The 60948-nt window shown below is 39.4% G+C and overlaps 1 protein-coding gene across 1 annotated transcript; it reads left to right on the top strand.

The window, feature by feature from the left end:
- Positions 1-14872: 14872 nt before the first annotated feature.
- trim44 (tripartite motif containing 44) lies at positions 14873-59615 on the top strand. Its single transcript, XM_067501794.1, has 6 exons — positions 14873-15120; positions 15876-16525; positions 17963-18040; positions 26266-26556; positions 33043-33065; positions 55130-59615. Exons 1-6 carry the CDS (start codon positions 15012-15014, stop codon positions 55212-55214), a joined length of 1236 nt encoding a protein of 411 aa, XP_067357895.1. The 5' UTR covers positions 14873-15011; the 3' UTR covers positions 55215-59615.
- Positions 59616-60948: the final 1333 nt, after the last annotated feature.

Raw genomic sequence — 60948 nt, forward strand, 5'->3', positions numbered from 1 at the left:
ATGAGAGTGACATACAATTTGGATGTCAAAGACAAAGGCAACAAAGAAATAGACTGTAGCAAATGAAAACATGGTGTATGGTGGGAGCCTGGTGGAATGGCTGGTAATGACAGGGACTATGGGAATCCAGCAGTGACTAAACTGGGCAGAAAAAGTGGACAAAAGCAATGAGAAGGGTAAAAAAGCTGCAGACATGGTGTGTTTTTCTTAGATTTTATAAGAACGTTTTAATTATATGTTATTATATAGACTTTAAAGATATCGCTTCTACCAAAGACATTCCTTTCCTTTCACACCTGTAACCTGACTCATCTCAAATAACAACTTAGAGACATCCAGGCCTCCCACGCCAGCAGCCACAGCAATTATGCTGCTGCAAAACTGCAGGGTGAGGCAGTTGTGTCTAGCACTTCATGACACCCTCACATTACCTGAAGCAAAAAGAAAACAATACAGGGTGTAGTGGTTCACTTCCTTCCACGTTGAGAGGCAAATAACATTATACTTTACATAACTCACATCCTTTGGCAACATAACCGGAACACTGAATGTGAGATGTTTAAACATCCTCTCAATAAAAACAGAGCCCTTGACATACATGGTAAGGTTACAGGAAGTTTAGAAAGTCCTATCATTTTATGAATCAAAAATGTTGAATTCAACAAAATGAAAAGACTAGTGAAGTGGCTGCTGTCCTTGTCTCAATTTTAAAGGTCTCCTTTCTCTATCTTACCCTTTTACCTTAATTCCCTTTCTCAATCTGTTTCTTAACATCTATTTGGCCTCTGCAAATATTGCCTTTGTGAGATCCTGTGCATACTGATTGGTTGCAGGTGGGGGGCTAATCATCCAGACTAGTTACAAAGACATCTTCCACAAAATCAATGCCACTGAAAGGGAAACTAAATCTTTTTAGGTTTGCACAGTGATAACTCTCTCATTTTCTCTTTTCTTTCATTTCTTTTCAATTTCTTTAATTTTTGAACCACCTCACAAATCATTTTTTGGATTTTAAATACAGGCTATGATTGAAATCAGCCACTATATATGAGTCTTCTTAGTGGAGAAATGTATGACCCCATCTCCCATCATGTTTATGTCAAGTATCTAGGTGGAAATCCCTTCTCATGTAGGTAGAGAATGGAAGCTTGAGAATTGCTTACTTCAAACCATTATAAAAGGGGATGATGACTCTGGCCATTTGGGCCAACCGTTTTAAAACATTTCTTCACCACATGTTTTGAAATTATATATTACATAATGTAGAGCAGTATCTATGTACAGTATCTTTAATTATTTTTGGATTATTATTATTATTTTTTTTTTCTAACAGAAATTGATAGTTTTAGTGTCTGTATAGGAATTGTAAAATATATGACCACAGTTCAAACTGAAACAATCATTTTATTCAGCTTTGCCATCAATGCATAGAGGAAAAAGTACTATTGGACAAACTGGACTTATGACAACTGTCATTTCAAACAGCAAAACTAAAGGTCAGAGATTAAAAAAACAAAAGAAAACCTATTTTTCTTCTTCATGAAATTAAGTACCCATCGTTTCACAAATGACTAAGAATTTCTAGGGGGTAACTGCATATTTGCAAAAGAAGGGTGAAAGACTAAATAATTCAAGAAGACTAAATGACCAGTAACTTGAAAAAAGTGGATTAAGCAAAAGTTTTACACTCAACCCTTATACTGCATATGCAAACAACAAGAAACACACCTTGTACACAGAGGAAACATTTGTTTTGACTGACAAAGAAACAAATGGAGGGCAATATGGTGGCTGGTAGGACAGGGATGAGCAGAGAACTTTAAGTGTGCAGGCTTGAAGCATGTGAGCTTGCTGTGCAAGAACGAGAGTCAGGCAAGGGCACGACACCAGCTATGTTCTGTTTTTATAACCCTCAGCCTTTTTGAAAAAACAACCCTCTCTCTGCCTGTTCAGAGTTCTCCATTTGAAGCTGCTGCTGAGCACACAAGCCCCTGGGTGTGGGTATGTGCATGGCGTCAGCAGACTTGTATTCCATGCTCATTCCATGATTCAAAGACACATTACCCACACCTAAGATTGTTGACCAGCAGAACTAATGCATCAGTCTTGTTGGCTGTCAGCATGTTGCTTTAAGTATAAAGATGCCTGAACGCCCCCTCCTTCTCTCCTTATGCATGTCAACCCCTGTACCCCTCCCAGGTGTTCCCATAATTCACCAGGCCTCAAATCCCACGTGAGCATTCCTGAACTTCAGAGGCACATCGGCAGATGAGAGCCTGGATTTATGACTTGCTGATGGACAGTAGAGGGAGGAGTAAAGGGTGGAAAGGCGATAGGGCCCACTTCAAAGAGGGGGAAACCTTTGTTGCTTTCCTACTTTCCTACCGTTTGCTTTTCCTGATGGCCAAATAGTTCTCTTAATCTTCATTACTTTTCTGTAAACAACATGACCAAATATTTGTTATGGTTTGCATCTTTGCCTTCGTCTTACTCATCAATGGAGATATTAAACTATTATAGATTTAGCCTTTAATTTTTTTATAATATCAAAGGTGACCCTTCAAAGATCGCCTCCAAGCTTTTCTTTATTGCACTTGTATAAAATATTCTTCCTGTTATTAAATGGCACCTCCTTCTGCTCTATTAGAATTTGTTTGTGTGACTTTGCATATAACATTATAGGTCACAGACAAATGGGTGAGTGTGTGGATGTGTGCATCGTTCCTAACCAGGTAGTGTTATATTGCAGGGGTCCTCAGTGTGTAGAGTTGATGAATGTGTAGAGTGGTGTCATTTCTCTGAGCCAGATGTGTAATGAACCCTGCTTTGCTTCTGTAACATTTGGGCTGATTGATTACAAACAAAGGCCATTTAACATGCAGGAGTGCTGCCTCTTAACAACGAACACAGCTTTACAGATGAGATTACACGTATAGGCTGAGAAAAGACACCATGCTTCTGTCCACAGCGTGTTGCTTGTTGAATTAAAGCTGTGCTGTTATCAGGCTTTCCTTCCACCCACACAAGAGTAACCACCCAAGATGAGAATAAAGCCGCATGATGATTCATGTACAATTTTCAAATCTTCATACCTTAGTGAAAGAAATTCACTAGTCACTTTTAAAGAATAGAGTACATAGAACAATATTTCTTGCTGCAGCTTAAAGTATCCAAATAGTCTTTTTCGATTCCTATTCGCATCCCTTCCACCATTCCTTTTTGTTTTAACATTCCGCAAGTTTTTCTTCTTCGAGTTTCCCCACTCTACTCATTGTTAAAGTGGAAAGCTGATGTAACTTGTGGCTGTTATTCCGAGTAACCGGGGCAATCCAAAAGGCTCCAGTGTTCCCGCTGTTTAATCAAACCTCTGCCCGTTCCCTCTCCCTTTTCCCATGGTATGGCCTGCCAACCAGTAATGAAAAAACATCAGCATCTTTAAATTTGTTCACATGCAAGTTTCAAAGGAACATATGAATAGGACTTTCAGCACTCCAAATTGTGGTCATGTCCATCATGTTTCCTTTAGTGATCCTTGAGATTTATCAGTTCATTATGGCAAATGGAACTGAGCCCCACACAATAAAGCCATGTGTATAAGGCCCTAATATGCACACTGTGAGTCAGGACAAAAACAAGGCCATGAAGTCCAGGGAAATCTCTGTAGACCTCTGCAATAAAATTAATTTAGGGCACTGGTATAAAACTACTTTTAAAGTTCTGAGTGTTCCCAGAAGCGCAGTAACCTCAATAATTGTAAAATAGAAGAACCTGGAAAACACCAAGACTCTACCTAGAGCGGGCTTTGTGGCCAATGTGAGCAACTTGGAAAGAAGAACTGGGAGGTAACCACAACGGTCACTCTAACAGAACTTTGTGAGTCCTCTACAGAGACCTGAGAAACTGCCAGACATTTAGGCATAATACCTAAAACTCCCCACCAGTCTTTTGCATGAAACAGGGGGGATGGGAAGTGAAATGTCTTCAAGAACCTAAAGAAAGTCAAGCTGCCACCAAAAAGCACTTTTGGAAATGCCATGACCCAGATGCCTGCGAATCTACACAGACAACCTGCCAGAAGACTTGAGCCCAGACTTAAAACAAGTATTAAATATGTGGAGAGACCTGAAGGCAGTTCACATTTGCTTCCCATCCAATTTAAGGGAGCATGAGAGGATCTGCCAGGAAGAATAGGAGAAACTGCCCAAATCCAGTTGTGCAAAGCAACAAAATTTGTTTTTACTTTGTCATTATGGATTACTGAGTGCAGATCAACAGGATGTTTAATCCTTCAAAATTAAATCTACAATAAAGTCTACAAACAATTTTGTATCTTTGTGTAAGCCTCTCTCACGTCACAATTTCAGTCATTGCAGAAGAGCTGCAAAAGCCTGACGCTAGATGTGTGTGCGTGTAGTGAGTGCTGGCCCTGAAGTGACACAGAGAGGGTATAAATAGAGCAGGCCCACAGATCACCGTGCCAGACAGAATGTGGCATCTGCTGTGCTGGGAGTGCAAAGTGTTTGAGAGCCTCTAAACTCCTCTCCATTCCTCCCCCCTGCCCACCCCAACTCTCTCATCTTTCTTCCCCCTCTGTACTCCTGTCTGTCAATTCCCTTCCTCTCTCTCTCACTCGTTACATTTGTCTTCTTCCTTTCCCTTTCCCTTGCTATTCCCTTTTCTCTCCTTCTTGTTCTTTTTGTTCAGTCTCTCCCTTGCTCAGTCCTATTTCCACTTCCCCCTCCCTCCCCCGTCACATACTGCCACACATCTGCTGCCATGTGTTGAGTGTTGTGGAGCAGTTCCATTTTCAATTTAGGCTATAAGATCCTATTTCCAAACACAACGAAGGAACCAGAGAGGGAATGAGGGGTGGAGTGGAGAGATAGAAATGAAGGAAGTAGGAAAAAGGCTGATAGTTGGCCCTGCAGTGGTTAACATCAAAGCCTAGATTTCATATTTACCATGCTTCACAAATTCCTCTACTGCAATGCTACACATGTTCCATGTAAAAACAATTTAATCCAGTGGGATTATGCAGTGTACTTGTGAGGCAATCTTGGGCAAGGCGGACAACTCTGTAAAAACAGGAGGTAGAGGCAAAGTCATTGTGATTCTCTGCAGGTTATCTCCCACCCAGAGCGGATTATTAATCCTACTGATTTAGTGATTTGAATCCTTGGTCTCAGTAAAGCCATTATTTAGTGATGGGAACCCATCTGCCCTCTCTGTGTCACATGATGCAAAGTACTGTGTAATGATCTGCTACAGTACTTTGCTTCCTCTTGTTGCGGTTGCTGCTGTGTCGTCTGTCTGAATGGCAGAACCTGCTGGGCGGTGTAATCAGTTGCAAAGGACACACCTGGGCCCTATGCGCCCCATGCACATAAGTCCAGGGTGGCAGCTAGAACACCTCCCCCTGCACACCTTTTATGTTATAGGGTGTTTTTGTCTTTTTCTTTTGCTCTTACAGTATGGCCTCAACACAGCATATTCCCACTCATCCACACCTTTCAGTACTAACTCTTACAAGCTCTACACATGGACTTGCCTTTGTTGTTTATGTTGTTATGTTAAAATAAATGTTTAAATTGGCAGTATATCTCTGGTGTGTCTCCTGTTTTTGCCACAGCCTATGAGTCAAGCTGTGACAGCTGTACCATAATCATGCAGTAATACATTTCCAAACAACTTGTCTAATTTATGCTTTACACCCACACTTTTCAGTCTTTCCCATTTCAACTGCGGAAGCTTAGTAATCCTTCAGAGAAGTCATAGGTGTCTTGGTGTCCTCCCTCACTAGTCTCACTGCATGCTCATTCCATTTTTGACGACAGTTTGTTCCAGGCAGATCTGTGTCATATTCTTTCCATGTCTTTATTATGTATTTATTTTCAGTCCTAGTGATTTTCAGAGACTTAAAATTATTTATTTATATATCCCTTTACGTCTGCTTTTCAAAACTCTTCACAGAGTTGGTTCGTTCTTTTGTCTTCTTGAGGTACCTTTTACCCTGAGCAATGTAACCAGTAAGTGAACTTTCCTCTAGTTGGTTAATTGAACTTAACCAACTAGCTGTAATAGTGGGGATAAATCCCATAAATAATTTTTTTTATTTCCCAGAAGCACATGACTTAATCTCATAATCTGCTTTTGCTGTGACTAGTTTTGTATTCCCTCAAAGACAGGGGACAGACAGACCGCACAAGCGCACATGTGCGTACACACAGTCCCAGTGTCAGAAAAATTAATAAGCAGCTTAGCTGTCATTAGATTTCCATTTTAAAATAATCCACCTATTCTGTCGACTACCTATTCTTTTTCTCGACATTCTTCCCTTCAGCTGTCTCCAGCCTCCGTGACAGGTAGTCTTCCTCGTTTGTTTGCTGACTCTGCGTTATGTCCACCCTTTGGCAGTCCAATAATTGTTTTAAGAGTTGATATTGAAGACTTTGGAATACTTAAGGCCAAAGACAGAGTAAAAAGAAGAGACTGCTATCAAGAAGGTGGGGGACTGTCCAACAGTCAGTCAAACAACAGCAGCAGGTCATCTTTTCATCCTTTTGTTTGCTTGCAGGCAGTGTTCTCGTCTGTGAAGATGAAATCCAATCTTCATCTTTTCACTCATAGGTTTTCTCTCCCTTCCACCCTAACTGACCTCTTTGCCAAAACTCTTTTCTGCCTCTACACTCTTCCTTTTTTTGTCTGTCTTCTTTCCTGTCTCCATTTCTTATTCTTTCTCATCTCTCTGCCAGTCACATCAGCAAAACACACAAAAAAACTGTTTAACTTTGTTGGCCTTAGGAGTAGCTGTTTGAGTGGACATTGTATGATTTTTCTCACCCTTAAATCTGTAATTACTTCAGCAATTGAGCCAAAGGCAGTCTTACCTCATCATCTTTGGCCATTTTTCAATTTTCCACTCTGGCAAAGAAAGTTTGTACGTTCATGTTGCCCCTTTTTGATTGACAGGTGCACTGTTACCTTGAGATCACTGCTAGACTCCGGTCAAAAGACACAAATGAAATTACTTAAGGGGTCAGCTGCATTGTGAAAACATAAATGGTTTCTAATGTGAAAGCATTCACTTTAAAAACCAGTTGCAAGATTTCTGTGGGAAATGTGTCTTATTTCTTTTCTAAACAAGGAGTGTGTAGAAACCCTTAAATCATCATTAATACAATCCTAACTTGTTTGGGAGACAAATAAAGCATTTAATTATCTATTTGTTACCTGACAATTTTTAATCATATAAAGGTGCTGTTTTTTTTTTTCTCTCATCCCCTGCCTATCTGACTAAATACACTTACCTTAGAACTGTCTGTCTTTCAGCTCCTTCCTTAAGCTGAGTTCCAAACAATAAGGCATGAGCGGCAGAGAATGCCATCTGGGTATTCGGAAGACTGGCTGCCTCCTAGCAAGGCTATTTATCCTAAGAACTTTCCAAGGCCACATCAGTGCCAGGATGCCATACGTCAGGGGGTACAGAGGAGCATTGTGATCTGGCGCCCACATGTAGAGGACTGCTAAGAGGAACCACAGAGGAAAACACTGAATGTCATTGTTATGTATTGCCAATGGTCTGCACTGTGTCCTCAGCTATGATGTCATGGAAAACGGTTGTCCAGCTGCAGCTAAGCAGCACAAAATGTCTCAGCATGATGTCAGCATATTTGTGTAAGGTTTCTTGCAGGTGATCTAAACATATAGGTGTGTTTTCAACTCTGCAGACTGTAACTTAGTCACACTCTGCAGAGTGGCAAGCACTCACTTGTTTTCCATTGATGAAGCACAGATGTACTGTAGCAGCAAAATGAGAAAATCATGACTAAAGCCAAGACATAATAACCTTAGACAACCCTGCTATTGTTTTGACAGTTTTTTCTTCCTCTGAGTGAAGACAGTGAATCCGTGTCCAACAAATCTTAACCAGATTGGAGCGGGACTGCTTTACGAGACCGGGAATCTTCTGTTTATCTCAGGAAAAAAAGACATTTTTTTCTGCCAGGTTTCCTGAGGTTCAATATGTTTTTGTTCCCCTAACTTCTGCCATATAACATTTGGTGTGGTATTTTAGTGACTCTCTATTCACATTACAGCTGGTGGAGGCAATATCAGTGCAGAAAAACAATAATAGAATTTCCATTTAGAAACATGTGTCACCTGATTGTGATTGTTTATTTGTGCTACCATAATATTCATGTTTGGACTGCTGTACTGAATATTCACATTTGCAGCTGCTTAACGAGACACTTTCCAATTACATGCACCTCTGTTTTCACAGCCCATTAAGAAAATCTCTCATGGCCATAAAATCCAGGAGTAGATTCAAGGATAATCACTTTCTGAGACAAAAGCTACAGTCTATGCACAGATCACCTTTTCATCCTAGCCGATTAAGCTTTCCTACCCTTCCCTACCCATTTAAATGTAAAAATTATTTCCAATAAATAAGAAAACAGTATGGAAGTTTTATCTTATTAGTAAGCACTGATGTTTGATGTTATTTATTTTTATTTCATCTAGACAACAACTTGAAATGCTGGGAGGCCAGATGGTGGAGCAGTTCGAGTGGACTGATGTCAGGTCCTAAAGTTGCATGTAAAATGTAAAATGTACCAGCTGCCAAAAAAGACCAAAGAATGCGTATTACTGTGAACATAAGACCATCACATAGCTTTTACATCCTCAAATGTTTGTCAAAAGGATGGATGAGGTTGGATGAATGATGAAAAACAGGTTCGTGACAGGCCTTTCCCACACTAGACCGGAGTTTTAGTCCAAGTTTAAAGGTACGGCTAAAAGGTGGGAAATCAGGCAGCATTTTTCACCTTAAATTCACTCGTCCCATGGTCTATGGTTTTTTAATGGCTTTTTGGATAAACGCCTTTAAAAGGATGTGTGTTTAATACAAGGTCAAGAGATATTCATATTTTATTCTAAGACACAAAAATTATCATCAAATACCACATTTGCAAATTGTTTTAGATTTTACATTTCTAAAAAAAAGGTGGTTGCTAAAAAGTGGCTAAATCCGAATCTAAAGGTTGTCCGGATCATCAAACATCAGCATGCCAAAGATCGTGTTATCTACTCACTAATCCAACAGCCTCTGTGGGCATAAAGGTTGGAGGACTTGTTGTACGCAGCAGTGATGTATCTGTTCATTCACAGTCTTGCTTCGAAAAATAACAGTGTAAGTATAAGTAAGTATAAAACTTAAATCGTATTGAACAGAAATAATGAAATCAGTGTTCCTCATCAAAGGAGACACGTGGCTTGTTGCCTGGCTCTTTTCTTTCAGTTGTTACTCAAGCTAAGCTATATGTTCATAACAAATAAAGCCATCAATCCATATCCCATGAAATTTACTTCCATGTGTAACCACATGATGAAAAAAATTTACTGATGTATGTTATATTTCAATATGCTTCAGGAAAACAACCCTATGCTTAATTGCTTCCACAACTGAACTGTGCAGTGGGATTTCATAGTCATCATATTACGTGAACTGAAGGTTATTAATACTGTCCCCCGACACACCATTTTTGCAACTCTGAGCAAAACTGGACTAGGAACCCCGGAGGAAACTGATGGTTCCACATTACTGCCCTGCGACTAGTGGTATAAGACAGTTACTGTGGTCACAGAGTGTGTGTAAGAAGCTGATAACAGCAGCACTTTGAATTAAACAGAGGTAGGTTAGGGAATATGCCAAGACATTGATGGTGATGCATTACTTCATCTGCTTTGTGTGCTCTGACCCCACTTGTCTTTCTGGCCACCTGACATTACTCTTCATTATATCACAAAAGTGTTTTATTTAATTGAGACTTTAAAAATACCTAAACAAACAAACAAAATGCTTTTTCACTTATTGGACTTTCTGTATCCTCTAATTGCACAAGCATCCCAACTGATAAAAGCTGTTTCATTGCTAATGTGCACAAATCCAATGAGTCACAATTCAATAGTTTGGTTCTGATAACGCAGATGAACTGCTTTTAGTAATCTTGTTCTTGAGGCACTGCTCTCATGGTATTATTGATTAAATGACGTATTGATGGAAGAATGCAGCTTCAAAGCTGGGTATTGAATCTGTTTTTCTAGGGAATAGAGGACAGGGCCATGAAGACATTTTGCGACACTCTAAAGAGGATAAAAGAAATGATTAGCGTGGCACCACTATCTGTAAAAAGCCATATTCCTCATAATGTCAGACTTTGCACAAACACACAAACTAACATGTCAATCCATAGGCAGGATTTTGACCATACTGACATTTTAAGAACAGACACAAAACCAGAACTGACATAAACAGGACTAATCCCAAAGGTGTAAGTTGTTTCTAATCTGTACTCAAATTCACCTTATCCACATTGTGGGAAGTGGTATAATTCTCAGCCACCACCCTCTCTATTTTTGTGACAGATCACTAAAAATATGTTCTTCTTGATAGAAGAGACAGAGTAAGAAGAACAACAAGAAAAAGGTGAGATGAAAGAGACATTAGTCTAGATATGCCTTTGGCAATAGACAGTAATAAGTCAGTGCTTTGCAGAATACATGTGATAATCCATTCAGCCATATTTATGATGCTGGCCATTTGAGAAAATGTGAAATTGAGGGGACCAATTCTGTCATTGCTGGAAAGAACCGTTGAACTCACATTATGCACGTGTACATATTCAGGTCACCAACAACTTACATTTTACATAAACTTTTTCTGGTACGTTGATTGAGCAATTGATTGATTTGCCATGTGAATAAAAGCACATTTTACTATCTGTGATTAACATATTATATACTGTATAATGTAAAGAATTACTTATTTATCTATGGTTCTGTAATTCAGTTCAAGGAGACTGGAATGCAAATAATTTGACTACACACTCTTTTCTGTGATTACTGAGGAAATGCCTAATTGAGGGGAAGATACAGCCGCAAAGATGAGCACTGATTCTGTATATATATACATATAGTTTCAACAATAATTTAAACTACTTGCAGGTTTGATTTATATGCAAGACTGTTGTTTTAGATTCAATAAATTTTAGCTAATCCAGTATATTAAATGGCAACTAGGATGAGTCTATTATGATCGGGATTCTTGGCAATTACTGCCATAATAATGACGATAATTATAATGCATTACTATTTTCTTTTTTACATTGCATTGTGGACATATGTTTATAGGATAATGTTGTAAGATATTGATTTAAGAACTTTTTCAAAGACAAGATCTTTGGAAGTGCAACTTTTTATCTTGTTTCTCTTTGTGCACTTTAATTGCACAAATTTTGATTTCTTCATCTTCCCTCACCTGGATCTCAGTGCTTCTGATTAGTCTTGGCAGCTGTCCTTCCCATAACCTGCCCTAAACACAAACACATACACACAGAAAACAAGAGCAGGGTATATTTCACAATGCATCGTCACTAATTTAACTGGATAACAACATGTTAAACCCCTCTTTTTATCCGAATTCAAAGATTCAAAATTCTAATTCATGAAACAGAAATAGATGGATGCAAAACATTTTTTTGAAAAGCAGCCCATATTGATTTAGTTTTAAGTTGCATGGCTATGTCAGGTTGTAAGAGTTGTGAAAGAGTCGAGAACATCCAGAGAATGTTCCAAAGGCACAATGACGATATGAGAGTCAGGGAGGGAAAACACTCCACAGATACAGTTTTCTGTCTGCTGTGCTTGTCTGCCAAAGCTTTCCCCTCTTCACTCTTGGCTGGCATTTCTGAGAGCTTGATGTTCTTTGTGTTGCCCGTTTCCATGCACAAGCTTATCTGAGCTGTGGAATCACAATTTGGGTAAACAAATTTAGCTCCTATTGCTTGCATTTCCCTACAATCGCTGGGTAGAGAAGAAATCAAATCTAAATTCCTATCAGTAGCCACATATTGTATTTATAACGAGTGCTTTTTCTAATGAATTGCAAGTCAATGAGCCTTTTAATTGTTTTCAGTTTTATTCAGAGTGCAAAATAATGGCATCTTTTGTTGTTCTGCAGCATTTAATGCAGTGAAATATATATTTTTTAAAAGTCTGATGACCATTTAACATTCCATTGAACATGCAGCGAGGTTCACTAATATAAGACTGGATGTGTTCATTCTAGAATGTGTGTAGCAAATCTCTTTGTGGTTCTCAGCACCTTCTGATACACCTGTTATATTCAAATGCCCCCTGGACACTTAGTTTAATTTTAACTGTTACCTCAGTATTGGCTCATTCCAAAGCAAATTTGATTTTGCCAGTAGGATATGTATTCACCGAGTCACCTTTACCTCTTATGGTCTAATAATAAATCATTGTATAAGAGCACTGCACACCAAAGCTGCTCAAAACCTTAGGCAAAGACATGCATCTTCATGATCCATATCAATTAAATGTTGCAGGCTTACTTGGAAAGTACTTTATGGATATTTATGGTTTGCCATTCAAATCAGAGTAACAGTCAACAATTATTTGCAAAATACTGCTTGTGTGAAGCCCAGCTCAATAGCCTCTTTAGATCTCTTTACAGAGAAAAGCTTGTTTTTCCTCATCGCTCTGTCTCCCTCTCCAGACCTCTAATCCTGCTCCATTGTCTCTTGGTGCTGGTTTATGGAGGGTAAGGACGTGAACAGGAGGGGAAAGCAGACATTATAATTAGAAACTCCCCCATTAACACAGGTGTTAAAATTCCCAATTTGTTTACTCTTCCACCTGAACCAGCTCCTGTATTCAGATTATAAATAAGACTTTGTCAGGGCTTGTAGCTCTCTCTCACATTGTTGTAGTTATAAATTTATGTATGACGAGTAATGTGCATTTCTTTTAACACCATCTAAATTTAAATAGGTAAAATAGCCATGCATTTTCTGATATAAGCTCATCTCTAGGCCTTGTATTTTGACATTATTGTTTACTCATTTGCACTGATAATTGTTACATGTTTGGGAATTTAGAATGAAGGTAATGTCTACTCTTGTGCATTCATTCTTACAAAGCAATTTTAGAGTTGTACATTGGTTAAGATTACGATTTTTCAACCTAATAAAACTGATATAATGTAATATTTTTCTTAAAATTAAACAGGGTCGGCAACAACAAAAGTAAACCAACAGACAAATGTATTCTATTCATTGTTTTGAGCTGTCGTCTTTGTTAAAAGTTCAGAAAATGGTAGGCAAACTTAACCAGCAATCAAACAGGTAAGACAAAAAAAAAAAAGGGAAAAAGAAAGCTCAATAAATGTTGGAACTCTGTGTTACTGATCTCCCACATTACTAACATTATTTTATTAACATGCACTAACAGATGGCTATAACAGTTTTTAAGTGTCTTTTCTTACTTACTGTATATTGTTTTTTCCTGTCACTGTAATGCACATAACTGTCTTTAAGCTATGATTTCTTTAGCTATGTTGCCTTATTGATTATCAATAAGTGGCCTTAAATCAGAGTGAATAGCTGCAATCTAAATGAAATAAATTGTTGAGATGCTACATGATCTAGCACTACTGCTAACCCTGATCATCAATATATTTCAAGCACAGGCTTGAATATCTCTATGGAGTCTGTAGTGAGTTTTCCTACCCCTGACTTTGGGCATTATGTTTTTGCAGGGTTTTATCTAGCCAACACTGTTTTATATAAATTGTGATATGCTACTTTAATCCCATATCCTTTATGTAATTTCAAAATAATGGTGTAACACAAAGAATCTGGACAAGAAAAGGTGTATCTTCTGAACTTTGTTTAAGGTTGGATCTTTAACAGATATTTAACAGAAAATATCTCCTGCCAACAGATCCAGGGCAGGTGTTCTCATGGGAGGGAAGAATTTTACGTACTCCAAGGCATTTGACATATTGGGTCAAGTCCTGTTTTAATATGTGTGGCTGCATGTACCGCTGAGGGCAGGCCTAATTCTATGAATAATTAGTACATCTATCAAGCCATCTATTATCTGAAACCGCTTATCCTATTCATAACACAGGTGGCTGCAGACAGCCCCAGCAGTCACTGGGTGAAAGGCGGGGTCCACCCTGGACATCCTGTCTATCTTAGGGTCAACACAGAGTGAAATACACAGACAGACGACCACTCACACTCACACTCACAACTAAAGGCAATTTAGTGTCACAAACCAACCAACATAACATGGATGTATTTGGAATATGATAGGAAGTCGGAGTACCTGAAGGACACCCACACAAGCACGGGGAGAACATGCACACTCCAAAAAAAAAATAGACAGCCCAGAATCCGAACAGGGGACCTTCTGGCTTTCAGGCGGCAGGTCAGCACACTAACTATGACCTGCTGAGTCAAGTCCTATTCTCAAATGTGTCTAAGTGTTTGGTAGAGGGCACACCCATATTGAATAGTGATAATTTGCATATTATTCTTTATCTAATAATATATATATGTATATTATTATTATGACTTGGACGTTACTAAAATATAATCATTTATTTATTAAAAAGGGCATCTACGTTGGGTTTCGACAGTCTAACATTAATTTACAGATGGTCCCTAATTATTTGTGCCTTTATGTCCGGAGTAGGTGCCATAAAAAACACACACAAAGTTGTTGAAAATCTATCGAATATCCAACTTAAAACGAACTTCACCGTGGTATAAAACAAAAAAACAAAAAACGTTTTGATTTATTTTGCGCAGCTAACGCTAAACAAGTTAGCTAGTAGGAAATAGGAGCACCTAACGTGGACCACATTTCTTCGTTTTTACAGGTGTAGTAGCTCCCTTCTACCTGCCTCCACTTTATGGTTTCAGTGTCTTTGTTCTGCTTGTTAGACGAGTTTTCTCTCTCCAGCCTCTGTGTGTCTCTGCCGCTCTCATACGCACAAGGAAGTAGGAAGTAGAAAAAAGACAGACAGCAGCTGATGAAAACAAGGAAGTAAATGCCGCCGGATTGAAGCTCGAGCCCCTCTTCTTCTAATATGAATTCAAGGCACAACGATTGTGCTAAAGAAGTTAGCAGTCAAGCTAATGCGTGTACTGACTCTACATGATTTCAAATCAAGCCCTGGAAAGAAAAATAAGAGCAGGAGAGGAAGACTCAGGCGAGGAAGTACATACTGCAGTGAGTTGCACACTGGTAAGCCCCAAAGGAGAAAAGGAGAAAATGCCTCTGTGTGTTTGTGTGAGTCAGAGAGAGAAAGAGCAGAAGGGGGTGGTGGGAGAGGGGGAGTTTTCTTTGCATTGCAGCACTTTTTCTGCCGGTTGTTTATATCAGCAGTGGGAAAGAGCACATAGACAAACAATGCTTAGGAGAGGAATGCTCAGAGGAGAAAGAGAAAGTCAGGAGAAAGAAAAAGTGATTTCTTTGTGTGTGTCTGTGTGCGTGCATTATTCACCAGGGTCTGTTTTCACTGTTTCAGCTTCACACCTGCACAACGGACAAAAAAGAGGGTGAGAGAGCAATAGACAAAAAAAGAACATAACATTAAAAGGTCAGGGCCAGGTGATGTAGAGAGGGGAGAGTGTGGGTTTTTGGCCATGCTGAGGCTACATACAAATGCACTCAGCACATTATGTTTGTGAGTCAGTAAACAAAGTGAGCGTGTTTGCACACAAGTTCAGTGACTGCACGTGGGGTCTTCCTGTTTAAAGTCCTTGCACAACGATGCCTTTTTTTGTGTAACTTGTGTGATAGTGTAGCACTGGATGTTGTTTCCTGGCTGTCTCTACACACCATCTACGGTGGGAATGTTATATCTGAGGGGGTTAGTCCCGAGGATCTTGGACTTTCCCCTGCACAAATGTTAGAACTGTTTACAGAAGGTCACAGCTATTAATAACATTCCCTCTACTATGTGCATCATCTATAAGACTAATTCCTCTAATCCCCAGAATCGTTATCAGTCCCTATGGACTACAAAGGGGAATCCCAGGAAGGAGCCTCAGGGGTGAAAGATGAGGAGCTGCCACAGATGGACGGATCGTGTGATGCGTGTGAGCCTGATGAGGCCCTGCCGGCCACACAAGTGTGCCACACCTGCAGTTTTGCCTTTTGCCCAGTCCATGCTGAGGGACATGCCAGCAGCACACATCACCCATTAATGCCTTACGACCATGAGGGGACACAAGCTAATAGACTTGGCACCCACAGAGACTCCTTAGTTGAGAATGAGGCGGGTGCACAGAGGGCAGCTGTAATGGGCGCAAATCCCTGGATGGCACCTCTTGTAGTGGCAGTGGCTAATGAAAATGAGAGTGGTGACGCTGAAGAGAGAAATGAAGCCTGTAACGGTGTGCTGCTGGGGCCTGAACTGGGCGATGAAGCTGAGGGTGCAGAGGCTGGGCAAGAGCCCATGGCTGCCGGAGTAGCCGCGAAGAGGGACACTGTGACAGTAGAGAGACTGCGCTGTAAGGAGCACGGACAGGAAGGTTCCCTCTACTGTAAACCAGACGAGAAGATAATCTGTGTGGTTTGTGCTGTGCAGGGTGAGCACAGGGATCATGAGATCGTCACTCTGCATGAGGCCTACGTCTGGCAAAAGGTGACTTGTACACACAGATCACGACAGGTTTTATATGGTAGACCAGCATTTTGTGGTTTACTGTATGTCCTCTATGGCATTTCCTTCCTACGGCATGCTCCAGCTCTGTAATCTGTAACGTAATGTATTCAGAGCATTGCCTATGTGGTTTGCATTTCTAATTCAGTATTAACTATTATGCCAATAGCTGTAGGCCCTGTAGTCTTTAAGTCAACTCACCAGGGCTCTGTAAGAGCTCTGTGTAACATTTAATTCTTTAAAATGTCTCATGGCCACACACGTAGCATCAATAATAAGGTAATTTAATTACAAAACTAGATAAATAATTTCTGTGATAACTAAAACCAAAATCAAACCTTATAAATATTCCCAAATGTCCATGTGGCCCTGTCCCAGGTATGACTTTTCCTTAGCATAAAGAATAGCTTCACTGAGTCACCAGTCATTCAGTGTAGCATCGCAGTTAATCTAGCAAGTTGGGTTGATGTTGTGCTGGGCTTTGAGAATAATTCCATCATCACTGTGGGCTCATTTCTGCAGAGCGTAGTGTTTTTGATGATTATAGCACCATTTAGAACCAGTCCGATGTTATCAGCTCACTGAACACATTCACACTGTGTTACTACATAGAGGCCCAATTAAGAGGACTCTGATAGTATCAGAAACCAGGGCTTAGCTTTGGATTAATATTTTGAACAGTCAAGGGTTTTGTTTGGGAACTCTAAAATAAACTAAATCAATTCAAAAATCTCAGCAAGAGCCTAATTTGAAAAACATCTTGTGAAACATCATGAAAAACATGATGTGCTAACAGTGATTTATAGAGCCCGAGAGTTGTCCTCTGCCCTGTGGCTGTACATCTGAAAAACAAAAAAGTAGAGCAGCACACTTCACTGGCTCTCTTACATCACGGCCACATATGGATTGATGAGAGACAAAAAGGGTCACACACGGAGACACACAGCCCAAGGCTCCATTATTTACTCTAGACCTACACTAGTTTTATTCTACTTCCTATGTCAGCGATACAGTATGATTTTGTTTTAGAATTTTTTTGTTGATGTGCACTACACTGAGCATATCAAACTTAACGTTTTAAATTGTAAGTGTGATTTCTTGACTTGCTAAAGACAGGCTTTTAAAAAATGTGTGGACACCGGTATTCACTCAATGATCACATCATGAGTACTAAGATATTAACTAACATTTTTTATATTAATTTTTTCTTTCTTTGTAAGTGTTCCTTATCTGTCTTTGTATAAACATGCAAGGATAGAATATTTTAATTTGATGCCTTGTCAGCAGTTAATAACTATCTATCTAATAACTATCTAACTATCTTACTGGGTGTTTCAAGAGTACAGAAAGAATCTCTGACTACGTGCTGTAGTGAAAAACTTGTTGTTTTTACTGTTTGATTGTCTGTTCAACTTGTAGAGCAGACAGGGTCATGACCTGCTGGGCTGTACACAGCAAATGGCTGAGAAGATCAAGAACAAATGGACCAACCCTGAGGTGAGTACGGACTCCTTTATACAGCCCAGAACACTGAGTCGAATCCACAAGTTTGACAGTAAGACCCATTAAAAAAATAAATAAATCAGCCAAAAGATTTGCTCTCATTTAATAATGAGCTTCAACTCATTCTTATCATGAAATGAGAATTTCTCTGCTGCATTTGACCTCCTTGTAAGGAATAACAGCATACATGAATATTACATTGCTTTTCATTATGTGGTTGTCTCATGTGATTTTGTTAATTTTGCTGATAATTTTCGTTCAAACATTACTTTTAGTGCTGTTAATTAACTGTTAGGATTTTAGACAAAACTTAAAGTGTAGGAAGCATAGTGGCAGCCAATAGCATAGTGGCGGCCAAGCCGCCTCAGCTTAACAGATTAATATGAATGTAGTATTTATTTTGATCCAGACCATGTATGCATGTATTTTTTTATATCATGGTTTTACCTTGATTGAGTTTTTAGTAGGCTTCTAAAAAATCTCGATTGAACCTGGATTTGATCTGTGTGGAGCCAGAGTAGAGAAATAACATAAAGAAATTGTCATCATGCATTTCTAATTTGGTAGGTACAGCAGTAACAACTGTAAGCACTGCAATGATATACACATAGTAGCAGTGGAACCACAGCACCCTAGAACTGGGATAAAGAGAGACTTTAGTGAGATTATGTCATATAGGCGATATGCAGAAAACACGAGAGCCAATTATTTCAATCCATATACTTATCATGCCACCCTATTCACACATCACAGATCTTGCTTGTTGGGTTTCTGCAGATACAATTGTGTTATAAGTGTAGGAGTGATGGCATCACTGTGCGATTACCAAGTCATGTCGTTTCCAGGCTTCGATTGTCACTTTTATGACTCAAAACAGAAGTGCTGTGTCAGAAAGTGTCAGAGGTTGTATTTTAAAAGTGACTGTGACTTTGTTATTGTTATGTATAAAATAGTGGAAAACTGAATACTGAAATATTAATACCTTGTTGAACTGGGTAAGTTGACAAAAATTATTTTATCCAGTCTTGGATTGCGAATGTGGATATGGTGTATTATACACAGTTCAATTGTGAAGGGTTTCTGATAATTTTTACTTCTGCATACAATGTTAAATATAATATATTTGCATATTTATGAATAGTAAAAACACATTTCAATATAACAAAGCCTACTACAGCACAAATACTCATTACATCCCTAATCTGCACACTGTGCAGATATTTGTTTTTTATTTTCCACTTGTTAAATTGCCTTACACCTCGACAGTCAGAGCAGCATGGTCGACCTCAGTTTTATACTGATGGCAGTTACTCAGTTATTGGGTGTGCATTGTGCAAAAGCACATGGCTGGGAACGTAAGTGGTTGTGGCTGTCATCGTGTCTCTGTTAATCTTATGAAACAAAGAAATCCAAAAGAGTGATTGTAACCTTAATATGACTTTCTGTCTAACCTTCAAACATGTTGTGTTCTGGACATTCATGGGTGGCTGGTATATTTCACACACAGTCTCCTGTCTCCCGATTGTCCATCAAAACAGCATCTGCAGACTGAGTTTCCACGAGAAGCAACTTTTAAGTCAGTGGCTGTATTTTCACTACAGGTGTGATGATGGGCACATGTCTATCTGCCACTGATAGTAAAACATTACCTCCGACAGTTACGTGCTTTAAGAGATGTATCAGTGAAGGGCTCCATCAAGCATATACAGCTAGCTCTCAGCTGTTTGGCAGGAGTTGCACCTGCTCTCAAAATCACCCCTGCAGCCCAGGTTCTGCCTTATGCTCTGCTTCTATAACCGTGTCTGAACCCATTGGAGAGCAGTGGCACACAGGAGCATTGTTCACTACCTGCAGAGATGTGACCCATCCACAGTGGCATAATTTGGAAGGTTAATTTGACTGGCCTGTGAGAGGTAGCACTTTTTCTGCCAGTCGACACCCCAACTGAGTTCATGTCTATTATCATACTGAAATATCAGTGCTGCCCCAAGGACTGCCTGGACATTTAGTCTTGTGCTGTTCTTCTGTAGAAGTGCAGTGTGCTCGCAAAAAACACTTACCTGTTCGCTCACATGGTGGTGTTAGAAACCATTATGTGGATTTGTCAGCATGTTGTCTCTGCACTCTCAAATGTCAGCATTTCTTAATATGCGTGACATGTAGCCATCAGCCATCCTGGTGAAGGAAGTTATTTATGTTTGTGTGTCTGTGTGTGAAGTGTAAGGGATGTGAGGTAAAGACAGAGAGGCAGATGGACAGAAGTGGGAGGAGGTTAAATTGCATTGTGTTGACATATTAAAAGACTTCAGAGAGGCATAGGTGTGAGCAGCTCTCTGTGCGGAGCTGAGGGCAGGATGAAAAGTTTTAACCCTAAAGCCGCTGTTTGCTTATTATATTTGGTCTGTTTAATGATGTGCTTTGCTGCAGGTGTGGGGATTTTTAATCACCCAAAGCTCATATATTCATTCTCCACAAGAGGAATGATGATATATAATGCAAAAAACAGTCAAGAAGCTGCATACATATTAATGGGTGACCAGAGGCGTAACATATTAAGAGAAGCCCAGATGGCTGTCAGTCTGTCAGTCAGCCAGTCAGGTAGCATTACCTACTGTCAGAAAGTTGGAAATTATATGTGAAGCATGTTGCGGCTTCAGACCGGGACAGCAGGTAGTCAGCAGATTTATCTCACATGTTTTATTTACTCACTTTTCTGCTGCACAGGGTGTTGTGTAGGGCAGAGCTGCCTATGGAGCAGCCACAGAGCGAGGTGTCCGATATCTAGAAGCAGCATAGCAACATCATCCCAGGCGCTAATGTGTATGTGTGTGCAGTGGCTACATTCATTTTCCCTGCCTCATAAAATCTACAAGAGCAGCAGACACATTAAAGCTGTCTTAGGGAGCCAAGGCTGGGAAACAGACGGGAGAGGCATGAAAAGACTTGGCTGCTGTTGTTAGGTTTATTCATCCTGCTTTTTCTTGCACTCTTCTACCTCATACTTTTCTCTCCCTCTCCACACCTTCTTCTTTCTATTCCATCTCCTATTGCACTTTAAGGCTGTCAGTCCCTTTTTGTCTCCGCTCACAGGATTTTAATTGAATTACTCAGTATCATTCCCCAGAAGGTTGCTTGGCTGACATTGCTTCACTCAAAACCAATAAAAAGGTGCTGTATATTGAAACTCCACTATTATAAAACCGAAGGCCTGCTATCTCATTTTTTCTATTTGAACTTTTCTTACCTTGTATTGCTATACTGACTTATTAAGAGCTGGTGTTTCTCAAATTAACTTTCTGCGTATTGCTGTGTTATGTTGGAGGCTAAATTGATAAATGTAATTTCTGAAAGTCCTAAGAGAGACAGAGAGAGAGAGAAAATGTAGTGTTTAGTGTTCACTTGGAACATGGCCACAATTGCCAAGGGCAAGGACAGTTCAAATCAATTTGCTCCTAATGTTCTATTAATGCTATTAATGCTATTTAGGCCTTTACAAAAACATTGCACAAAACAGACCTCTGAATATGCGGCAGGACTAGCCTCTGATTTGGTAGTAAGAACATTTTTTAAAAATTAACATTTTAACTCTCCCCTTAAGGAGGATGTACATGTGCTATTGCTTTAACTAATAAATTGTAGGTGAATTGGGCGTCATACTGCCATGTACAGTAATTTCAAAGAGGACATGGGGAATTTGTTATAGCCTTGGGCGTTAACTGGAAACATAAATGCTTTTGTCTACAAAAACTATGAAAGCTGTGATGATGGAGCCACTGAAGTGTCAGTCCAGTTGAAGAAGTTAAAGCTGCACCTACTTTGATGTTAGTTGTTTTCATCTTACTTTTGTTTTCCGTTTTAGTGTATCCTGATGTCTCCCCAAAGTAAAACAATAATTTGTTTTAAATCTCAAAGCGTTTGGTGCTTGTTCTGCAGCTTTTTTTTTTTTTTTTTTTTTAAGACTAATGAGAAGCACAACCTTTTTTATAGGTAGTTAGTACAATAGTATGTGAATATTATTCTATTTGAGTGTCATTAACATGTGCTGTGTTGTTACAATGTCTTTAGAACGTCCTCATGTTTTTACCCTCAGAATTCCGCTTCCATAGAGTACTATATTAAGCATTCAAGTTGGCATTTTCCTGTTAAAATAACTTTTTTGATAGACAGGCATGGCCAAAAATTACTTTGGCTATATGGTGTTGCCATCAACATAGGTCTTTTCATTTGGTTGCATTACAGTCATCTCTGAATCACTCAGATAAGAAACGTTCAGTAATATTACAAAGCAAGTGAAAAACATGATTGGCAAAAAATGTGTATGCATAAAGCCCTACCTTTGCTTGAAAAAGAAATTAGCTTTCGTAATCCACTTGCCTGATGTCCAGTCATTGCCTTTACTCCCCACCCCCCCACCTCTTATCCATGCAGCTAGCTCTGCGCTTGTAGACAGTGTGCTGCTGTTTCTCCTGAGGACTCATTTCGTGGCCTCAGATTGCAGCAATGCAAATGAAGATTAACACGCATGAATGCTCCTTCCTTGCTAGCAGGACCAATTCTCTGAGAAATTCTGTCACTGAGTGAAAGGTTCCAAGTGCAGAGGGCTCCTGCGACACAAACACAAAGAGCACTGATTTGGGATCATGTCTCCCATCTGACACTTAGGCCCCAGGGACTAGATGAGAAGACGGGCAACTCTGTAGAAGCCCTAGAGATGGGAGATGCTGTGATGGAATGTGTCAGATTGACGACAGATAAGATAATAAAGATCATATGTTTTAAGTTAGAAATCTACTTTTTTTCATGAAAAATAAAATAAGAAAATATCCAAATACAGTTTTCAGAGTTATGTAAAGTGAAATTAGACAGGAGACATTTATGAATGTTAATTTTATGTAGCAAATGTTAATCACCACATATTTAAAGCTTTCATAACATTTACTGAATGTTACAGGATGTGGTTAATGATCAGCTTATTTGAAATTTTTAAATGCAACGTAATAGCAAAACAAGCGGAGAAGAGATGTAAAATGACTCCGTATCGTTTACCTTAGCTCAGCTAAATGCAGTTAAACCATTTTCCCAACTCTGACATTTCATTTCGACAGAGGAACACATTTTAGATTCAATTAAAATTAGTAAGCAGACACTAGGGACAACTTGGGGGTTCAGTATTTTGCCCAGGTTCACGTCGCCTTGTAGCCAGAAGAACCAAGAGTCGAACCACTGAACTTGATGTTCATGGACAACTGCTTTACTAACTGAGCTACAGCTGCCCCAGATTAAGCTTTAATTTGATCACATTCTAAGAGGGCCTATATGCACTTTGTGGGTTTGTGAGCCTTCATGCACAAACCCACTTTCTTAGCTCAGACCACAAATTTTGTATTTGATTGAGGTCATGGATTTCTGATGGTCACTAAAAGTTTACTTTTGTTCAGGACAAAGTTAAAAGAGTTACTAGAGGACACTAAAATGAAAGCTTCCTTTTTCTTTTTTTTAATGTATACACTGGGAAGAAAAAGGTTTGGAAACACCAAGACCTTATTGTATATTTTCATTGAAATGTCGATGCCAGAAATTCAATAGTGCATGCTCTTAAATTGATCATACAGGCCTTTTAAAATAAGTTTGTGTTCAGTAAACCAATTAGTTTTTTAGTATATTTGCTTCCTCCTTCATAGGGAGAGTGACCTGTCATATTCAGTTTAAATTAGAAATAAAAATGTCAATACTTGCCTTTTAAAGGTAGGTTATTCTCTATGAGAGAAAGCAAAGAAGTCATAGATTTTGGTGTACACTGTAGTTTCCAGGGACCTGCTACAACTGGATCCAATCAGGACAGAGGACACAGTGAAAGACCTAAGTGCACATCTGCCCAAAAAAGAAAAGTCCTTATGAGTATCCTTTTTGAGGAACGGATGCCTTACTGCTCCTGAATTAGCTGCATTGTTGAACAAAACAAGAGAGAAGCAAGTGGGCAGAGACACAGTGAGTAGCAGACTCAGTGCAGCTGGCCTCACGGGCAGATTAGCCTGAGGGGGAAAAAAAAGATGGAGGCATGTAGGTGGAAACGTGATGTTCTGAAGATACTTTGGCAGTGGAAGAGTGGCTGATCTGTGTGCAATGCATCTTCAATCAGCATGGATACCACTCTATATTGAAGAGCCACGTCATTCCCTCTGGGCCATGACTGATTGGGGATAACTTTGTTTTGCAGCAAGGCAATGACCCTAAGCATTTTTGGTTATGGTTATGTAAGACTTATCTAGAGAAGAAAGAAGCTGCTTGAATACTGTCTGTGATGGCTTTGTCAGCTCAATCACTAGACCTTATCCCCCAAATGAGTTCGAGAACAAACAAAAAATATTAAAAATATGTAAGTGTGTAGGTGTTTCCAAACTTTTTCTTGGCAGTGTATGTATGGTTTTGACCATAAATGTACACGGAAGATCTGCTAATATTAGAAAACCCGGTGTGCAATTTTATTTGATCCATCGGCCATTATAAACTGTTGGTCTTTTTATATATTTTTTTCCTCTGATAGTTACATAATTTTACTTTGTTGATAGATCTGGGGAAAAAAATACTTTAGCAAACATTTTACTCATCATCCATATTCCCTGTAGTAGCTAAATAATAAAGCCATGCCTGATTAGAATTAACTAACAAAGTAATAACACTAGGCTACTGTTGTTAATGGAGTCACAGAAATCATTGAAAAAGAATGACACATTGCATTTGGCTAGCTGATAATGAATGTAAATGCCTAGAAGATGTCAAAGCTTTTAGAAATTAATATTTGAAAGGATTATTAGTATTTAGGGAAATTAGATTTGAATATTATATTTGTGGATATTCCATGATGTCTATGACAACTCAATTAGAGCCAACTAAGAGCAAGACATCAGAGACATAAAATTGAGCAACATCAAATTAAGCATTACATTTTAGTCCCATCACAAAATGAAGTAGCAATGCATTGTCAAGTCTTAATGTTTTTTAAGTGCTCAGAGCTAATGTTTAAAATTACGAGTCTTCTATGAGATTTAATTAGTCTATATTATAATTTACTATGGATTTATTATATTTGATCACATCCTTCTATTGTTTTGTGTATTAACATAAGAAACTCCCAGAGGCACAGAAAGACTTGAAAAATTGTTCTTCGTTCTTGTGAAGTCTTCCACATTCACAGATACATTCCATTTGAATATCTGTAAGGAATGAAACATGTTGAACTGTATTGTCTGTCAGTAATGGATTTGGGGCATTGACTGTGGTGAAACAAAAACCGAAAATGATTCTCTGCTTTCAAGTAAGATGTTAACTAACTCCCTCAGTCTGAATCAGGATGAACAATGTGCATGTTTTTTTCTGCTCATACAAAGAAAATAAATTAAAACTGTTACTTCTTGCACTTGATTTAATGGCCAATTTGGAGAATTTTATTACAAATGGCAAACACGCAATAAAACTTTGAGCCCCTAGGGGCCGTGGCTCTGCCAACCTCAGTAAAGACTGATGATTCTTTGCTTCACTGGAGTGAGGGAGGCTTAGGGGAAACAAGATAAAATAGATGGAAAGGAAAAGAGTGAGGTTTTGCTCAAGGGAAGTGGAGAGAGTGAGCAGCTGATGTTCATAGATTGAAGCAATTATAACATATTCAGGAGCAGGGATCATGACAAGGGACTTTGGGTTGTTTTACCTCAGAACAGCATCTGTGTTGGAGGTGGGGCCAACTCAGTGGGAAGGATTGTAAGGAGGCGTCTGTTTATTGAGGTGTTTTAATGTAATGACTCATAGCTAAAGAGTGCCTCATCAGGGAACAGGGAACGGAATTGAAAAGGTATCTCGGTGAACAGTTCAGTTGCCTTGAAAACCAAACAGATGGCTGGAAGTGGTGGAAGGAGCCTCTGAGGTCTCTGTCTACAGATGGGATGGATAGAGTCTACCTCCAGGGGTTCTGCTTCACGCTATCAATTAGCTACTGCATGACAGAGACCATTGAGCTTATTAAAAATAATATTCTTGTCAAACTATAAGAGAGACATTTTGTGTCCCTAATATTCAGTGGTCATTTTTCATGCATCTTCTTTTTTTTCACTTTTGTCATCTTGTTTCTATTTTTACTTGGTGTTTATTTCCGTTTTCTCAGTAAACTCTGAAATAATAATTTATACCCTTTTCCTCTTTGCTTCCTAAACCCATACATCTCTTAGATGTCTACAGAGGAGTTAGAGACCTATGTGAATAGCCAGTTTGATGAGCTCCGCAGATTGGTGCGTCTGGAAGAGAGGAGGACCCTTCACTTGGTGGACCTCAAAGAAGCATTCTTGACAGCGTCCGCTGCTGAGAAAATCGCAGAGATCTCTGTCCAAACTGAGCGACTACAGGAGGAGATGGCCAACATAACACATCAGCTGTGCCTTCTGGAACAAGCTGAGGTGCAGGCAATAGGTCCTGCCGTGGTCGCAGAGGCCCTCGTGGCAGAGCCTGCCCACAGAATGCTGGTGAGAAGAATCTTCTCTCTCTTTCATCCTCTTTTATCCAACTGTGCTTCTTAAACAGTTGATAAAAGTTAATTCATTACACAGTAAAGTGCAGATAAAAATTCAGCAAGTTAATAATGTCACACAATCCCACAGTGACTGACTTTAAGCTGAACTAAGCTACAGTTTAGTACAAGTTGAGTTTTTAATGCCAGTTTCCGTCAGTAAGTAATATAGGCTTTTTAAACTATTACATTATTCTTACCAGTTATACTGGATCCACTTCATTTAAAACTGCATCAGTACAAACCAGGTTTGCCTTGTTAGCTCCCACCCAAAATGACAACCTCAAATCTTAAGGTTTGTTGAGACCATTTTCAAAGGAAAACAGGGTCAATAACTAATTAATCTAAACTTTGAACACAGGAGTCCACTGCCAACATTGCGACTAAGGCCAGCCTTGTAAAAAGCGATACCGTTGCTGTTGTCAATAAACAATTACAAACAATTTGCCTGCCAGTACAAAGCTGTTTTGTTACTGATCATGTGTAGCCAACTTAACAGTGCCTGCTGTAAATACATAATATTGATAATTTTTAACATCACCAGTAGCATGTCTTTCACCGCTTCATGTCATGTAATGACTGAAATGGCAGAGAAAGGCAACTACTAGTGGGAACAAAACTAATGTTACCGCAATTCGGGGCTGGTGCTGGCAGTTTGGTTGGACAGAATTGTGCTGCAATGGTTGGATGGTAACATACCCTTTCATTGTTGGCACTGGCCTCCTGCATATTTCTGCTGTGATATCCATCACCTTGCTTAAACACATCTATGCACTCTGGTTGCTTGCAACGATGGAGACTTGATCCCAGCCCTTCCACTCAAAGGATTATCTTTCTAACGACTATGAAACCTGTCATAAACAGAAAAATGGATATGGTTCCACTGTACACAGGTCTGTTCCAAATGAATGGACAGGCTGCCTTTGTTTATCCAGGCATACACTATATGTATGTGCAGAGACACAGAATTTTCCTTTTTCACACTCAGCTCTGTGTCATTATACAAGTAGTTAAATGAAAAATAAATCGTGAGCTGATGAAGCATAAGTATAACTACATATGGTTATTAGTGAATATAAATAAGAAATGCAGATTTTTCCACACAGGTGCACTGCATGGTACAACAGTTACTATCAAACCATGCTCAGTGGCATGTATAAAAATGCTGGGCAGACCCAGTTAATTCTAATTTTGGATCAAGCTAGCAAGAGGCAAAGATCTATGTGACTTTGAAAGAGTGTTCATTGTTAAGGTGGTGGATGGTAGGAGCTTTAGGAGAAAAAAGTGTGGAAAAAAGACAGATGAGTCATCCTTCATAATATTCTCGACAAGTGGGTGATTACATGTGTGGCACACGTCAAGAAAACGGTATGTGACTGAAGGCTTGACTCCTATAGTTAGGGGCTCTGTTCTTTGCTTCAATGCAAATCAATACAAAGTTATTTTGAGTTTTTGTATTTGGTAAATGGTAAATGGTCTGCACTTATATAGCGCTTTTCTACCTATTGGCACTCAAAGCGCTTTACACTGCTTCTTATTTACCCATTCACACTCACAATCACACACACATTCATACACCGATGGGGGAGCTGCTATGCAGCTGGCCAACACTCACCGGGAGCAACTAAGTTGGGGTTCAGTGTCTTGCTCAAGGACACTTCGACATGTGACTGGAGGAGCCGGGGATTGAACCAACAACTGTGAGATTGGTGGACAACCGCTCTACCTTCCTGCGCCACAGTCGCCCCTATTTATCTTATAGTTTCCCCTGAAGGTAGTGGTCTCTTCCAGCATGACAGTGCCATGGGGCATAGGGGTCACTGGATGGTGGTTTGCTAATAAAAATTATTTGAATCCTATGCATTGGCCTTTACAGTCACCAGTTCCCACACTCGTTGAACACCTACAATAGGTGAGATTTCAGACCAATGTTCCACACTACTACCATCATGAACACCAAATTAGGAATATCTTTTAGAGGACACGTTTTCTATTTCTCCAGGAGAGGTCTCAAGATTTGAATCAGCACTAAGGTGGACTGAAGTTGTTCTCGTGGAAGAACACCTTACTAAGACAGCTGTGTTTGACAGCTGTCTGAATGTTTGACATTTAGTACAGTATTTGACACTCATGCACACAGGAACCTGGAAACTTAAATACCAGCCTCTCTTCAGTTCGTGAGGTCTCTCACACCCAGATGTTTTGTTCAGTTGTAGTTTATAATTTATACATCTGCATGCAGATAAACACCACCAGAAGTGCATGACTTCTTAGTCACTTCAAATCGTGCAGCACTTCACTCCCTCATCTCTCATTTCAACATTGAAGAGGGGCCTTTTACTGCTTATAGGCACCAAATTAGAATATCCCAATGGTCCATTTGTCACTTAGTATACTACACAACAGTCAAGAAAGGAGGCTTGAGTGTTCCCCGGTGATGCTGTTCCAGACCAGCGGGGTTGCAGTAATGATTTTAGCTCATGTGCAGATTGCTTCAGTAACTGTGAAATAAATCCATGTTGAGCTACGTTTATTGAGTTCCTAAATGAATGGAGAAGGTTACAAGTTTCACTTTCATACGTTAGTTATGTCTGGAGTAATAACAGGCACTGTTGTTTTGGTATGTATGATTACTGGACAAGTGTGTTTGGGTATACATAGGGGGTGAATGGAGCAATTCTGTAATCCAGTAATTGTGTATATATGTGTGTTTGTGAACACGCACAATTGACAACTTGTGAAGCGGTGAATGAATAAGGGGCTTCTAAAACAGTTGGTGGTGGAGGTAGCATCAAATCCACTTTTTCAGCAATTGTTTGTTTTTAGTACAAGGTGTTAGGATATATAGAGCCTCCTGGATCAAGAGAATAACTGACTCAAACATGAATTATGTGACTTGCTCATGCTCACTGTTAAGCTCTGTCTTTTAGTGTCTACAAATGGCACATTGAAGAACAATCAGTCACTTTCCCCCTTACTGCATTGTTGCAGGGGTTTCTTGTCTGTGACACAAGAATTGGAACATTCTACCAATACTCATTTAATTAGTTACCGTAGTTGTTTGAAGCGACAGAGATCAACTTCATGTTTAAGATGGTTGTTTGTCTCAAACCTTGGATAAAATCTAATTGGACACTAGAAAAATAGAAATATGCTTTGTTGAAATGAAAATACATTTAATATTTTGACCCTGTTTACTGTTCTGATTGTTTTTGTTTACTTCTTCTCCTGCAAAGCACAATTCAGTCATAATTGCCAGAGAGCTACAGTAATAGCCCCAAGCACATTTAGGAAGCAGCACCTTGATTCTAACTTTTTACAAGAAAAGAAAGACTAGTACTTTAGAGCCAAGTCAGAAAAGCCACTGCTGCTTTGTAAGAACTTTAAGTGCCCAGACTGTTGCTGTGTAAGCCTGTGGAATGGAGCAACTATGATGTAAAATTTTTCTCACCTGCAAAAAAATCCAGCCTTTAAACTGATCAGCAAGAAACAAACCAGTCAAAGAACTAATTACTAATTACCTGTTGTCATGTTAATAAGCTCCCTTCTTTTCTTAAATGCTGCGACAGGAACAGATGGGCACAGCTTAGACACACACACATACACACAAACAATTTAAAAGGGTCAGAAGAAAAATATATCTCAATCTGAGACCAAGATTGAGAATATATTAGTATTTTAGTCAGAGAATTGTGATAACAATGAACACAATCAATAACCTATATCGCAAGTATTCAAGTGTATAACAACACAGTGTTTAGTTAAACACCCACTGAAGACTCTGCAATAATTAAAACACCTCTTTCACTGGGCGGAATGTAGAGCTTGACAATTCAAGCACAGAAGGATTTGTCCCATTTATGGAGGATATAGAGAATACATTAACTAAATAAAAATACAGGCATGCATAGGTAGAAATATTCTAGGTAAAATTTATAATATATATTATATTTTATTAATATATATAACTATTAAGGCATTAAACCTCCCTAATAATAGAGAAACAAAATCGATATTTCAACATATGACTTTCCAAAATGTGGTACAGCATATAGGAACACGTATGAATTTCTGTAGTCTGTGGTTATGTTTAGAAAGGTGGTGGTACAGGCTCATAGAGGACTCTTAGCATGTAAACAAAGCCAAGATGCCCCATTAGTCAGGCAATGGGAGTCCGCACCAGTGACCCAACGCTGACTCAGTCCTGACCCAGGTCACAGCGAAGTACTCAGAGGCTTATTCGCAACAACTCAGCCCTTTGCTCGATGTTGTTGCGTTTAAATAAGCTGAAGCTCTGTTTTCTCTTTATTTCTTTTAATTCAGTTTGTTTCATTGCATGTTTTTTAGTTATTTTTTCTATTTTTTATTTTTATAATTATGTCTACATTTTGAGTAGCGAATCTGTTTTTCTGTTTAGGTTAATTGTATTTTATTTTAGTTAAGGTGGGCCTTTTTAATGTTGCCAATTAAAAGTTGCGTGGCTCTGGTGAGACAGACTCATTGAATAACACGGGCAGCAGTGCAGAGATATTCACTTGTTAAGGTGTTTTGAGTGAGGCTCACACTTTTGACCAGTCAGGGAAGAGGAACAATTTCTGCTAGTATGTTTTGTTTTTGGTTTTTTTTAGCATTCCTCTTTATTGTAATTTTATTATGAGGATTATAGTGATGACTACCAGAGCTGTGCAGAGCATGGTGGAGTGTAAAGAGCGAAGCAAATCTGTATCAAAGCAGAGAGAGGGAGAGCAGGGCTGACTGATTATGAGTCTTATGTTAGCTTAAGTTTATGTTTTGTAACTTTAATATCATTTCATTGTAAATGTCAGCACATGTTTGAGATAGAGCTTATCGCCAAATTGAAACATTCAGGAACACAAATGTGAAGTAAATATTTTCTTTAAATTATAAATGGATCCACTTGAGGTTGCATCTGTTGGTGACTGACACAAGTCTGGGTTGTTTTTAGCTTTCGGAGACTAGTTTTTATTTGTGCACATACTAACTGAGTAGCCCTAAGACATGTAAATAAACTAGGAAATGTTGATTGGTAGTAATATAATTCAGCCCATGATTTCTCTATCTTAACTGGTAATTCGAGTCAGAACAAAGCATTATAGCCCTCAGCTTCTTTCTAATAACATACTTCTTTCCAGTTTGTTTGGGATGGTTCTAAAGAACTCACAATTGAATTTGACCAAATGAAAACAAAGCACACAACTGGGACTGTAACAGCATAACATCTCAGTTGCCATAATATAGAGTAATCACAACAAATATGAAAGACACACGGTATGCATAATTAATGTAAGTCAGCACTTATTTAATTTGACATGCATCCAAGTTGAAACTAGTCAAATTGGATTTACAGACTTGAAGCATTTACAGTCAAGTAAACTTGGACTTAGGAGTTTCTGAATGTGTTTTTCTCTTTAAGTGTCATAAACGTGCCGTTGTTAGCTTTTGACTCATGACTGGACAGTTAACCAACCAAGCAACAGAGACACAGAAGGAAATTTTCAAATATGTACTTTGCATAGGATCAGCCTTGCAGCAACCAGTAAAGAGCTTCTTTGCTGAATGTCAGTTTTGCACCCTGACTTCACAAATAGATTTGTGACTCTATTGAAGTGTTTGAAAAGGTAAACAAAGAAAAATCTCAGCAAGTTCCAATATTTGAAACAAAGTGTTTGTCCAGATCTGAAGCTAATTAAATTTACAGCCAAATCTCAGTCAGTGAGCCAGACAGCCAGTCGGCGCTCTACTCGTCAGCTCTTTTCTCAATTGCTGCGCTGCCAAGGAGCCACTGCCTTCAAGACGCTGTTAGTTACACAGCGTCAAAATCTCTTTCTGGCACAGCCATCACAATGCTGGTTGTCAAGGTCCAGTGTGAAAGCGCCATCCGTGCTGGGCAGAATATTAAAGGTAACATAAGAGGCTGTATAACGCTCAGGGTCCTATTTACTGAAAAAATAAACAAGCAAGACTTCTGAAGGGATGTATTTACATCGAGGAGGAGTTAGTTTTTTTCTATATCTGAAGTGTGATTCAGTTTTTCAATTGGCACACGAAAAAACATTTTGCTTGAAAGGTTTGCATAGGCGTAACATATTGGCACTGAACAAATCACGTCCATCATTTTGACATTGAAAAATCTTTGAAAACCCAGTCAAAATTGAGCAGTTGATGTTTTGTTCCAGACTTCTCCTTTAAAATCTCATGAATATACATACATCTATTCATGAGCTGTGGTGGATGAAAGTGAAAATTAATTGGTCAGATTTAGAGCCACACCAGCTGTGGACCAAGTCGGTGTAAATTATGTTTTTTACCTTGTATTTTTTTAATTGTTATTCACAACACATGTGTTAAAGATTTAAATATCTTTTATTCTTTCTCTCTCTCCTTCCCTCTCTTTCTCCCTTTCTCTCTTTCTTGTTTTCAGCACGACATGGAGGCCAGGCCAAGGTAAGACTGCCAGTGTGATTCATGTTCACCTTTTTATAGCAAGATAGTTTAGCTGCGACTAAGAGCCCTTCAGTTGCTCTTCTCTTAGGTCCTTGTGCCATCAACCACTATGAGACTGACAAGTATTCATCTTGCATAACAACACATACAGACATCTCTCCAAATCTCTCATCCTCTTGCACTTCCACCTGATAGTGTCTTTCTCAAACATCTTAAAAACAGATACAGAGTCACCTATGCACATCTACCCTTCCATGCCTCAAGTCAAACCTGGTCACATGCGAGTCACGTCGGTGCCCCAGCAAAGCAATTAGTAGCTCTCATCTGTGTGTGTGTGCCTGCAGAAATCAAAAGAGGTGACAATCTGCTGGGACCCTTAAAAGGGCTGTGGACAATAGCTGGCAGGCTTTAGCCATATGTACGTGTATGTTTGCCTGTCTGTGCATACACTAATGTTAAAACAAGCTTTTGTGTCATTAGTGGGGTAGTCATTAGCAAGTAGTCTTGCTCCCCAATACAGCATACTATTTACATTTCTACAATCCCAAAGCCTGTGGGCAGGTGTAAGGGAGAGAGAGAATTTGGGCTGGACAGATGCAGCCATATTCTTTTTCTTTCAGCTGCTATTGCAGTGTGTTTGTGTCCGTTTTTGCCAAGGCTACATTTTTCCCCTTTATCTCTGTCTATGTCAGACAATCTAAAATGGATAATCCTCCTCCACTCTCATACTTATTGATCTGTTGACATGAAAAACCTGTCCGCTTCCCTAACCCTCAGAAGGAGTGATTCTAGCACCACCTGCTGTCTCTGCCTCTCCCCTTAGCTGTCTCACTGGGCTTTCATCTTAAAGTACTCCTCCCCTCCACAGATTCAGACATACACATACATGTCCCACACACTCACCTTCAGTAAATGCCAACACATCTGTACTTGGGTAAAAGAATATTATTTTTTGTGATACTTTAAAATGAAGGCTGAATATGAATATAGTCCTATTTTCCACAAAATGGAATTCTGATGAATAACACTGTTTTTTGGCTTGTTTTCCCAAAGTTAACAGAAATTCAATTTTACATTTCACTTTGTACTATTGATATTGTGGCACTGCTTATGGGAAATGTACCATTTTATCCCTCTAAAATGTAATGCGACTTTCTCTCAAAAACTAAAGAAAGTCATGACCAGGGTTGTTGCATAGTGCCAACTGTGACAAGTTTTTGTTTGGTCAGCCAGTAGGATGACTCTTTAGCTGTAGAGCAGATGAAAGCAAGCTTAGACCCAAGGGTGAAATTGAGCTAATAGTGCCCTTGCTCAAGGTTAATATCAACAGCTCTACACACAAGCACACACTCTCTGATATAATTACTCCCCAAGTTCCTGACATTGCCTTGAAATGCACTAGATGTAGAATCAGCTGTGGTTAGTTTATAATGACATACCTTTTGAAAGCCTTCCTTTGGAGAGGTTATTAAAAAAAGAAAAACGAAAGGTATAGCTTAATGTGAAAGTTTATTATAATGGTTATATACTAAGTATTAAAGTTGAAGTAAACAATAAAATGAACAGAAAAAAATGGAACTGAGGTGAATGTGGTGAAGATATAAAGAAAGAGCGGGAGGGGAAAAGATTTTGCAGAAGTGGATGTTTAGAGTTATGTGCAACAGGATACAGACAGCAAATTGATTATTGAGCAGAAACACTAATCCGCTGTCTGAGCCCCATATCGCTGGCGTAGACAGAGCATCCCCACAGGACTACAATCCTGCACCCACACGCATCTTGCCTGGACTTCTTCATCAACACGATCCCTCGCCTCTCCTCAAGTTTCTTAACATAGGTGCTCCATGCTGCCAAGATTTGTCCTCCTCTCAGTTTGAATCTTGCTTTACTCCCCTCAGCCAAACATCACATACTCACCTCTAATGTGATCCATTGCAAATTTCACTTTCATCCTTCAGCCTAATCCCCCTAAACTCCATTGTGAACTATTATACATACATTTTATATTTCCTAATTGGTAAATGTATGTATGAACAAAAATGTGTTGCTTCTTCATATACCATTTAATTATATATGTGCATTTTTGTATGCATACAATAAAAAATGTGCTCAATGGTGTGTGGTGCCATGTAGATTATACTAACAATCATTAAATGCAGCAATTACATCAATTTACTAGCATGAACCCTCTTTGATAACATTAGGCAACATTACATCTGGAGTCACTATAGGCACTGATAAGTCGAGACATGAGTGTCTTTGTCCATCTAATTACACACACACACACACACACACACACACACAAAAGAAGGCTGGGGAGAAAAGGCTTATTGCTGCAGTACCACTTTAATTCTAGAAAGCCACTTTTATGTTGTCTCTTGAGATAGTGGAAGTGCTTAAGTGAGAAATAGATGAAAAGACAGTGAGACAATCAATGAGAGAAAAAGAGATGTACACTAAGGGGTTCCACTCACTAGACTTAAATTTTGTGTTCTGTTGGGACCTTGAAAGATTATTTTTAGTAGACATGGAAGTGTTTTCCCTGTTTTATTTTGCGGGGGGGGGGGGGGGGGGGGATTCTACAACTAAAAGATGTTGGCTTGGGCATTTTGGAGTTTTAACTACCAAGATGGAGTCATTGGGGCACTTCTCAAAAGACTATTTCGATACTTTTCATCCTTATGTATGATTTTAACAATAAGAGTAAATCAGTTAGTAAGCTGAAATAAATGCATTAGAGTTATGGGTGTACAGATTTAGAGTCTCTTTTTTGATGTCTGCCTATAATTTTCAACGAGGAAAAACTGTGAAGTTTTTTTTATTTATTGCTGTGGCAAATATGTGCATTCCTGACAAATATCCAATATATAAAATAAAATTGCATATTAGGCTACAAAAACATACAACAAACTGGCCTCTTCCTCATGTTGACATTACCCCACACTTGGTGCATGATGCTAAAACGTATCCATGTGTGTTTGTATAAAGACAAACTCTACTTGCTTAGCCTTGCTTTGCGGCTGTAATGGAGCTACAGTACAGTAGATATCAATGTTACCATAAATTCACTTATCGTTCATAAAGTTATTTTTTTAAATTAATCCATTGGTTGCACCATACTAACTGAATATTAATTGAATCCTTGCTCCAACATAAATTGTTGCATTATACAAATAGTACCTATGGCAGCTGGATCTCTGAATCATTGCTCTGAATTCTGTTGTTCAATAAAACAGGAACAATCAAAACCTTAAACTCTGAGTTACTCTGTTTTTGGCTTTTTCCTACCACTACCACAATTATACCAATTTATAGAAATGCAGATAACAGTCAACGTTTGTATTGTTTAACCTCCAAAAGTAATGAATCAAAACAGTCCTCTTTGTCTCAGGCTCCATCTCTTGTCTGACATGCAGCCTGCTGTTTATTTCCCTCCCACAGTAAGACTTTAGGTTTCATATCCTGTAACTCGACCATAAAGCACAGCACAAAATAGGATGGGCCTTTTCATGGATGAGAAGAGAGATTTCCTTGCAAAACAGAAACAGTTCAAAACTTAGTTGTTATTGATTGGCTAGTTTCTCTTAGTGGTTAAATCAGTGTCCGAAAGATTTAAAAAAAAACACTTATTTTAAATAGTAAAACCTTTGTACATACCTGTTAACACACTGTCTAGTCTATACGTTTTGGACAGCTACAGTGTGTGTATGTATATGGGTGTGTGTATAGTGATACGCTATTCAGGTCAAACCAACTAAGAATTGCATGACAAAGAGAAATAATGAAATAAATGGAGCACATTGATTTTAAGGGGCACATATTGTGATCATTCACTTTGTACCAGGATCCTGCCTGTTTATCTGAAAGACTTTTATGTTATTTGCAGATAGAAACTATTAAACCAGAAGAGTGAAGAAATAAGACCTACAATCTGTGAAACCCTGGGGCCTACTATATACAAACATGTCACCACTGAGGAAGAAAGAGAAAATGATAGTGGAGAATGGTTGGAAAATATGCATACATAACAAATGAAGGAAATAAAATAGACAAAAATAAATGATGCAAGGAAAGTGGAAGCTTTAGCTGACAGTAACTGCCTGATTTAAACAGAAAACATCCAAAAACTACTCTAGCCAGAAACACGGAGTGTTTTGGGGGTTCACTAAAAAACATTTTATTATCAACAAATTGATAAGAAGAAATGACATTTTGAATATTCACACATGTGCAAGTTTGTGTGAGATATGAAACCATCCTGAGCATATAAGTCCACAGTGTAATCACACAGAAATGGTAAAGCCCCGTGGGGAGCGTAGCACTAACAATTACATTACAAGGACTCCCCATTCATCGCTCCAATCATGCAGTGCTCCACTGTATCTTAAAAGCTCCTGGGTACTGCTTTTCTTACTTACTATGCATGCATGCCCCGAAAATACACACACACAACCTGTAAGTGGGCACATACTGTATTTATTTTCTGTCTTTTGCATACACTGTTTTTTTCTGTGTTCACGTGACTATATTATTTTAGATTTTCTTTTAGATTAGATTCAACTTTGTCATTACACATGTACAAGTGCAATGCAATGAAATGCAGTTTAGGTCTAACCAGAAGTGCAATAGCAGTTGCATTATAAACATGTATATACAAATAAAATGATCTACACTTTCTGCACTTTGGTCTATGTCAAATTAAATGAACACCAAATAATGATTTATATTAATGCAAATAGCATTTTCTCTCTCTGTTTTTCATTTTCAAAATATAGAGATCTCACTTTGCACCTTTTAGTTTTATCATTTCATGAGCCACCATGCAGACACAAGGACACGCGCACAGACACTTCGTCATTTAATAGTGCATTCTGGCACAAATCTTAAATGGCATTTACCTTAACCACTCAATCGGTTGTTAACACATATAACAGTGGAGATTTTTTAAAAAAATCTTATTTTTATTTAAAATTGTACTATGTAGCTACATCACCACCTGATCCTTCAAAGAAAAGTATGAGTATAGTAGCTCACTACTAATCTACTACATTGGGAAAAGCTATCAACAGTCATAAATGATATGTATTACAAAATCTATGGGTTATGTCCCCTGTTTCTAGTATTAAACTATCAAAATCTTTATGCCTGTATCTTTTTTTCCCAAACCTCTACCAGTAACCCTCCATTAGTGGATGCCCACTGAAAGTGGGGCACACACTTTCACCAAGTGAAGTCTGTAGACTCCCCACCATCACCGTGTAGGTTCTTCTTGTATACACAATCCCCAAAAAAGGGGGCTGACATGGAAGAGAATAGATTATTTGGGGGATGGAGCTTATTGTTCTGGCTGAGCTTGTTGTCTTTCACTGGGTGAAGTAGATGGTTGAAGTAGATTGTGAAGCAGAGAGGTGTTGGGGGACCATGGCCATAGTACACAGTACAGAGCTCAGAGATGAAGGCAAAGGCAAATTGGGAGGGAGCTGTATTTCCTCTAATGAAAAATTTATACCGCCTGCTACAAAAGGAGCCTTTGTCCCATTCTGTGTGTGTTTGTGTGTGTGAGTGTGTTTGTGCCTCAACATGCCCTCATTCAATAATTTAAACAGTTTCAGCTGGATTTATCTGTTTTTCCGTGCATTTGTGTGCAAGGCCCAGAAGCTTGTTATGGCTCCACTAAAAACTCTTTATTAATACACCCTGCCCTCACCCTGTCTCTCTCTTTCTCACTCAGGCATGTGAGAATGTTTTTAGAAGACGTTTTCTAACTTTTCTATGCTTTTTCTTTGTTTTTCTTCACATGTAAGTGCTGTGAATAGTGCGTTGTTGGTGTCGAGACATTTCAGGGAGTTTTGTGCATGCATATGTAGTAAACCAGCATTTGCTTGTTCAGTGTGTGCTCTGCTGGTAAGTTTACCAAAGCAAGCAGAAAACATGACATTAAGATCGTACGTGGTTTCCCTTGTTTAGTGAAGTCCTGTTGTTTGGCAGCAGGAGAAGTTGTGGGCCACAGCAGCATTAAATCTGCAGCTAGGATGGATAGCATTGAGGAGATTTTTCTTTCTTGACAGTGAACAAGTTGATTAAGAGCAGTACTGTTGTGATTGACACATTTGTGTCGCCTCTCGCTCACCTCTCACCTAGTACGAGAGCCACCATGTTAAATATTTCTTCATTAATCAGTGATGATCTGTTCCTGAAAGAATAGTCACAGGAAAATAGTGTCTCAAGATTGTAAATCATCACTGTGAAAGATGTTGTTTGACACAGCCGGCCAGTCCATATGATCCTCAGTAAAAATACAAGAAAATCAATATGGTGTTTAGCTTGGAAATTCATGACTTTTACAAGGTCATTTTTGTAAAGTGTTTTGGCTGTGTGAGCAGGCGGAAGGAGTCACACAGAGTTAGTCTGAGGAGGCAGCAGAGACAAATCAGAGTTGGAAAAAAGTGATGAATATGTAGACACAGTCTATGACAGTGATGAGGATGTGATGGTAGAGGACAGTGTTTTCAACATTTCAGCTCAAAAGGAACACAGACATATCTTGCTAATGACTTTGAGACCAATCTAGGAGCAGTGGGCATAAGCAGACAACAGTCAGGGTCTGACTCCAGCATGGGGGAGGAGGACAGTGCTATAAAGTCAGCCACTCTCCGGAATAAGGTTAAGGAGTCAAACACATTTAAATGTTTCAATAAAAAAACAAACACATTGAGTTGTTATAGTTGAGGGTTACTTTGATGATACATTGTTTTTTTTTTTATTTCAGGAACACAGATTTTACTGACCAAGGAATCTACAACTTAAAAATCGAACAAGAACTGCGTTATAGTCAGGAATGACAAACAGCGTACGACAGTGTCTCCCGTCCTGCTCTCATTCGTGTTTCTTCTTACTTCCTTCCCCATGAGTCCTTTTAAGTGGTGTCTTCAGTCAGTTTGAATTGGGCCTGATGTGTCAGGAAAGGAGCATTTCTGTTTGACTTGATAAGGTGAAGGGTATTCATGTGACTTTTGTTCAGGAGACAAACATTGACAGTTTAAATGAGACAGACTGAAGAAGACGAGCTGGAGAAGCACAGATTTTGATAGACTCCCGATGGAGTTGTATACAGCTTTCTGGTCTTACCTGAGTGTTGACTTTTTATTGAAAGTTTTAATGACATGTCTTTGCCCCAGAGCTGCAGGAGAGCAGTTCTGACTCTGTTGCCAAAGACGGGTGACCTTGAGGACTCGACCAGGCTCTCTGTTGTGTGCAGTCTTTAAACTCTTCTCTAAAGCCCTGGCCAAGAGGTGATAGACCATGTCATCCACCAGACACAGACTTACTGTGTGCCCAACAGGTCCATCTTTAAAAATGTTTAATAGGAAAAGACTTTTCTGTCTGGTTTTAATCAATGTTGAATAATATTGATAAGTTTGTTTCTCAGTTTTAGAATTCTGTGTTTAAAAGAGCTACTTATGATTATTTCAGTGACTGATCCTAATAACTTTGACCTATTGCTATTGGTTATAGTTATTGATTAAAAAATATTAATAAAATATATCTCTCTTCTTCTTTAAATCTTGCTCTCTCTCTCGGCCATCACCATTCCACAGAGGTGGATCCAAGGTCCCAGATGAATGCAAAGCAAATACAGGCTAAACTGACAAATAGAGAAACATGCATTTAGATGATAAGCGAGTAGAAGCATGCATAATTCATGCCACATTTGCAGTGTTCCTCCATTTATTATTATTTTTTTTTAAGATGTCACTCATTTGTGTTTTTGTATGCATTTCAGTATGTGGGGACATGTGCACGTGCATATTATAGAGACTGTCAACACTACCATGACTCACATCAAACAGGTTTTGGAAAATGGGGGGAGAGGAGTGTTTGCAGAGGTGTAGGTAGATAACTGTGAGCAGTTCTGTTTGCTTTGTAGTTTGTGATGACTAATGGCAGTTATTTGTTTGTCCTGAAACTTTTCCTGAATACAAATGAGGTAATTCTATGTACAAAAAACACACCTGATTTAGAGGTGGGATTGTTTTAGCACAACCCATCTATTTTATTTTGGCATGTGGGAGCTTCTAGATTCAATCTGAACCTTCGACTGCAAGATGACGGTTCAAACAGCAAGATGGAAAATAGAAGCTGTCTAATTGAATCTCCTGTTAAAGTGGCAAGTATAAATCACAAAAGTGTACGGCCTGTCAAAATGCGAAGAAGACCAGACAGGTAGGAATGTATTTTTGCTGACCAGACATGGCAGGTAGGAAAGTATTTTCAAACTAATGCATTCTTCTGATATTGGATTTGACTTCAGTAGGGATAAGTTTGAGTTCAGAATTTAGATTTTCGCTAGAGCTAAGGTGGCACTGCTGCTGGATTATGTAGTAGTTAATTTCCTACAGTATGGGCTTCTGGGGTTGGGGAGACGGTGTATAGAGGTTTGACCAGGGCTTTAGGAGGGCTTCTACTATTGATCTTTTGTGTAGATAGATATGAGAGCTCCACCGAGTGCTGTGGGTGTTGACTGTGAACCCAGAGAGCAAAAAGTCTGTGTTAAGTGCCTGTGATGATTTCAAGGCTACAGTGCAGTAGAATCGAATTACAGCTGTGTTTCTGTTGATGCTCTGAGGTGAGATTTTTAATCCATGTGTATGAAATACATCTCTCTCCCGCAACTTTTCTCTGCCTTTCTACTGCTGTTTTTGTTGCATGTGTGCAAATGTGTGTTTCTACTCGCACTCACATTGTGCCCTCTGCCTGTAAGCATGAAGTGCTTTGCTTCTGAGGATCAGTGTCAGCATGGTGACTTTATAGTTTAGGAAAAAGAGTGATTGTCAGTTTTGTTCTACTGAGAATGAAACGCTGGTAAGAAGTAAGATTTAACAATTTAACAAGGAGCGCCACAGAACTCTTTAAATATTCACTATTGTTGAACTTTGCCTTGAAATATAAAAAGGCTAGATTTATCACAAAGAAATGGGTTCAGAACCTTTGTAATTCATATTCATAAATCATATATTAGGCTGATACTCTTATCCAGAGGGACTTTGTTCACAATATTTGTGTAATAACAACACTTTTAGATGCCTAATAATAAAGACATCCAACTAAGGAGGTGCTTATCAAAAAAAAAAAAAAAAAAGATACCGGGGTAGCATTTGTAGGTAGCTTTTGGGAATGTAATTAAGCACAGCTATGCTGTAATCAGGCTGAGATTAAATGAGCATAATGTGTAACCTGTAGAGATGTCTTTCTATTTCAGCTAGGAAAAAGCTGCTAAAGAGGAAAGAGTGGGAGAAACTTAGGGGGAAAAGGGGGAAAGCACACTAAGTGTTGTGGGAAGGAAAAGGCGTGAAAAATGAAAGAAAGCGTGGCAAGTCATATTTCAGAAGGCTGCAGTGCATAAGACAGCAACAATACTTTAGTCTCTGATGGTAAACTTCAACATGCTTCTGGGTATGAGAATTTTATCTAATCTAGTGGTCCATATTTTGTTATATCTGCTTTAACAAATACCCTTCCTGATAACCTTGTGCTATCTAATATGTAGGCCAGTGTTCACCCTCATACGGAGTCACCTAAACTGAGAATCCATGCTAACTTTTTCCAGGTTTTGCATTCCTTTACTATATTCTGTGAGTGTAAATTAAGGCAGAACATGTCATGTTTATGTCACATCATAAAATGTGTTGATGTCTTATTATCTACTTCATTATTTATGAATACAGAACAGCGTGTCTGTGTGCTGCATCCACTTCTCCCTGTCTGTCTTGTTAATTCGTTTTCTCTGCACCTGCTCTCTAAATTTCCCACCCAGACTTCTCTAGCTGTCCCATTTAATAACCACATTGTCATACGGGCCTATCTGGTTTGTGTATATTGTTAAGAGAAAAGGTGGGAAGAATTAGTAGTGTTATAAATAAAGCACAGTGAATGTAAATTTGTTAATTACAGCTCCGTTTCTAACAACAGAAAGTTCTGATAGGAGTGTCTGTGTGTTGAGTTTGATGGAAATGGTGTATATTTATGCAAATGTGCAATTATTTAAAAAGAAGAAAGCAAGAATACACAAACAAGTGAGACAAACATGGTTCAGGAAGTGCAGAGAGGAAGAGTTGTCAGACAGCGGGAGCCAGATGTCTGCATCCAAAGAATCTTATTTATCTCAATCATATGTTATAATACATATGGCGAGATGCAGTTCTGCTGTAGCGGGTGCGAAATGACCTTCTTTTCCCCAGTTTCCTATTAATGAGAATTTTATAGTCCTTTGTGTGCCATGCTCATAAAGAATGTGAAGTTGACATCATGCCACAATGAATTTTCCTTTTTGTGTGCCATGTTGTAATGACTCCCCTGCCTTCCTGTTGATAATAAGTTGGAGTCTGTGCTTTAACATTTTCATTTTTCTTTGCCACTATCTACATCAGATTTGGATGATTGAAACAACTTTGAACCGAATGATAAAAAAAATCTACCTAATGTAACAGCCACGACACAATCTTAAAACAAAGGTTGATTGTCTTGTGTTTTGTTGCATCGGTTCTGATCACCAATATTATTGCAATGTCGTCTAGAGGGATTTATAAAACTAAACATCTGTAATCCATTCATTTAAAACCCCAACTGTCACCCTCATTTTTGGACTGACCAACATCATTTACTGGACTGTTCTTATTTTGGTGCTCGTGAACTGCTTATCTGGAATGAACATTTAACATCTGGACTTTACAGTATTTATTAACAAATCACAATGTGGTCAGCTAAAATCACCAACTTGAGCAAATGCCAATCAGCCATTTGCTAATTGTTCTGATGGGCACATCGCAATCTGTAGGCAATCTGCTGGTTCTTGTGACACTTGTTTGCATATGAGAACAATGCTGTTTATCTTGGGCACAGCTAATATGACATACTGAACAGAACGTGGACTAGGCAATTAGAACTCCCTCTTCTCCTGTCTTGTATCTTGTCAAAAAATTGCACCCATTTACAAACAGGAAAAATAGGTTCTCTGGAAACTCTTTGCATATTCCCTCTCCCTTTCCCCCACATCATCTCTCTCACACACACTGTTCTTCTATTTTCTATCCACAAGGCAGATTGTCATACTTGATCTGTAGAGTTTATGCCTTGCAACCCATCATGCATGCAATGCTCAAGCCCACACAAGTAAAAGTGTTCAAAAGATGTCACACTGTGCATAAACATTCATTATTCATTCTAGAAACCACACAAATACACATTCACACAGTTAGGGTAATTAGTGGAGAGACAGAGGAACTAGGCAACCAGTGCTTCACACAGATAGGAAGGTGCTCTCACACACAGATGCCTTCCTCTCACTGTCTGACCTACCATGTTGCCCTTAACCACACGCACACACATTGTGTTAGCCTTTGGGTGGAATTACAGGTCTGATTTCAGCTTGGTGGAGATGTCTGAGGATGATAGCAGCAGGCTGAACCAAGGGGCAATGAATCAGTGCCTTATCAAACCTCGGGCCTTAGGTATGAGCTGTCAACACAGAAACAGCACACGTACATTCACACCGTTGCACAACATCTACTTCCCACAGCAGCAACGTCACAACATGTGTCTTGACGACTCAGCAGGGCGGTTGTCAAGATCCTCTCTCCCAGTCCACAGGCTGTCCCTCTGTTCAGTTATTCTCCCAGTGAGAGGAAGGAGGAATGTGCAAACGCTAGTATGTTTTATTCAGCAGCCTCAAGACAAGCTCTGACACCACATAGATTTAGATTATTGGCTAGAGAGGAATGAGGAGATGGTTTTAACTTAACCACATCAGGATTCTAATGGGGGATTTAGCATGGGCTTTCCAAAATCACCTCCATCCAAAATAGTTCTTTGAACGGATCTATGACAATGAAAGATTAATTGCCTTTTCTAAACTGGATCCAATTAGCAAATATATTACTTTGCATTTTCGATCTCACTCAGTGGTCATATTTGAAAATGAGCCTGACTGTCACTGCCTATGATGTTTTTGTGAATTATGTCCACACAGGGGAAGACATTGCTATTTCTAAGGATCTATCTCAATTGGAATTGCTAACAGTTTGATTATGAAATATCCAGGACACTCACCTTCCAATAAAGACAGGCTATCATGACTTTTGTTTCACAGGATATATTTGTACATGTAAACGTTTATTAGCACTGAGAAGCCCCATGACTGTGTTTCACTGTGTTACAATGCTGCGTGTAACTGTGTTGCTTCTGCAGTAACAAAACAAGTTTCTGTCTTAAACCAACTGTAGATGTACTGTTAATACATCTGCATTGTAGCGTCACATTTGCATTTAGAACTTTTCTTGAAAGTTGTTTTTGTGTGTGTGTGTGTGTGTGTGTGTGTGTGTGTGTGTGTGTGTGTGTGTGTGTGTGTGTGTGTGTGTGTGTGTTCAGGGGGGTTGGAACTGTTTCTCTTTTTGTTTGTTATAGGAGAAAGATCTTTGTGCTGCACCCTGAGGGAAGTCCTTTATTCTGCAATGTGTTTAACATTCTGAAAAGAATAAAAATGCAGAGGGATGGATGAGGCATATGATACTTTTATCAGACGAGATGAGAGCTGTGACAGTCTGGAGCCCAGGTTTTCTGGGCTGTCTGTCTGGGTGTCCTTCACACTGAGGGCTTGGATGACAGGGCTTGGATGCAGGAGAGGGGGAGTGTTCATGTGACAGAAGGCTTTGCCTAATAGCCAGTCTGTTCTTCGACTCTGTTTTTCTCTGTCTCATAGGCACATGCTTTTTTTTCCCCTTTTTCCTTTTCTCTCCTCCTCCTATTCTCTGGCCATATGTGCCTCTGACATCTCCCCATCTCTTGATAGAGGAGATTGCCAACAGAGGAGGAGTCAGTATCATTGTTCCAAGTGTGGAGTAAACAACTTTTTAATTTTAAATCTTTCCAGCGTGATCCTGATTCAGCTTGTTGAGGCACCTGGACAGTTCACTGATTGAGATGGTGCCGGCGTGTCGCTGTTAGAAAAGAGGATTGTTTGAAAGAGACAATGGGGGGCAGCCCTGCCAGCCTGCCAAGTGTGTGGGCACTGCTGTGACCAGTCAGTCTTGATAATAGCTGTCTGGCCCCAGGACAGAGCCAGCTCAGTGGTCACATGACAGTCTGTGTAGATTAGGCTAGGAAGAGCTCCATTCACTGACCCTGGATTGATGGTGCTTGTGTTTTTGAGACGGGGGAGATAGAAGAAGGCATTATCGGCATAGGCTAATGAAGACCAAAGTAGAAAGATAAAAGAAAATTTTTGATAAGGAAATACAGACATGGCAGGATGAGAGACAGAGATTGGCCAAAGAGATGAAATTACTCCCAAGCTGAAGTCACAAAAGAAGGGATAGGGGTGGAAGAATGTAGGAAGCCTCAGATAAAGGGAGCGTAGGAGCAGCATAGGCACTCACTGTTTGTTACCTGTAAGCTAAAGCCAAGCAATTTCGAAGGACAGACACAAATTTATCTTTCCAATGGGTTTATTCTCTTTTTGTCCCTTTCGTGCGCTTGATATCCAAACTTCAAAGGCATATTAGATACTACTTTTTTTTTTCAATTTAAATCAGAGACATATTCTGTGTTTAAAGTTTGTGTCAAAAAAAAACATTTGCCAATGGGTGTAAATGGTTGTCTGTCTCTATATGTGGCCCTGCGAAGACCCATCCAGCTTTTAGTCCCACCTTTTATCCAGTGACATCTGGATGTTTTAAATCTATTTTTTTTTTTTAAATAATGTTTAAATAGATTTTTAGGTCATTCTGTAATTGAAAGATCAGTTCAGCTTTTAGAACTTTTGTAGAATGCAATTGAAACATTTCATCCAGACTGTTAATCACTGGCCACCTATTAAGCCTTAGCTCAGGATCGTAAATTTTGAGCAGCACCATTCTCAGGATGGGTCCTTCAACAGCGAAAAAACCTAACAATACAAAGTTCTTCATTTCGTCAGCGTAAGCAATGGTGCTAGACCACAGTGAGCCATTAATTTTATCCTGTTTCTATAGGGATCTGAGTTTTACTGTGTTTTACAAATGAAAAGCTGTGTATTTGTAACGACTTCAAATGAATAATAGCAGATAATGACACAGGTTAACCTCCTGAAGATCAAATGTCTTGTTAGCAGACTAAATCCAGCATGTCTCTCCTCTATTACCCATTTCTTATACAATGGGGTATAATTAAGGTGATTCCATTATCTCCTCTTTACTCTCCTCTAAGGAATCTTCTAAACGTCATTCATTGCCATTTAATTTGGGACCAAGAGTTTAATGGCCTTGGCAAATTAGAAGCACAGTCCTGTGCCTACACATGGATGTGCTGTTCAGGGGCAACTGTTGATTGTCAGATTGCATCTTGGCTAAACTGAGATCCATATAGTCATATGACTAAACCACGTCACAAAACGGATGCTTGTCTCCATGTTGAATTTTATTATAATTTTATTTTGCTCCTAATAAGCAGTTTTCTTTTGGTGGGCTACATGGATGCGATTTCTGCAGTACTCCTTAGTTAATTCCTGAACTGCCCCCATGGCCGCAGAAACTGTATAATCACTAAAAGGCACAGTGTAAGATTAAATCTTTACAGAGGTTTAATGCTTTTGTCTGAATTCCTCTGTACGATTAATGGCATTTACCTATGTCAATGTGAGCACAAAATCAGTTCATGAAGTAATGGTGGTATTCATTCCGGCTCACACCCGCCGGAGCAAAGACAAACCCGTGTGATTATTCTGATTGGCTGAGCATTAAGACACAATTTTATTCCACATCACTGACCTTTCCGCCTCATTGTGCGCAGTCTGTATGCAGGAAAAGGCCTCCTCACCATAATACATGCATCGTGTAGTGAGTTTTTCTGCACGCAAACCTAGGTTGGAGAGGTGCACACACTGGACGTCCTGAAATTTTAAAACAATAGCATGCATGAACATGAGTGTGAATGAGATCTACTTGAAGCGATATATCTAGTGGAAGATGAGATGGTTTTATCCTTGCTGCTCTCATTTTGCTCTGATGAATAAGCTGCAACGAACAAGGGTCATATTGAACACCCACTAGCTTTCTGTAACCTCTACCTTCATACATTGTTACTCACCTAGTCTCTTCTTCTGATTAACTGATTAAGTCTTTAGAACAGCAAGAGAACATCATGGGTGACACAGTCCCACTAAACATCATGAATAGACCAGTGACTGAAAGAGGCAAATTGTCACAGTTTGTAAAAATTACTCATTCAGGTCAGAGTGTGTGTCATATAGTTGTTGGCTGATTGCTTTCACCCTTTTCTACTGCTCTTCAGGCAGTAAGACAGTCAATAATTCATTTCATGTTCATTTTTCACATATTTGAGAAGTCCCAAAATGAAATGCAATTGCAAAAATCCTCACATGCTTACTTCATAATTGATACAAGAGAACACAGTTTTCTTGGCTTGATCAGGCATTCAATTTAGACAAAAGTGTTAAATTATACCAGTATCGTATTTCTTGAGTGTTTGGAGCTTGCTGCAGCCAGTCAGGATGTCATGAGTGTAGACAGTTATATTTCCTGGGGAAAATAATCTCCTCAGCCCAATAAATCAGTATGTAAACAAAGCCAACGCTGCTGTGGCTGTGGCTCAACAGGGGTTGTTGCACAGATGCTGGCTATAAAGAGATTTCACAGATTTATCATTAAAATGACCGCAGAGATTTGACAGCCGTGTGGGAAGTTCTTGGTCTCATGGAGGAAAAACAGTGCTGTGGGTGTTCTCTTTGTCTTTCTCTGTCTGTCTCCAATGCATTGGAGAACATTAGATATACAGACTAATTATCAAGTTAATAAATGGAAATCAGAGCAACCCAGAGCTTTGTGTTCGCAAAAGTAAATCAGTTATTCAAACCCTCATCAAAACCAAATCCTGTGTGTCACTGGTTTAAAGTCAAACAGTCAAACAGTCCTGAATACAAGCTGTGACTTATCCTCCCTGCCATTTACATCTCCTCCTACACCTGCACAGCTGGTAGCACCTGTGCCCACATACAGTAGCAGCCTCTCAACATGGAATCATAATAGTCCTCACTTCTCAAATACTACTGTCATATTTGCTCAGGATTTCTGCCATCACAGGACAGGAGCTCTGTTACTGGAGAATTATTGTGTATCAAGATATCTTTAAATACAAATATAGCACAGTTTAAATCATTTAAAATCATTGAGGACATCCACTGATTTAATATAAAATCTCCCCATTAGATGAATAATTTAGGACAAAGAAATAGGAAATAGGAAAGAGCTGAAACATTTTTTCTGACCTCTCTACCCTGCTCTCTGGAGGTGGATTATTCTCCCAGAACCTTGAGTGCAGCTCACCATAACCCTTTAACACACTTTGATTAAATCAGACAGGCTTCATGTAATGATCACAGTTTGTGCAACTCATATGAACTCAAAAGGGAAGATGTAGCTTAGAGCACAGGCAGTAACATTTTAGAAATAATAAATTCTAAAGGAGTCAGCTCTAAAATAACTCCATAATAAATAATAACCCCAACTGAAACTTTATGTAATTAATCAATTGCAGAAAGCTTCTCTGCCTTGAAATAAATTTATTTTTATAGAAGATTCAATTATTGCCCAGTGAGTGTCTTTTATTTTTTACCAAAATCTGCTGCTGTTTTCCTTGCTTGTGCAAACATATTGTATTCAAAGGAAAGGAAAGGAAATAGTTTGCAATTGGATGTATTCTTATATTGCACAATAGCAGGTGAGGTAGCTACACTACATTTCAGAAAGTTCTCAGGGCCTCATCTCATAAACATTATTGTTTTTTGTGTTCTTGGTAGTGTTCTTGCAGTGTTAAATTATACTGATTTAGCCCAGGATCCAGTTCCCCTCATGCATCCATGTTGTCCTCCTTTTATTCTTTGTTCTTCATCCTCATGACGCTCCAATCAATTGACTGCCTTTCTCAAGTCATCTATCTCTTTGTTGCCCTCCTCCGGCTTTCATTCGGATTTCTCCTCATGAATAATCTGTATCTCACCCTCTAGCTGGCAAGATCATCATGGTGTAAAGTGTTGGGGGGTTTACAGGGGTGCTCTTAATGAAAGTTGTGTGCAGGCACTATTTGTAAATTACACGCCCTGGATAGAACTGTTAGGTAAAAGTCGTGATTGTAAATCCTTAGACAGAAGAAGGGAAGTTGGCAGACAAGATGGTAAGAAGGAGAGAGAGACAATGAACAATTAGATCCAGCAGAGCATTAACACAGGCCGTAACTCATAATAGCCAACATCATGTCTTTCCTTTTCTTACATTGAAATGCAGTGTACAAGTTATTGTTTTTTGTTCACATTTCATTCCTCATGTCATTGCTCTACACGTTTCTCTTTCCCTTTCACCTCCCTCTTACCATATCACCATCATATCTTATCACAAAGCATTATGTAAAGTTAAATCATCCGGTAGAAGTGAGAAATTTTATTCCATTAAGTGGCAGAGTGCACTGCTTCATTGGATGGTAAAGGGAAGAGTCTGTCCTCGTGGGTTCTATTAATAACCATTAAGGATCCTCTCTTATTAGACCAAACCTTATAGGCCCCCAGGGCTTGGGAAATGGGCCTTGTCATCTTATGTGATGGAGTATGCTTAGATGGTATCACCACTGTTTGTAAATGCAAATTGCTATAGTTATTTCCTGCCTGAAAATAATAATGCCACCATGCCTATGCATTCAACCTCTTTGCTTAATCAAGAGGAACCCCACTCCACTATCTGCAACCCTCAGTTTGCTCTTTAGCTCCTCCCTTCCCTCCCTCCATCTTTTTACATGAAAACACACACACACACACACCTCTTACCCATTCAGCAGAACCAAGCTACTGCAGTATGATTATTCACATGGGAGTGTTTCCGGATGATGAGTTAGGAGTCCTGGAGCTTCTCTGCCAAGAGCAGGGAATTCAAACTTAATCAGGGCAAGAACCCCTCCTTTCTGTTTCTACCAGAGAGCTCCGCGAGGTTGAGGCCAAAACAGGAATGAAATGAGAGACAAAAGTCAAAGTGTAGGGGGCATCATCCACATTCCCTCTCTCTCTGTTCCTTGCAGGGAGCCCAAGGTTTTTTCCCATGACCAATGGGTTCATTTTAGGGCTACTGAACAAACTTTTGTTTCACGCAGGGAGGAAGCTCTTGCTAGATTAGCTTTGTTCTCCTCTGTCAGTCCTGTTAGTCCTATCGAACCTCTTATCTCCCCTCAGAACACCCAAAAAGCCCACTTTTCGACATACAAAGGCTGTTGTCCATCCATCAACTAGGAGTACAGCCATTTACCCCGCAGCCCAGAGACAGTTCTCTGTGGCAGCTCTACCAGACCTCAGCTCTCCCCTGTCTGCAGGCCATGGTCACACAAAGGGGAGGAGGCAATGATAGGCCCTGATCAATAATACATGGACTGTGTTAAAGCTTATGAATAAGTCATGCATGGAAAGAACCCAGTCATCAGGACGCACACACACACACACACACACACACACACACACACACACACACAGCAAAGTGATCTTTTACTTTGGCCAGGGAAGATGAACACACATAAAAAGAGAACAAAAGAAGGGCTTTAACTTTGAAGGGAATTTATCACCCACCCACTGACATTTTGTTGCATGTTCCACTCAGTCTTTTCTTTCTTATTCATTAGCATTCTCTCTCTCTCTCTCTCTTTCTCTCTTTCTCACTCTCTTGTCCCACCACCACCAAGGCCCCCCTTCTCTCTCTTTCTCTCAAGTAATGGCCTTTTTCCTGCAGGTGAAATAAATAAGTTATTACATCCATGTGTCCTAAGGCTTAGCAACGACCATCTGAATATAAATAGTTCATTTGCCTCCCTAGTTGAAGCCTAGCTTTTTGCTGCCATATAAATATATTTGTAATTACTTCTTTTTCTTTTTTTTTTCTTTTTAACAAATACCAGGGTGACTGTTGTGGTTCACTGGAGATGCAAGATGAAATTGCCTTACACAAATAAGTCTGCCAACATTTTACCCCAAATGCCATCTCAAACAGGAGGGAGCTGTGTGAGAGCATGGGGCTTAGCTCAGTGCAGACTACTGTCTGCTGTACTGACAACAAAGAGTGAACAGCTTGTGTGATGCTGTAGACAATTTGAATACTGAGTAAGATTTGTGTGGTGGATGCAAGTGCAAAAGGTAACTCTGCCAAGATTTTGAATAGGAGCAGCACTTTTGGATAATTAATGTCGCGGATATACACCTAAGAGAGATGCTATAGCTTTACAGCTGCAAAATCTGTATTTATGTGTATGCATTCTGTCCAAAATCATTTCTATTGGCTCTCGTAAATTGGTACTTAATGCCAATGTGTGTGTTTCTAAGTTTGTGTGTCTGTATGCACGTTGTTGCTGCGTTGTTTAAACACATAAACTTTTTGTACAGATACTGTAGCTTGAGCACAGGTTATTCCATTTATGTCTAAAAGGCTAATTTGAATGCACTTATAGGTGTTCACCAGTATGCCTAGGATGCATTCATGTGTTCTCACATATGTGGCTGCTCTTTGATGAGATGCCCTGTTGCGAGTTTGTGTTGTGATGATGTGCTCCTTGAGGAGGTGCAGGAGAAAAGGAGGAGGAAGCAGGTCTTTGTTTCTGCCAACAGAAGTATGTCAGACAGGAATACTCAGGGAGCAGCGCTCAGAAAGATATTTCTGCATACCGATGTGTAGATTTATTTTTTTTCTCAAAGAATGTGCTGCATACAGCATGAGCAGGAAAAGCATCTAAGGTGCTCTGAGCTGCGGAAGTACAGAAGAAACGCTTCCGAAAAGCAGAGGGTAGTAAAAATGTACACAATATTATCAGATAACAAATGTGGAATTTACTAATTACAGTAGCTACTTAAATGAAGATATGTTTTTATCAAGGATTTTGTACAGAAACAAAGACAACAGGTTTTAGACAACAGGATGTTTGCATAGTGTATGATAGATTACCAAATCTGAGGCGAGTCTCCACAAAAAACATAAATAAAGAGCACTGAAAAACCTTTCATCCATGAATAATAGAATGCAATGCAATGAGCTTGACCTATGGCTAACCAGATTTAGCCATCATTTATTTTTAATTATCTAAATGGATAACAGTATGTCAACTGTATATATAGCTTGATAGGAAGTTTAAAGTTGTTTTCTCAACCCTGCAAACACACACAATCTGAAAATAGCTGAGGCTGAGGGATTGCCTTCAAGTTTTATATACACACGTTCAATGGCCAATCTAATGCAATCCATACAGCAGCTCTGCCATGAGTTCTACTTTAACAAGATTATAATTTCTCCCTTTTAAATTGAAACTGTCAGAAAGGTGATGACTACTACGTATTTAAAATTGAGGTCATAGTGGGTGGTGGAGTCATACTGGAGTGCACTGTATAAAGGGTCAGTTAAGAGGTGGTTCTAAAGTGTTAACCCCACCCCACCCCCCCCAACCACCCACCCACCCCCTTCATTCCTTAGGGTTAGACCTTTCTATTAAATTTGTACCTGACAATAAAGTTGAATCAAATCTAATCTGAAAACTACATACCAGTAAGAAAGAAAAAGCCTCTAATATAAAACCAATAAAATGCGGCTACGTCCTCAAAGCTAGGTGCCATGGTCCATCATCTGCCTGACAGCTGACAACACTGAGGTCCAGGCTGAGTGGGCACTGGAGAATGTGATACATGTCTGTCACTCTGCTAACACATATCCTGGCAAACAACAGGTTTACTAAAATGTTAAATGCTAAAATTATTAAAATTCTTAGCACAAGGCTTTAGCCCCACCCTTGTGCTTTCTATGCTCATAGAGCCACTAGCATGGCTGTAGGCTCTAAGGCTTTAGGCAAATTATAACAATCCCTTGCAGATGTAAATGTCTAGATCTTTTTGTGTTATTTCATACCTTGGTGTGAACACTGCATTCAACTTAAACTTCTATGCTCTCCATCCTATTTTGTAGAACAGACTGCTAATTATTTTATTATTCAACTTCTTAATTCTCTCAGTTATGTTGGTAATTGTGTTACATACCAATTTGTGTAGGAAATAATCTTGCTTTATATAATTTACCGGTTACTTTATTGGTTGTCATTATCCACTCTCCCTTCAAATGTAATAACCAGAGGCCAAAGCACCTGCACTGTGGTTATATACTGGCATTGCTGCTTAATTGGTAGTGAGAAAGCAAATCTGTAATATCCCTTTGCGCCAAAAAAACTCAGCTAGCAGTGAACTTGTCCTTTTTCCTCCAGTTACTCCTGTGCTATAATATTATACATTAATATGACATCAAAGATTTGTTTCTTTAATCTCTTCTTATTGATTTTTGCTCTGATAAATGACAGTATATTCACAAATCTAAATGCAAAGTAACTGTCCAAGGTCATACACTTTGATTATTTTAAAAAACATCTGAATAATGAAATTAACTGGCATAGCTCTAAAGTGTAGTGAATCGCATTGAATTAAACCCGTCCCCATACAATGTGTGTTTAGGAAAAATGCTGACATAAAGTCTTTTGAAAAAGCAAGTGGTACTGTAGATTTAGGGAGAAAATCGGACTATGAAAGATGAAGAGGGGGATGAGAGATGTTACCAGAGTGGGTTGCTTCTCAGACAGGAGCAATGCTCTATCACCCTTACAACATTGTCCAATTAGAGCATATGATTAGTGTAGACTGTCTCCAGTGAAATTGAATCTATCAGCCAGGCTCGGATTGCTACAGGTCCCTGCAATTTAGCTATCACTTTGTCTCTGTCACCACAGAGCTGCTAATATAAAACCAACAGAATGGATGATTTCTACTTAAGGCGCAGCTTGATTGAAGCTGATTACATTTCACAAAGGTTTATTATATTTCCATAATATGTGCGCATGGTGGAAGGTGCGTGGGTGCGCTGTGTGTGTATGCGTGGCGGCATGCAGGGATTTGTGGAAGAAAAAAGAGATGGAAGACTGGAAGTGATCTGATATATTTTTACTTTTGTTTCCCTCTCTGTCAGAGTACCAGAACCGAGGCCAGACCCCATGGACCCACGGGACTTTGATGACAGTGATTCTGGACCATCCATGGAGCATGCCCCCTGATACCAGCAGAACAGACTCTTACTATTTTCACCTGCCCTTCAATGTCTGCTTCAGCCCTGTTGAGCTGTCAGGCTGGCCCTCTCTCTCTGTCAGCCATCTCTCTTTCACTCCCCCTCCCCCTCCCAGAGCCCGCAGGCACTCAGCTGACCTTGAAGAAAGATGCAGTTACAATTATGGAAGGCCAAGTCTTTTCTGCTCTGAAACTTCTTTAATTCCTCACTGGCTGTAACTTTCTTTAATTGAAGCACGCAAGTTATGTGCAATCAATTACCATCAGGCTCAATTTCCACAGCCAGTCAGATCCTTGGCTTACTGGTGAGCCTGGCTGACTCAGAGACGCAGCTCGGGTAGGCAGCCGAGCAGAGCATCTGGTAAACCCAACAGATGTCGGGAATGGGAAATTTTGTGACACGGTGCAGTTCACTTTTCATTTATTCACTACATCAAGTCGGTTGTGTCATTTTGACAAACACTCTGAAACTCTGGAAAAATTGTGAGATGCCTTATATTGTCATAAGGGAAAATAATAGTAAGGTGTTTTGGAAAACTTATTTTGATGGTTAAAAAAGAAACATAAGTGTCTCTAGTTTTAGTTTTTCCATCATCCTGTTGCCTTCACTCAACCTTACTCTACATCATCTGCCCTACATGCCACTTTTTGTATGCTTGCAGATTTGTGTACACTTCCTTTTGTGTGTCAGATCTATTATCAGTGGTGGGGGACATTTTGACACATATTGATTGGTGAATGTTGCTGAGTCTTTGTTAGGTGAAAATCGAACTGTAATTTGACTGTGCAAAATAGCACCCCCACGGTATCAGCTTTCTGTGTACTGTAACGTAAAGGCTCATTACTCCTGACCAATCTGCAGTGCATGACGGATTACAGTCCAGACAAGCGTATGCACTTTCTACCTTGACCCACTCAGCCATAGCTTTTCTCCATGATGTACCGCCTCAAGTCTGTGTGTATCAGCAGTTTGTTTTTAATATGATTAATGTTGTTGCCTTAAATTCCAAATTGAAAGCAGTGTCACCCCTAATATGTGGAACATGGCTGACAACAACATGACTTCACTATTGTAGCACTGAACTAAGATGCACTGAGAGGTGTATACCTACCCAAGGGAAATGTTTGTGTGTCAACAGCCTATTGAAATAACGCCAATCACTTATACTTTATTCTGGTGTAACAGCAGAAAGGTGTCTGGCTGTCTTATGTTTTCTCTTGTTCTTATTTGTCTATTTTTGTCTGAAATCTATAAATAAACTGTTTCTCAGATTGGATTTTGAAGATGACATCCACATTTCCACTTTAAGAACAGTTCCCGCGTTATTTGTGTCTAGAAAAACACTGCAAACACCTGAAAACTGTCAGTCATCCTTGACACTATTATCAGAATACCTTAAAGGCATGTGACAATGGATGGAGACAGGAGGAAAGATGAGGCGGGGTAAAGGAAGGAATTCAGGAAGCCTTTCTAGTTTCCATCAAATTTCAAAGCAGAAACCAATCCAGAGAGGACTGGGAGTTGGGGGAAAGGGAACAATGGGGTTATGGTACACAAAAACTCTTTAAGACCTGTGCTTTTTCACAGATACTTTTAAAATCAGACTTTTCCCTTTTTTTTTTCTGTTGAGACCCAGAGAAGCCAGAACCCACTTTTCATTAGCTCTCAGCCTCAATCAGAAAGCCTTCTTCTCTGTGCCTCCCATTCTTCTTTTGTACGTGTCTTCTTTTGCCTTGTCGGAATCCCAACATGCGACACACTTTGATTTCAAAACCTGTTCTTTACCTGAGCTGATTCGTCAAGCAAGGAAGGATGTTGACTGCAGCATGTCCTATGTCTTCACATTGAGATATTGACTCATTTAGCCAGTGGTCATTTCTGCCTGGGTGGTAACACATCTGGGTTTGAATTTTCTTGTGAGCTTGCCTTTACAGAAATAATGGGGCTTAATGATTTACCATAAGAAGCATCGATCCTCAGCATTCACTAAGCCACTGCTGGCTGACCAGAGCACTCAAACCCTTTTAGAGATTTTTTTTCTTCTTGTGTTTTAGTGTGACTGTTAAATTGATTTAAGTTAGCTCAGAAGAGCCATAGACAGATAGAAGCTCCCGTGCTTTCAAAAGGAGGCTGGTAATAGTAAAATATCATTATCATGTCATCTGTCATGCTGTCCAACGTGATCAAAGATATAAAAACAAACCTAAGGGGGAACAATGTGCCTGTTGTCTGGGGAGGAAATGGAGAGGAGAAGATTGTCTGATGTCATTTAGCCAGGGAGACCACAAAGGTTCCCTTTTTTCCACACCTAATTACACCTGCTCTTCCAGATTCACTTCATTGAGTATGTTCACACAGAGGCAAAGATGCGTAAGTAAACACAAGCACAGCCGTAAGACCTCTGCCATCCTGATGGGCAAAAAGAGACAATTTGTGCATTTGTATTGACATGAATTAATTGCTTCATGGGTTGTGAGATTGAACAAGCTACGTGATGTGCCTGCTAGTGGTGATGCAGCTTTGATTGCTGCTTTTAATGGAGCCTATTTTTCTTTTGTCATCATTTAAAAGACAGTTGGATTCTGTGACTTTGCAGTAATAAAACTGCTCCACCACACACCAACCCAATAGGACGTGCCTTAATGGTTCTGTTTATTAGCATGCAAGGGCTGGAAGAGAAACGGAGAATTTCTCTAATAATAGACAGTTGTAACAGATATATGAGCAGGTTTGTGTGTGTTCTTACATGGTTCTACTTGGTGAAGCCCAGTCTAACACATTTGACCAGTTCTCCTGACAACTTTTCAAGGGCCTGTTTGAGGCTTGAAACTTGTTAGAATTAGGTTTTGGTGAATATTAAGCATGTAGATGTGGTGGAAAACATGCTAGGAAAAGTCAAGCTGTCCTTACAGGTTTAGTGGACAAACCTGCGTATGAATGGGTCCGTTGCATATCTGTCTAAATGTATGTGCTTTCAAATGTTTGAGGAAATGTATATTAGCCTGAGAAAAATGACCCACACCTCTGCCCTTGCTCCGATTGCATGTTCTTGTACCATTCAAGAGATTGTATTGCTTGTATCACAGTAAATGCCCTTTCTTATTCATCTTTCCTCTGGGGCTGTTCACACACACACACACACACACACACACACACACACACAGGGAAATACACCAGCCAGAGGAATGTAAGCCCAGATTTTTGCTCTGAGTTTTATATTTCTCACTGTTTGCTTTGGGTTCAACTACTCACCCAAACCAGACATAGCTAATTCAATACCAGAAATAAGACTCAGAGATATACAGTAGTCACTGTTTGATTTTAGCTTTTTATCCTGTGGTTAAACATGCTTAGGATGCATTTTGGATACAAAATGGGCGAAGTGGCAGACAAACATGGTGGCTAATACTATTAGAACTTCTAAAACCCACCCAATGTGTGGATATTGTGTCACTTGTGTTTATTTCTAGTCACAACTTTTACCTGCAACCACACTATTGTCTCTATTTTAAGTAATATGTTCAACAAAGGACTTAAGCACCTTTAAGAAGTGCTAACATGGAATAAATCAATCTCTTTCCAGTCATCTATTTTTGGCTCTAATGAGATAAAATCTGGGGAGAAGATGATGCAGATTGTAGACCATCCCAGACTGAGTGACAGCAGGAATCTGTCAGAGGTGGCATGTACAGATACTTGTCTGGCAGCCTAGGCTCATGAACAATGACTGGGTGGAGAAGAACCGGGCAAATCCGTCTCGCTTCTTGACAGCCTAGATCACTCTCACATCCCATAGTAAGCAAAGACACCTTTGGGCTTCTGTCTCTCAACTCTGTGCAATCTTTTCCTGTCGGAACATCTCACAAGGACAAGTTAAAGAATTGTACAGTAAGAGAAGAACAAATGAGCAGGCTCATAGGGGGGTTTAGAATTAAGCCTGCAATGGGGAGACATTAAAGTGGTCACATGCAGGGTAATAGAGATGGGGATCATGATGGCGTGGATGCAAAGAAAAAGAATCAGGATGCTTAGTTTCCTCCAGCTGATAATGGAACATGCCTCTGAATAAAATGAATATCCTGCCTAGATAACACCTACTGCTGTTCCTTCTGGGAGCTATAACACATTATACTCCTCTGTCACAGCTGTGATGAATCATCTTCACAACAAGGATGAATGTAGAGAAGTGGGAGGCAAAGTATAGAATTTGCAGGCTCACTCTCCAAAGTCTCTGCCCAAAGCTTTGGGGAAGTAAAAACAATATACAGTATACGTATACTGTGTAGACTGCAATGACAACATAGTACATTACATTTCTTGGTTTACTTTAATATGTCTCTGTCTTTATGAAATCCAAATTATATGCAACATTAAAATCCTCGAGATGTGAGTTTCCATGTTTCTTTTTACCACACTTTATCCACTCATGTTTTCCCCTCCATTTCTTTCTCAGTCTCCATTCCTCCTCATGCCTCTCATCATTCATGCCGTGTACGCGGTCTGTCCCTTTCTGGTTGCCCAGGCTCCTCCGGAGCTTGTTAATTGCGTTGGTGACACATATCTATGTGTGAAGCAGCAGTAGTAATTGTTCTGGCCTGGCCTGAGGAGAGGAACGGTGCTGCTGTCTGGCCTCCAGGTCTGCCCCAAGGCTACGACATTAGACACATGCTTCCATGTTTGATGAGATGGAGAGCATTAACAGTTTTATCGGGTACGAGGTCTACCATCAAACTTGTACTGCTGTCCTCATTATGTTTGCCAGACTATAATGCATGTACATTTATAACTACTGTACATGTTTGTGTTGTTTTGTTTTGTATAGTTCCCCAGTGGCTCGAAAAGGGGTTGTTCATATTGTGGTGACCTTTATATTACAGCAGGGCCTTCATGTTATCCGTTCAGCTTATTTGTTTTTCTTCACTCTAATAGAGGGAGATCAAATGCTATCGTTTTGCATAATTTGTAAACCCACATGCAAGCAAGAGTGGCAAACCTAAATGCCCGCTGTTGGTCGAGCAGCTTTTTCACAGTTAGCAGCTTAGTGTCACAGGCCCCCATTCATCAATGTGTCTTGGAATAGACAAGAGATTCTCTTTAATAAAAGGCAGCATTTGTGAAGTCAGTTTATATTTTATACAGTAGAGTCCCAAAACATATGCAGTTTGATTTAGTAAGTGCCTTTAGGACCTAGCGAGCCCTCTAAATGTCAGTTGGGAGCAAAAGATGCTGGTTTCTGTCTTTTTTTCCCTGTGGATAATTTAATTCTGAAAGTCTTGTTAAATACCATTGCTGGTGGCGCCCGGGCTCAGACACATGCTGAGCCTGACCTTTAATAATAAGAAGAATTAATGTGACTGGATGCTCGTTCAAACACGCCACCATTTCATTATCATTATCCTAATGGCAACTCATATATTATGGTTAAAGCCAAGCCTGTTCACTAAGTTGTGGCCCTCTAATTTGTGTCATACACAAAGCTTGAAGCATGAAGAAAGGATTCTATATACAGTCTGATTATGACTCAAGTGTGAATAAACACATACTGACTCTCAGACACAAGCTGGTTATGTATTTATTTATTTCTTTATGGGCTTATCAGATGGGCTGTCAGAGAGCATATTTGTATGGCATCTTCTTTTTACCCGCTATCTGCCATGCGGGCACAGGGCAAGAGTGGTCGCATCTCATGTAATTACATACTTTTTTGGAGAATGGCCTTTGCA

Source organism: Channa argus, chromosome 4 (genome assembly GCF_033026475.1).
Source record: "Channa argus isolate prfri chromosome 4, Channa argus male v1.0, whole genome shotgun sequence".
NCBI classification, from domain to species: Eukaryota; Metazoa; Chordata; class Actinopteri; order Anabantiformes; family Channidae; genus Channa; species Channa argus.

Coding starts and splice junctions, on each gene's coding strand:
- trim44 (XM_067501794.1), top strand. CDS start 15,012: ATGCGTGTACTGACTCTACATGATTTCAAATCAAGCCCTGGAAAGAAA. Junction 15,121..15,875: donor CTGCAGTGAGTTGCACACTG/GTAAGCCCCAAA, acceptor TCTAATCCCCAG/AATCGTTATCAGTCCCTATG. Junction 33,066..55,129: donor GACATGGAGGCCAGGCCAAG/GTAAGACTGCCA, acceptor CCTCTCTGTCAG/AGTACCAGAACCGAGGCCAG.